Below are 58,924 nucleotides of genomic sequence, written 5' to 3'. Positions count from 1 at the left end.
GAAGAGGAAGCCTCCCACTGACACCTGCGGGTATAAAGCCAGGACCTGCCAATGAACAAGAGGGGCCGTGGCGTGAGCCCCCAGCAGTCGGCCCCGGGAGGAGGGGCATCATAAGGCTCAGGGGGCCACGTGCTGTGTTCTTTGTCTCTCTGACTGTAGCTTCACTATAGCTATTCCATCCTATACCTATCTAACCACTATCTACGCTCACGATACTGGTGACTTGTGCATTTATTTTTGCCCCCCCGATTCACTTTATTTGAAGAAATTCCTGGAGGAAGGAGGGCTCCTCCTCTGCATCACTGTCTCATCTCCCTGAGGGACTCTGATAGGTCTCGCAAGATTGTTAGGGCCTCACCCACCAGGGTATAGACTCTCCCCTCTTTGTAGCTTTGGTGGACTAACTTTACTCAATCTTCCAGAACACTCTTTAGGATCGTCTTTTGGGAGAGCCTATGTCTCAGTTTGCTTGGAACAGTCCTAGTTTACACCGGTTGTTCCAGTGTAATTATGAATAGTTTCCCCTCTGGACAATGTTACACGGTCATCTTAGTGGATGGTGCCTGGTAGCTATTTCAATATGGCGGCTGTGCTGCAAGAGACCTTCCTCCTCATTAGCCCCACTCGCTCTCCCAGTCTCTGTGGCCATGACCCAGTCTGAGGCCTGATTACCTGGAACACTTTCCAGCAGCCCTGAGCTCAGTGCCTCAGTCACCAAGCTCCCATGAGCTACACAGAGATACTCCCCTAGAATCGCCACTGAAATCCACCCCCTTCTCTCCACTGAAATCAGAGACTCGCTTCTTCTTCAGCACTAAAAAAATGTCATCTCAACGTACTCATGGCGGGGAATGAGTTTTTCCCAAGGCTCTGACGTTTGTCCACCAGCCACTGAGAGCTTAGTGTGAGAAAGAGGCTGAGGAACCTCCCCCAAAAGAACCCTCCTGCCTCTTCCCTGCCAGGGTGGCTGGAAGGAAGGGTAGGGAGGAAGCCTCAGAGCAGAAAGAGGGTTGTGGAAGAGATTTGCAATGTTCTGGAGTGAGAAAGCCAATATAGTGGAACAATACTGTGCCCCATTTTGCTTGTCCCAGAAGGAGAGAAGAGAGAGAGTGAGGCAGAAAAAACGTTCCAAGAAATAATGGCTGGAACTTTCCAGCTTTTGTGAAAGGCCTATAGCTTTAGGTTCAAGAGACTCCACACACTCCAAGCAGAACTGAAAGTAAACAAAAAGGCACATCCAGGCACATCAGAGTCAAACTGCTAAAAACCAAAGATAAAAAGGAAATCTTGAAAGAGGCCAGAGACAAAGGACACACCGCAAGCAGAGAACAACACTCTCAGCGTCACTGCTTCCCCATCCAAAACCATATAGACCAGGAGGCAGGGGCACTACGTCTTTAGAACCCTGAAAGAAAAAAAAAGTTGCCAACTCAGAATTACTTTTCCAGTGGAAATATTCTTCAAGTCTGAAGATGAAGTGAAAGCATTTTCAGGTAAAAGAAAACGTCAAGACTTTGTCGTGAGCAGACCTGCTCTGGGAAAAAATGCTTCAGTTCTTAGCCTGAGGGGCAGGAATCCAGGTGGATGAGCAGAGCTGGAGAATGGATCATGGGAAATGGTACATTTGTAGGTAAATATAAGACATAGTTTTTCTTTTTAATGTCTTTAAAATACATATAGCTGTTTAAAGCAAGACATAACGTAACGTGGGGTTTATAACATATGTGGATGTGACATACATGAAAACTATAGCATAAACCCTGGGGGCTGGTTTCTTCATACAGTATTAACTCCAATTGCTAGATGCTCTTCTCTCTAGAACTGTGGTTTTCTGCCTGGTCTGGGAAGCCCCGGGGGTGTCCTTGACATCTTTTTTCTCTCTCTTTCTTCTCATGAGGGCACCCTGGGCTTGGTTACCAGAGGCTACATGAGCTGTGACGACATCACCCCAGACAACTAACGGGACGTGTGCTGTGTATCCTGGTGTTTTAAATTCTTCTTGGTTTTCATTTCTAATACAGTGAATATGACTAGATATAACCTACATACGCAAAAGCTCTTTGGGGTCCACAATACTTAAAAAAAATTTATTTTATTGAAGTATAGTTGATTTACAATGTTGTGCCACTCTCTGAGGTGTTAAGAAAGGCTATGGACAGAAGAGCAGATTACTGTAAAAAGAAGCAAGAAACTCTAAGAAGGAGGCAAGAAAAATTAGAAAATTCATTTGCAGAGACGAAAGCTGAGCTAAAGGTACTGAATAGCAGAATGAATAATGCAGAAGAAAGAATAAGTGATCTCAATACTTTTTTTTTTTTTTTGCGGTACGCGGGCCTCTCACTGTCGTGGCCTCTCCCGCTGCGGAGCACAGGCTCCGGACGCGCAGGCTCAGCGGCCACGGCTCACGGGCCCAGCCGCTCGGCCGCATGTGGGATCCTCCCGGACCGGGGCACGAACCCGCGTCCCCTGCATCGGCAGGCGGACTCTCAACCACTGCGCCACCAGGGAAACCCCTCAATACTTTTTAAGGGTATAAAGTTTGAGAACAGTTGCCTAGAGCAACCACTAAAAATAAATTAACATAATAAGAAAAGAAACGCAAAGAGGTAGAGCTGAAAGGCCACTATATGCGTGAACATGGAATTCTGAACTCTAAGCCGGTTTAATTTGGGGGGACTTGCTTCTAGCAGGGTGACCTATTAGACATTGTCCTGGTTTGTCTGGGACATGGAGCTTTCCATCTTAAAACTGGTTCAGTCCCAGGCAAACTGGGTCAGTTGGTAATTTATAGCCTTTCAGTCCTCTATTTTGTCCCCCTTCCCTTAGCCAAATGAGAGCCCCTAAAGAGCAAAAGCACCTCTGACCTGCGTGCAGGCCCCCAAGATAGGTAAGAGGACTGAACAAAGGAAATAAAGGAGGCAAAATGCTAAGCACACTATGTCCACAAAAACAGAAAACACGGGACCAGCCTAAGATAACTGTCTATTAGAGTATAGCACTACGGATGGTTTCAAAAATGTTTCTCTGTTTAGTGAAATTTTTGTCATGTTATTAAATCCTTTTGATAATTACAAAATAAATGTATTTAAAATGATCATTGTGATCAGACAGCCCTTTCTAAGCCAGACGAGATTAGAAGGTTGAGGCCGTGGATACTGAAGATGATGCTAGACCTTGGCTCTGGGAGCATCTTTTTTTTTTTTTTATCCCTGGTACGCGGGCCTTTCACTGCTGTGGCCTCTCCCGTTGCGGAGCACAGGCTCAGGACGCGCAGGCCCAGAGGCCGTGGCCCACGGGCCCAGCCGCTCCGCGGCATGCGGGATCTTCCCGGACCGGGGCACGAACCCGTGTCCCCTGCGTCGGCAGGCGGACTTTCAACCACTGCGCCACCAGGAAAGCCCTGGGGGCATCTTTAATCCATGTGATCAATGGAGAAGAACTCTTGGTCCTTGGATACGAGCTCAGGCCACACACGGATCCTTTCAACCCTGGGAGCTTATGTTTCAGGACCAATCTGTATCCCGCTGTCTTTACTCGGCCCCTCATCTCCAATTCTCACTTACACTTTCTGAGGTTGCTTCTGGGTTCATTGAGTTGTGTTTTTCATTAACTGAAGAGGGCAAAGGGCAGAGGCAGGGACGGGGACAGTCTTCAAAGCTGTGATGGGGGAATGGAGACAAAGCAGGGGGAGAACATGGCCGTGAGCGCACCTAGTACACAGACTCATTTTCAGAGTTTGGATTTTTATTTTTGCTTTTATTTTTAAAATAAAAAAATATTGGTGCTGCCACCTGCTGTCCCACATGGGGAAGGACCCAACCAGGCAGGGATGGCGGGGGGGAGGTGTGTGTGTGTGTGTGTGTGTGTGTGTGTGTGTGTGTGTGTGTGTGTGTGGAGGTGTGGGGGAGGGGCAGGGCTGGGTTTTCCTGATCAGGGAGGTTTTTCGGCAGCCTTCATTAGACCCCAGCATTTAGAGAGGAGATTGCTCTCTCTCGGAATCCAAACAACCTCAGAGGACCCTGGGCTGAGGGGGCAGAGCAGTTTCCCGTGTGGACCAGGTGAGGAGAGATACAGGAGCCGGGTGGAGAGCAGAGGGGGCAGAGGAGGCCTGAGTCAGCTGGGCTTCTGTGCTTAATGGCCAGTAGAGATGTGGGCAGACCAGGGATTTAGGGGTAAGAGTGACTCTGCTGGAGTTAGGTCTGTCCTGCTCCCTCCCCTATTCCCAAGTCATCTCTGGTTTCAGGTTGTCTTCCATAGGTTAAGGATAGTTGGGAGGGGTTGAGTCAACCCCAAAGACGGGTCAGCCACTAGCCTTGCCCCTCTTGTCCACCTTCCCTACTCTGTCAGCTATCTGTCTACAGTATCCACCAATCATGCCCGTCCCCAGCTTAAAGCCCTTCAATGACTTTGCCCTCTGATCCTCAAGAGGAAGCCCAGGCTCCTTGACTGTCAGGGCACATTGCTCATTCGTTACTGGGGCACACGGAGGTGCCCACCTGTATCTGTGCATGAGCTCAGGCTATGGGGCAGAGAGGGAGAGTGTGCACCGGGCAGGTACTGGAGTTTCCAAGGCCGGTGCCCGGGGAGGAAGAGAGCCCATGGTAGACAGGTGCGTCCAGGAGCTGGGGTTGGCCGTGGAGCCATGTGGTCCAGGAGAGGGTACCTGAGCCTGCTTCCTGTTCTCCTGAGCCAGTGGGGGGAGGGAGTGAAGTTCACTCCCACCGTAGCCCTGCCCCTTTTACTGTTCCCCAGTACAGTAACCCTGCCCCTCACTGCTGGGTACCTTGCCTTTTTTCGGAGAGAGCAGCCTTAGAAATGGACGGTGTCCTTGAGATAGCCTGGCTGGTCCTTACCTGGGGGCCTGGCTACTACCCCCTCTGGTCTTCATTTGGAGATAGGGCTTCTGGCAGTGGTGGTGTATGTGGCCTGGTGAGCAGTCTGCTTCTCTTGGGTGACAGCAGAAGTTACAGTGTGGCGGGGTCGGGGGATGCCCATAGTCTCTGTTGGGGAGAGCACAGCAGAAGAGAGAGTCATTAAAACACTTCTTTGGTGGTTTCCCCTTTCTAGTCATCAGATTTGGCTACACCTTCTGGCATCTACACCAAGTTTTCTTCCACCGATGTTTCTCCATTTCATCCCCCTCTTTTCAGCAAAGAAACCTCTGGCTCCGGTATTACTGTGCTGGCCCTGGAGAGTAGGGGAGGACCCCAGAGATTCCTTACTCTGCGAGGTAAAGCCACGTCCAGGTGTGGCTCTCCCCTGCCTTGGATGTCGGGACACCACCTTCCCCTTGTTGCTGCTGGTCTTCAGATCCTGCTGCTCTGTCCTCTGCAGAACTTGTCAGCTTCCCACCAGCAAGGATCTGACTCTAGCTAAGAGATCCTCCCTGCCTCCGGATGGACACTCTCTCGAACGACATGAGACTTATTGAGCTGGACTCTGCTGCACCTGTCCTATTGAAGCCACAGGGTAAGGTCACACAGAAAGGGGTGGGGTGTCACCCGAAGATGCTGGATGTTCCTTTTAACAATTATCTTGGGAAGAGGTGGGTTCTCAGACAGTAGTCCAGCAGGTGGGCCTCAAAGAGGAGGGACAGGCGACACCTGTCTGTTTCTGAACTCCATTCTCTTTAGACTTCTAGAGGGGCTGACGCTGAGATTTGGGCCTCCCGTGCTGGGTGCTCAGAAGGTGTCTGAGCTTAGAGCTAGGATGGAAGGGCCTATGACACACTGGATGTAGAGCCGTATCTTTTTGTGGATGGACAGGTTTTTATCTCCCTAAGTCACTTGCCCCCAACCCTTTTGCCAGTTATTGAGGCTACGGTGACAGGATGAGAGTCATTTATGGTGAAACTCATGTTTGAGAATATGTGTTATCTGTTGTATAATAGATCACTTGTATGCTTAGCAGTTTAAAACAACAAACATGTATTATTTCACATAGTTTCTGAGGGTCAGGAACCCAGAAGCAGCTTCGATGTGTGGTTTTGGCTCAGGGTCTCTCACGGTCAAGGTCTTGGCCAGGACTGCAGTTACCTGAAGGTCTGACGGGGCTGGTGGTCCTGCTTCCACTATGGTCCCCTGACACGGCCGAGGGCTGGGGCCTCAGTTCCTCGCTGCATGGCCCTCTTCCTAAGACACTTGAGTGTCCCCATGACATGGTAGCTGGCTTTCCCCAGAGTGATCTAAGATAGAAAGAGTAAAGCAGAGGCCAAAATGTCTTAAAATTAAAAAAAAATTTTTATTGTGGTAAGAGCCCTTGACATGAGATCTACCCTCCTAATAAAATTGTAAGTGTACAGTGTCAACTACAGGCACAATGTCGTACTGAAAATCCCAAGTGTCTTTTATAATCTAGCTTTGGAGGTAACGTAGCATCCCCGCTGCCATGTTCTATTGGTCACACAGACCAGCCCTGATACAATGTGAGAAGAGACAACACAAGGATGGGAATTCCAGGAAGCAGGGGTCCTTGGGGGCTGTCTTGAAGGCTGGCTATCACAGAAGTAGTAGATAGATGATGTTAGTACAATAACTGCAGAAGATCAGCTAGCAGGACGTTACTTTTGCTAAGTATGGTTGTATTTCAGATGCAGTAACATGAAGTCAGGCTCTGATCCTCTCCACCTCATCCCTAGCATCTGAAATACTCCTTCACCCACCCCATCAAGTAGCAAGACGGCACAGGTCAAAGTATGACCTACAGGGGACCAAACACAAGAGAAGGTGGGGATTTAGGAGGACAGCAAAGGGTTAAAAAGGACCAAGAAGCTGTTGAAAAGGAGAGGGATGGGCAGGAAGGAGAAGCCCCAGGTGGGATGCCCTTTCCAACCTTGGGAGGGTAGCCATAGCTTGAGTCCCGAGAATCTAGGACTGTGGTCCCCCACCAGCAGATGGTCCAAAGGGACAAGTTCAGAGGCTGGAGATCTCAGTTCCAAAGCTCCCACACCCTGGGGGCTTTGTGTGGACCCTCATGCCTGAAATAAAGGCTTTTAGTAAAGGACCCTTTAAACATACCGTGTATGTGCCTGGCTTGCTAATGGCGAGGCGGTTGGTTCTGCTGTGGCCGGCACCGTTCCTTCCTACTACAGTAAGGAGTCTATGGGTGAGGGTGCACTTGGACCTCAGCTGATCGACTTCTGTAATACTCTGTTCTAGCTCCCTTTGTTTCCTCCAAGACTTTAACAAACCCTTATTTGAACAGTGTCCCCTTGTCCCATCTGTGCTGCTCACAAAGAAAGGAGGGGAGGTGAGTGGCAGCAGAGGACAGGGGAGCCCCACTGAGGAGTGGGGGAGTGCTTTGTGACCTAGCTGCCCCTTCCTGAGCTGGGGTTCTGTCTCCATTCCAGAGAACCTCCTCCTTTAAGAATGACAACAGTTTCCTTACAGCTGGGTCAAGGACATGAGCAAGGTTTTTCTGCAAACAGTTGGGAAGGAGAGAGGAAGCCAGGGGGAAGGGTGGGTGTCGAAGGCAGGATAGTAAATCAGTTATAGAGCATTGAGGCCGAGCAGAGCGGTCCTGGGAGGAGACAAAGGCACAGAAGTGAAATGATTTGCCCAAGATCACACAGCGAGGCGCGACAGTGGCTCTGATAGCAGTGACTTTAGCTCTGTCTTGCCTGTGTGCCTGGGACAACCCATGCACTACAACAACTCCTGTTCCATGCAGGGAGGAAAGAGAGAAGGGCCGGCTCTCAGCAATCCTCTAGAGCGTAAATGAAAGGCCACACGGACAATGCAGTACGTAGAAGAGATGTGCAAGACAGACTAATGAGTGATACACATACGCAGGTGGAAGGAAAACTGGGCAGGTGATGGTGAAGCAGCCCTTCGGCCTCCTGGCTCATCTGTGGGACAGGGAGAGCGGGGGAGGCCCAAACTGGGGCATGAATGGAGGAATGGCTGGAGCCTCGTTAGTGTAGAAGGATGACGGGCTGGAGGGGGCGTGCGGCAGGGGGTCAGGGGGAGGAAGGTGGAGGCCCCTCAGGCCGGGAGGGCGCTGGTTGGTGTTGGCATCGTGGGGAAGAAGGGTGAGGAGGCAGGGGGTCAAGGGAAGGTGGCTGCACGCGCACCTGGGGACTGGAGAAGCTGGGCCTGGACAGAGCCCCTGCCTTGGCGGCCCAGCCCCTTGACCAGGGCAGAGGCCCACCAGGGACTCAGGGGTGGAGCCTCGTGGCTCCGTGAACAGCTGCCACCACAGCGCACTGGGGCCTGGCCCCTGTCCACCCATCAGTTCCCTCTCTCCTGCACTGAAGCCTCCTCTCGGCTGGTGGGAGAGTGGTGGTAAACAGCGGCTGCTGTTCTGGGGTTTGCAGCCCTTGGACAGGAGTAGAGGTCTCGCCCAGATGCTGGTGCAGGGCTCGGCAGGGGCGCCCTGTCTGGGATGCACTCTTGTCCTCATGGGCATGGGGGCACTACGGAATGCAGTGAGATTCTGGTTGTGGAGCCCCAGTGGGGGCAACAGTTCTCCTACATCCATCACCCCCAGATGTTTACCTGCCTTTACTGTCTCTAAATCTCTGTTGTCAGTCATTACACTTTGTTATAAATATCAGAACCGGGCTTCCCTGGTGGCGCAGTGGTTAAGAATCCGCCTGCCAATGCAGGGGACACGTTGGTCCAGGAAGATCCCACATGCCGCGGAGCAACTAAGCCCACACGCCACAATTACTGAGCCTGCCCTCTAGAGCCCATGAGCCACAACTACTGAAGCGCGAGCGCCTCTACTGGAGCCCACGCTCCGCAGCAAGAGAAGCCACTGTGATGAGAAGCCCGCGCACCGCAACGAAGAGTAGCCCCCGCTCGCCGCAACTAGAGAAAGCCTGCGTGCAGCAACGAAGACCCAAGGCAGTCAAAAATAAATGAATAAAATAAATAAATGAAAAAAAAAGATGGGAAATTAAAAAAACATCAGAACTGTGTGACCCCAGGGCATGGGCAGTGAGTTCTCATCCTTAACTGTAGAAAACAAGGCTTTGTGTCCAGTTAAGAGAAGTTCAGTCAAGTGAAGAGGTAGGGATAATAAAAGCAATGACAGCGAACGTTCATTAGTGCTTCCTCTATTCCAGGTACTACGCTGAGTGATTTTACGTAGAAACTTCCCAAAATTCCTTGCAGGAAGCGAGTACTCTTGGTATTGCCTTGGGTGGTCAGCAAACGGGCTCATTTACTGAGGGTTAGTGGCTTGTGTATGTTCACACAGTGAACGAGAGTTACCTGTTTGGCACGGAGCCTGCTCCCCTGCCCACTGTGTATTATTCCCTCCCAATTTTGGATGCCATTTCAGGCTCATCTAGAGCCTCTGAGGCAAGTGGTTTATGCGTGAACACGGTGGCCTAGCTATGCCGGCAGCCCTCTGCTTGGGCACTGCCCACGGGGGACAGAGCAGAGGCTCCTAAGGGTTGCACCCTCTCCTGGTGGCCAGAACAAGAGTGAGGGCAGAGGGCAGTGAGACTCGGGCCTGACTGGGTCGGGGAAGGCAGGAGGCTCACCCACAGACAGACGGTGGGCTGGCAAGTGCTCGAGAAGACAGAGGCCCCCTGTTGCTGCTGGAAGGGGGAGTGTGACAGGTCAGCTCCGTCTCAGGCCCCTGGAACCTAAATGGCCTCTGGTGAGGGTGGGTGTTCAGCATGGAGCCCAGGTGCCTGCAGAGCTGACCCAGAGCCGTCCTGTGGGCTGAGGTCTCAGGGAGGATGAGGACGGCCTGATGGGTGCAGGTCTGGCCCCTGGTCAGGTCAGGCCACTGCTCACGCCCCTGGCCTCAGAGGCCTGGGCTACCATCTCTGTTTCTTTCTTTCTGCCCTCCTCGCAGACCCAGGTTGGCTATGTCACAGTCCTTCACATAACCCTGTGATTTTCCCATCAAGTCTCCTCACCCACTACCTTTCACCTCCTGCTGGACCTGCAAGGTCTCCCCCATCCTGGCCTGTCCACGATCATGGTCGCAGCTCTGGGATAGCTCCAGGTCAGTCTTTGGGGACCCTGATGGCACAGGTGCTGTTATGATTGAGGGTGTTATGGTGGGAGGGGTTGGGGGAGACATCCCAGAGAGCTGGCTGGGGGTACTGGAGGTGGTCCCCAGGCCGGGCAGAAGCATCGGTCTCCAGAGGAGGAAGAAAAGCCTGAGGAAGGGCAGGGAGAGGTGGGAAGGGAGGGCCAGACACAGCTAGCGGATCCTCAGCCACATCGGGGGCTGCAGGCCTCGCACTGATTGTTGGGTAATTAAGCCTAGAGCCCAGATGTGGTTCTTTCTCCTTAGGGGATAAGATTTGGGTGTGGGGAGGAGGCCAGGACTCTGCTCTCTCTTGGCGTCCTAGGATTTGCAGTGGCCTCTAAGGGTCCCCTGCTGCAATGGGATCCCACAGTGTTACAGGATCAGCTCCTGCCTGGGATGCCTTTGTGTTCTGCAGGTGAGGAATTTCCTGCTCCCCTTTCATCCTGCAGGTCTGGGCACGTGGGGTGGGGGCGTGCGGGAGACGGCGGCTGAGGTGAGGGGGCAGTTGCAGGGGGATACGCAGCTAGACTTTGTTACTCCTGCCTCCTCTGGGGCCCCTACCAGGACGTGGGGCCTGAGTCCTCGGGCAGCACGGGGTCCTCCGCTTCAGGGCACACACCGATCCTGACCTCGGGTCCATGTTGGTCAGTTTCTTCTGAGCAGAGGGCTCTGGACCGACCTAAAGAATCAAGGCTAAAGGATCATTTGGAGTTCAGGCTGGAAGGTTGTTTGTGACCATTTGGTGCTCTCTGGGCCTGGCGGACGGGGAGGGGGCAGGGGCCTGGCGTGGAGCTGCGTTAGAAGGGTGCAGTCACTCTGTCTCACGTGGAAATAAACGTATTTGATTCTTGATCATCTCCCTGGGGTCTCAGACTCTGGTCAATGAGGTCAAAGACGGTCCTGGGAGGTATAGCTTTGTGTGTCCCTAGAAGGGCTGGGGTGGGACCACCCATCCGTGGCCGTAGCTCCCCCCCACCCCCCGCCCTTTCATCACCCACACGTCGGTGCCCTTGGTGACCATCTCTTCCATCTGACAGTCAGTGGTGCAGCCAGATTGGAATGAGGGGTAGGGTCTTCGCAGGGTGAGCATGTGGGCTGGGATTGGTGTGTGTGTGTGTGTATGTGTGTGTGTCTGTCTGTCTGTCTAGTGGGGGCAGGGACGAAATATCCAACAGGGTGTTGGAGGAGCGAGGACTGAACTTGGTGGGTCTCTGGCTCCCACTGCAGCGAGCACTGCCCCCTGCTGCCCACGGGGGAAATGGCAGCCCTGACTTCCTGCATCTGGGTGGATCCCGCTCCCACCCCCTTGGAGGTGCCCAGGAGCAGCTCAGTCCTCCTCTGGTTGCTTGTGCTCCTTTGGGGTCTCCAGGCCTCTTGTTGGATTTTGGCTCCTGGAGGGGAGTGGTCCAGTGGAGGATGTGGACCCGCAGGTGGGAAGGTGTGGGTGTTCATGTCACAGGAGTCTTGGGGGACTGAGGCTGCTTCCACTTGGGTCCAACAGTCACCATGGAGGCCTATGTGCTCCCGGCAAGATCCCAGCGAGGGGCCGACATGCAGAGCACAGACAGCAGTCCTATGGGGAGAGGCCTGGATATGCACTGTGAACTCGGAGTGGCCGGGACCTGGTGAATACACACGGAGCATCTTCCAGTGCCTTTACCGCACCTGGGAATGGAAAAGGTAGGAGTCCCCCACTTCCTCTGAGCTTCTGCTGCTCTGCCCTCCCGACGTTGCTGGGGACCCTGCGGAGAGGTTGGGCAGGGATGAAGTTGCTCAGGTCCACTCTGCATTCTTTCTTTTTCTTTTTTTAAAAAAAATTTTATTTAGTTATTTTTGGCCGTGCTGGGTCTTCGTTGCTGCAAGCGGGATTTCTCTAGTTGCGGTGCGCAGGCTTTTCATTGCATTAGCTTCTCTTGTTGCAGAGCACGGGCTCTAGGCACACGAGCTTCAGTAGTTGTGGCTCCCAAGCTCAGTAGTTGTGGCTCTCGGGCTCTAGAGCACAGTCTCAGTAGTTGTGGTGCCCGGGCTTAGTTGCTCTGCGGCATGTGGGATCCTGCCAGACCAGGGCTTGAACCCGTGTCCCCTGCATTAGCAGGCGGATTCTTAACCACTGCGCCACCAGGGAAGCCCCACTCTGCATTCTTGTCCAAATTCTGTTCCAAATTCATTCCAGGCTTGTGGTGGGATGAGTGCTGCAATCCTGGTTCTTGGACAGAGCCCCAGAGACCATCTCGGATGTGCAGGGGCCTGGCCATTGCAGGAAGAGGCAGCAGGGGTGTTCATCTAGTGAGCACAGGCCAGGGATATTCCAGCATTCCCCTCATCCCCCCAGCCAGGCTCTGTCCCCACCCCACCTTGAGCCTTCTTCTCTCTGCTCTTGCCCTACAGGAAGGACTTCTATTCTGAAAGAGCCAAGGCCCTTGGAGGTAGGGAGGTGACCAGAGGCTGGAGCTGGCCCTGAATCTGAACAGGCCCTACCCATCTGGGCTGTTTTCCAGGGCAGCGATTCTGGGACCCTAAGGGAGGGACTGTGCTGTCTTCAGTTGTCCCCCTTACCTTCTGTCCGCAGCCTTGCTGGACTGTAGGCAGAGGGTCCTAGAGGCCTGTTGCCTTCACACCTACTGTCACCTTCATGCCCTCATCTTTCTAGCCCTTAGCCTTGTATCCTTCATCTGCTTCCCTTTTCAGTCTCTTCTGGCGCTCTTGCCGCCTGTCCTTCCCAAAGCAGACGTGGAGGCCAGGTCACTATTTAGAAGCTCCCAGCCTCCCCCAGCACTGGACAGAGGTCTCGCCCTGACCCGTCCCTCTTCCCCAACGTGTAGGATGCAAGCATACAATGGCCAGGGCTCGTTAGATGTCGGTCAACGTGGTCTGTTGAACTCTGTGTGGCTGGGGCCATGACTTGGGCCTGGTTCTGTTGAGCCCATGAGGTTTCTCGAGAAGAAGGACAAGGAAATGGACCAAAAACCTCTCCCAGTAGCTCCTGTTTAAATTCTTCAATCCAGTCACACTTTTCCAGAAGGTCCACCAGTATGGTTTCCACTAATGCTCAAATGCTCAAAGCTGAGTTCTTAGATGGAAAATAAGAGGCCAGATGAATGAAAGAGGGTGGGGATCCGCTATTCTCTGGGCTCCTTTCCCCTTTGCCTGTTTCTCTCATCCAGGAGGCCAGATCTTGAACTGGGTATGAGGTCGCTATTGTGCAGTGGAGTGTGAGAAAGAAAGGGCTTTGGCCTGGGGGCTGCAAGTTATAGATTAACGTGGGGTGGAGGGAGGGGGGATGCAGAGGGAGGGTCAGTGGCCTGAGAAAGGGACTGCTGACCTGGGACCATCTGGGCTTGAAGGGGACACAGACAAGAGGAGACTGGGGACTGCCGTGGTCCAGGGGGGTCCTCAGCTCCTCTCCAGCTACTTGACCTTCCTGAAGACCTGCTCGTGCACTGCATCCCTTGCAGTCATCTCCTGGGGATAGAGTAGGAATGATGAGGACAGAGAAGGTTTTTTCTCAAGGTCCTTGACCTCCATTGAATCCTTCAGGATACATCAGCTAGAGCACTCGATGTATGGGGAATTGTATCGTGTTGCAAACCCTCAGCTTTCCACCCCAGAGGAAGGAAGGTAGCTGGGTCAGGGAACTGAAGTGGCTAAGTCTCCACGTCTCTGGTCATGATTTACGGACATGCGTCTGACTTACAACCAGGGCCCACCTTGGCCACTCCAATTCTCTCTCTCTCCACTCTTTCCAGGGCTTCTGTTTTCCCTCCTTAGTTGCCTTCCTTGAAGGGAGGCGAGGCTGGAGTAGCAGACGGACTTGATTTGAGTAAGGGCATGCATCCTAGCTGGAGGGCCCCCTCTCAGACACACCCACTTGCGTCTCCTCTCCCAGCCCTCACCCTGCTCACCAGATACGATGTGTCTCCCTCCAGCCAGTGTCTCCAGCCCCAGTCAGGGACCTCCCCTTTCTCTACACATACCAGCTGCTCCTCTTCCCAGGTGACAGTGGTCTATGGGGGAAGGCGGGAATAAAGGAAGACTTGGGGGGCAGGACACCCCAAATGCATCCAGCTCACTCTGGCTGGGCTGCCTGCTTTGCCTCCAGCAGACACTGTCTTGCTCCAGTCCCTTCCTTCCAGGACTCCCGTCCCCCACTCCTAAAGGTCACTGTTTGTGACAGTGACCATTTGGGCAGAGCAGGGATGAGGGAGGATCATAGGGGGGGCGTGAAATTGGGGGTTAGGGGACGAAGCGCGGAGAATTTGTTCCCTGTCACTTCTGGCTGACCTGGAGGAGATTTGGGGAAAGAAGGGAGGCTGGTTGGGAGCCAACCAGGGAATCTCCTTTCTCCTTTTTCTCAGTCTCAAGGGCAGCTGCAGTGTCCCTGAGAATGAAGGATCAACCCCCTAAATCAGAGCTGGGTGGGCCTGGACCTTCCAATCACCATTGTTAGGCCCCCCAATAGGACAGGCCCCCCTAAACAAGGAGCTCAGAATCTTACGGATTGTTCTTGTGGCCGTGCCACGCGGCTTATGGGATCTTAGTTCCCCCACCAGGGATCGAACCCAGGGCCCTGGCAGTGAAAGTGCGAGTCCTAACCACTGGGCCACCAGGGAATTCCCAGGGAGCTCAGAATCTTGATCAGATAGAGGAACAGTTGGTAGGTATCTGTGATACCAGGCAAGACTGTTGACGGTGGGAGTGGGGAGACAGTGCGTCTTCAAGGCAGTGAATTAGGTTGGAGATGATGGGAACTTTCTAGCAAGGATAGAAACAGTGTAGAGGTAAGAAAGAAGAGTAGGTAGCTGTGAGGGGCTCTAACCCCGTATGTTTGTGTGGAGGCCCTTGGATGCAATGTGGAGTGTACGGCCCTTACCTGGAATGTAACAAAATGTCACTGAAAGGGTTTAAGTCAGGGAGTGTCGTGGTCACTTTTACATTTTATTTTATTTTAATTTTTGTTGTTTGTTTGTTTGTTTTGCGGTACGCGGGCCTCTCACTGCTGTGGCCTCTCCCGTTGCGGAGCACAGGCTCCGGATGCGCAGGCTCAGCGGCCATGGCTCACGGGCCCGGCCGCTCCGCGGCATGTGGGATCTTCCCGGACCGGGGCACGAACACGTGTCCCCTGTATCGGCAGGCGGACTCTCAACCACTGCGCCACCAGGGAAACCCCACTTTTATATTTTAGATAGATCCTTGAGGCTACAGTAGGCAGAGTGGATTAGAGGAGGATCAAGACTGGGCACCAGATGAGAAATGAGGGCCTGAAATAAGGTGGTGACAAAGAGAAGGGTTAGGAAGGAACAGATAAGAGCCATGTAAACAAGTGATGCTCAATGGAAGTACAGTAGGTCTTAAATGCAAGCCACATATATAATTTTAAAAATTTCTAGTAACCACATTAGAAAAGCAAAAAGAAACAGGTGAAATTAATTTTAATAATATATTTTATTCAGCCTAAAATATCCAAAATATTATAATTTCAGCATGTAATCAATATAAAATTTCTGAGATGTTTTGCACTCTTTTTTGGTATTGTCTTTAAAATTCAGCGTGTATTTCACACCGATAGCACATTTCAAATGTTCAATATCTGTATATGGCTAGTAGCTACCATACTGGACAGCACAGAAAAGTTACACAGGCTTCCTGACCAATTACATGTGGTGCACGTGTGCAGGCGTGTGTGTGTGCACACACGTGCACGTGTTGGGAGCATGGAGGTAAGGGAACACAAGATAATGACTGTGACAACAGCCGGCAGGACCAACACAAGGTAATGACTGTGACAACAGCCGGCAGGACCAACACAAGGTAATGACTTGGTCCTGCTGGTTGTTGACATTGATGGAGACGGCAAATATAAAAGCAGGAATAGGTTTGTGTAGGAAGATCAGAACTTTGGGTTTGACCTTGGGGCATGCAGATGGAAACATTTTGCAGGCAGTTGAAACTCCGCCCTGGAGCTCAGGTGGTGCCTCTGGCGGGAGAATCTGTGTCCAAGGCAGTTTATAGATGGTAACCGAACACATGGGTGTAGATGATTTAGCCCATGGATAGTATACAGACAAGAGAGAGAAGGTCAAGAATAAAATACTGGGGGGAAATTCCCAGTTTAAGGGATTAATAGGGGAACTAGGGTCTGCAAAGGAGGCCAAAAGGAACACGTAGGAAGCAGAAAGGACTGCACCAGAGGGGAGTTAAAGAGGCTGAGGGAAGAGAGACTGTGGTGTCCGCAGGGTCCCAGGCTAGAGGGTGAGCACATGTTTGCTCATTGGCCTGAGGGTGACCTGCCCCTTTTGCCCTGTTGGCTGGTGCTAAGAGGGGGCAGCGTGGGTGACATCAGGAGCCTGCTATCCCAGGGACTGCTGTGGGCATCACTTCCCGGCTGCTGTGGGCATCACTGCTGTGGGCATCACTTCCCGGCTCTGGGCATGGGAAAGGTCACTTTATTTTGCCCCACTCTGTTAAGTGCCCCCTGCCCATCCACACCCCCTCCCCGCCAGCCTGAGAAAAGGTACCTGGAGCTTCCGTCCCTCCGTGATCCTCAAGTCCTCCTCAAGCTCCACTCCCACCTCGAATTCCAGAGCTTAGTTTCGGAAGGTGCTGAGGGCCTTCACTGTCACGTGGTTGCCCCGATGGTCAGTCTCCTCGTCTGACTTGAGCAGCGGCGCGATCTTCCGCAGAGCCATGTTGATGTCTACGGAGGCTGTCCTCTGAGGACCAGGGTCCTTTTAGCCAGCTGGCCAGGGCCTCCTCCACCCGCAGCAGCAGCCTGGAGCTGGGAGCATCCCCTGGGCTGGGTCTGGGACTGTGGATTTACTCCTTCCTAGCAATGCCCCTGGCTAGAAGAGGAGCCCAGCCCCCCGACCCCCAGCCTTTCCACGATGTCGGACCCTCGCATCCCCCCTCCTCAATGGGACTGGAGGCAGGAAGGGAGAGGGGAGAACGGGAGTGAAAGGGCTCGGGAGGGGTGAGGCGGTTACTTAGAACTTGCAGGTAGCTCTCCAAGTTCTTCTGCGAGACAAAGCAGTAGTAGCCGGTGAGGTTGGGAGGCATGGTCCAGGCTGGCCAAGGTGGAGGTCAAGATTTCAGGAGAATAGAGGGGGCAGGGCAAGGAGGGAGGGGGTGTCATCCGACAGGTGGGGCTGGGAGACTCCTGGCCAGCCTCTGCACACACAGAGGCAGCTTGTGTAAGGTCTGTGCTACCAGGGTTTTTATAGAGGTGAGGCCCTGTTGCAGTAAGAGCTCCTGCCAGACTCCCTCCTTCTCCCCCCCCCCCGGTGATGAGTGTGAGGCTGGTGTCTGCAGCTCCACAGAGGGGCAGGGACTTGGCAAGTTTTTGCCTGACCTCGGCTTTTCCTGAGGAAGGAACCTGGAACAGGATCTGGGGCTGTCGGTCAGGCTACACTTGAGCCTTCCCGAAGGTCAGTTTTGGCTTTCAGCCCATTTCTGGCAGGTTTGGGAACCGTCCTGAGACTCCAGAGTCAGCCTCTCCTGGGAGGGAGCTGGTCTTGCTGGGTGGAGGGGCGCGCCCTTTCAGACTCACCCAAGGGTGAGTTCTAACAATATCCTGAGATCTTGGAGTGAGTCGGGGATCCCAAAAGGTATGAGGGGGAGGAGGTGGGGAAAGAAGCGGGGACAGCCAGCTGGCCGGGAGCGCCAGTGAGGAAAATCCTCTAGCGCTGGCCCCTACAGCTCCCTCAGACAGCGTCGCTGAGCTGGGGCCCCCGACACTGGCTTTCCAGACTCTGTCCTATAGGAGCATTAAGAGGGGGGCAGAGAAACTGCGGAGGGGGCCGTCAGCGGCCTGACAAAGTCTGGCTGGAGCAGAAGGTGAGGGAGGAGTCGCTTGGCTGTTCGGGAGAATTCTACGCGCTTTGGCTTGGGACCCAGAGGTTCCCCTCTCCTTTTGGAGTCACTGATGGTACCGTCAGCCACCCGCGTCCCCAGCCGTTGGCCAGCCCACGCTTACCAGATGTACTCCCATTGCGGGGGGCGGTGCGCCTCAATTACTGTGTGCCCCGCCCCGCACTCCCTGCCCCCTCCCCCCGACGCGCACTCTTCTTTGCCTCTCGAACCCACCAGCCTCGCTGGCTTCAGAACCAACTGGGCTGGTTCATCAGGGTTTAAGGTGGGAAATTTGGGGCGAGCGGGTGAGGGAGGGTGAGCGCAAATATCTCACTCTTCCTCCGGTCCCAGAGCCGGGTCCACGGCCCGGCTGCCCACCCCGTGGCTTCCTCAGAGACCTCGGGCTGGGAAACGAAATGCTGGCATAGGTCGGGGTCAGGTGGTGGGTTTGACTGCGAGGTCCCAGGAGGCACCCAGCAGGGACTTGCTGATGGAATGAGCTGTGAAAAGAGGTTAATGCAGAGTTGGTGATGGTGGTGGTGGGGTGACGTGGATGCTGTCCCTCCTCGCCTCCCTCAGGTCTCCGTTGACGTCTCCTCTCCCCACCCCCGGGCATCTCGCTTCTTCATTCTCCCCATGGCCTTCTTTTTTCCCACCCCCTCTACGGCTTTCCAGCTTCCTCCCCAGCCCCCGCAGTTCCCTTGCCCCCCCAGATTGCAGTCAGGGGAAAAAGCCCTAACACCTTCTCCCAACCCTGCTCTCCGGTTCCATTGGTTCCCACCCCCACCCCCCCGCAGCACCTGCCCCCCCATCAGTCACCCGATTGGCCAGCGGCCCCATCAATCCTCGCCTGGCCGTGCTGACGTCATCCTGCAGTAGCGGGGATGGGGTGGGCATGAGAGAAAGAGCCAGGACGCGGGGCTCCAGAGCGAAGGAGAAGAAGCCACTGCCAGTCCCCCACCTCAGCCGCCCAGGTTGGGGGGCTGCTCAGGTCTGCTCTATGGACTAGGGTGGGCGGCAGGCTCCTTTCCGTCTCTGCCCTGCTGCCTGCTCTCTTCCCTCCCCTCCTTGGAGAGCCCCTGCATCCCTCCCCCAAGGTGGAATACGCGGGCTTGAGGCTCCCGGGGGAGAGCGATCGGGGCCCGGCGCTGCCCGCGCCACACCATGACCCTCCTGCTGTTGTTCCTCTTGCTCGGCTCCCGGCTCCCCTCCAGCTCCTGCAACAAAGGTGAGTGAGGCGGGGGGCGGGGGCACTGAAGGAGGGGTCTCAGGCAGGGCGGGGTGGGCAGGAGCCCTTAAGGCTCCCTGGCCCATGACAGGTGGTTCTTCAGACCACCTCCCTTCCCATCCGTTTTCTCAGACCTGCCCCCTTCTCTTCTCCCTCGCATCCCCCTTCCCACATCCTCCTCTCTGGTCCATCTCTACCCATGTGCTTCTCTTGCTCCCATTTGGTCCCCATTCCCATCCTGGGCTCTCTCTCTCCCCCTCCCCCAATTTCTCCCTCCTGGAGCTATGTCAGGTCTCAGAAGGACTTGCCCCTGAGGGGCGATACACATCTCTGGGCGGGTCTCCGTTTTCACCGGGGTGTGCCGGGGCTGAGGGTGTGTAGCACATCCATCTGGTTCCTCTCCATCCATCCTGGGGAGAAACTGTTCCCTGCAGCTCAGCGATTCGGAGCACGTATGTTTTGGCGTGTTCCTCTGCATCCGTAACCTTCCGTCTGCATGCAGCTGGGCCGAGGGTTACCAGAGCTGCCCTCTCTGCAGACAGCAGATAAATTCAGCTGGGTGAGGCCGTCCGAGGGACCAGGAGGGAGGGAGGGGGTGGGGGCCGAGGGCTCAAGTAGGTGGAGATGGGCAGGGAAGGGCAGAGGTGGGTGTCTGGGAGTGTTAATTGAGTGGTGAGAGGGGAAGGGAGAAGGAGAAGGGAGATGAGGTGTGGGAGGGGATGAGAAGGGGGTGGACCAGGGTCAAGGTGGAGGCCAAAAAAAAAAAAAAAGAGAGAGAGAGAGGAATGAAAGGGAAATCAGGAAGAACAGGTGAGGAGAGGGGGAGGGGAGAGTCCAGGAGGGAAAAGACAGGGAGCCCAGGAGTCAGTGAGAGGAGATGGACACAAGGAGAGAGTCGGGGGCCGAGAGGAAGGCAGCAGAAGGGTGGGGTGGGGCGTGAGCTGTGCGCAGCCCCTCCATCCTCGGCTCAGTCTCTGACCTCAGCCGGCTTCCGAGCCTCCTGCCACTTCCTGTGTTGGCTTCTGGGCACCATCTTGTGGCTTTCTCCTCTGCCACTAGAGAAGGGGGTCATGGTGGGTCCTCCGCGAGGAAGGGGCCGGCATTCAGATACCAGAAGGCTTTGGGGGATGTCACTGGAAGAAAGAATGGAAATCAGGATTGCTTGCTCACCATGACATACTGGGGATGACTTTCCTTTTGGAGACTCAGTTTCCCTCTGATGATATGTCTTCCTCTTCCTCTCGCTGATGGGCCATCGTGGATGTGCTCTGGGAGCTTAGGGGTTGGCTTGATGGGATCCAATAGAGCAGGCCGTGGAGGTTGGCGTTGGTGAGGGGAAGGGAGCCCCTCACCAGGCTGGTGGGAGATTGGTCCTGGGGAGGAGACGTGATTGAGTTGAGTCTGGTAGCAGATGGGGAGATCTGGAGGCTGAGTGAGTCCCACATCCATTGTGGATCGGCTGGTGGCTGAAGGGAAGAGGGGTGGGGTAGGCGAGAATTAGGACTCAGCCATGAGTCTGTATAAGAGTGGGGCTCAGGGAGTGTGGGGTTGGGTGGCCTTCTGGGGGACATAGGACCGTGTTGGTTATGAGTGTGTTCTCTGGGTGTGAGGGTGAGAAGCAGGGAGAGGATTTGTCGTGTTTCTAGGCCATTTCGATAATCCCTGAGGATGTCGGCTCTGCTGGGCCCAGCCGTTCAGCATTGATTCCTCTGCTCCATCCCTGCCTCTCTCTGTCCTCCTCCCTCTGTCCTATATATTTTCCCTTCTCTCTTTTCTCCTCTTCCCTCTCCTCTGGGAGAATGGCCTTAAGATGGGGCTTGGCCGGGAGAAGAAGGGATCAAGATTGAAATGGGGTGGTGGTGGTGGAGATGATAAACAATCAGGATCTCAGGAAGCTTCTAGTCTGCTTTTCCTAACCTCAACTCTGCCCTTAATCTATCTCTTCCCTTTTCCAGGGCCTTCTGATGGCCCACCACTGCTCCCTGAAGGCCCGGTGTCCACACTCTAGCTCTTGAAATCCCTAAAGAAAGTCTCCACCTTCTGACCAGGTTTCCCAGGGGACATGGCAGTCCCCCTCCCCCCAGGGCAGGCTGTGGCCATGGAAACTGTCTATCTTGGGACCTCCCGCAGACCCTCTGACTCCCTTCATGGCTGATTTCTTGTCCTCAGTCCTTTCTCCTGCAGGTGCTTCTGCAGGGGCTGGACAGGGTGGTGATGCTGGAGTGTGTTGTCTGGAGGTGGAGGGCCAGCTCACAGGTGCTTCCTTTCCTCTCCCTGGGGGCGGGGCAGCCAACAAGCACAAGCCATGGATCGAGGCGGAATACCAGGGCATCGTCATGGAGAACGACAACACTGTTCTGCTGAACCCACCACTCTTTGCTTTGGACAAGGACGCCCCCCTGCGCTATGCAGGTAAGTGGGGTTGGGGCAGAGGAGGGCGGGTAGGATAGAGAGAAGTGGGTGGGAGGGCAGGGGCAAGGGAGGAGAGGGGAGGTCCTGGGAGGGAGAGCAGTGAGGACGTGGGGGAAGAGGAAGAAGTAGACTAGGAGGAAACGGGCCACAGCGAGGAACGGTGGTAAAATAAAGGGGGCCGGAGAGGAGGACGTGGGCAGGTGGGGGTCAACGCAGTCAGACTTTGCCAGGTCTCAGACCTGGGCGCTCTGAGAGGTTGCCGCTCAGGGAAGCTGGTGTCGGAGCTGATTGTCTGATAATGAATGCTTTTCCATGTGCAAGAGAAGGGACAGGGGTTTGGAAGGAGAGGTGAAGTGGGAGCCTGAGGGGGGTTGGCGAGTGTGGGAAGGAGACCCTGGAGGTGGTGCAGGAGCTGCGTCCTTCCCTCCCCCTCTGGCCAGGCGAGATCTGTGGCTTCCGGCTCCATGGGTCTGGGGTGCCCTTTGAGGCCGTGATCCTGGACAAGGCGACAGGAGAAGGGCTGATCCGGGCTAAGGAACCCGTGGACTGCGAGGCCCAGAAGGAACACACCTTCACCATCCAGGCCTATGACTGCGGCGAGGGCCCCGACGGGGCTAACACCAAGAAGTCCCACAAGTGAGGACGCTCCTGTCTCCTGCCCTCTGCTGCAGGCCCCCCACCTCCTCCCAGGCCCCTCACCATCCTCTGTCCTCGCCGTCACTGACTATCTGCCCCCTCCCCTCTCTGCTCCTGGGGTTTAGGGACGGGGCCTTGTCGTCCAGGAGCCTTCAGCCAAGGGGACAGAAGCACGTGGTAGAACTAGTGGGATCTAATCTTGGCTCTGCCTCTTGTGACCTTGGGCAACTTCTTAGCCTTTCTGGGTTTGCTTTCCCTTGTCTGTAAAATGGGGTGATGGTGATGCCTACTTCTTCAGGTTACTGTGGAGATGAAAGGAGATGGTTTGTGTAAAAAGCAGGCGCTGCAGTGCCTGACACTGAAAGGGCTCAGTACCCGGAGTCAGGATGCTGAGAGAACGAGGAAGAGGACGGTACAGTCAGCGCACACCCACCTGCCTTCCGACCGTCCAGCCGCCTGCAGCGTGTGCCACACCCACACACAGAGCATGCGCACACACGGCAGCGGGCGAGGGTGGGCAGGAGATGGCTGCGGCGGGCAGAAGGCGGGGCCCAGGGCTCCGACACCTGTTCCCAGCTCACTTCTCCTTCGAGAATGGGAGCAAGATGGGCAGTCAGGACTCCTGGGCCACTACGAGGCACTAGAGATAAACCACGCCTTGTGATGACTCAGTTTCCCATTTAGAGACAGAACCCTTGCCTCTGGGCCCTGGGTGCCAGGATCTGGGCTGGGGGCAGGGCTCCGCATGAAGGGCTTAGCCCCTCCCCAACCTCTGCTTGCCCCGCGGGGGCCTGAGCGGGGGAGGGGGCACGGCCGGCTTGCTCACTGCACACGTCAGATGACTTGTGACTCTGGTACAAATGCCACTTCCCTGAATGTGTTTGCTTTTAATTTGGTTTTTATTCTGCATCTTCCTTTCTTTCTTTAAGAAGGTTTATTTATTTATTTATTTTTTGGCTGCGTTGGGTCTTGTTTGCTGCGCGCGGGCTTTCTCTAGTTGCGGCGAGCGGGGTCTACTCTTCGTTGTGGTGCGCTGGCTTCTCATCACGGTGGCTTCTCGTTGTGGAGCATGGGGTCTAGGCACCTGGGCTTCAGTAGTTGTGGCGCCCAGGCTCTAGAGCGCAGGCTCAGTAGTTGTGGCACACGGGCTTAGTTGCTCCGCGGCACGTGGGATCTTCCCGGACCAGGGCTCGAACCCGTGTCCCCTGCATTGGCAGTCGGATTCTTAACCACTGCGCCACCAGGGAAGCCCCTGCATCTTCCTTGATTATCCCATTGGATTTGACTCTCATGAAGGAACAACCGGCTGGACACAGAATCCTCTGTCTTGCGTGGCTGTCCCCAACCTATAGCATTCTGTATGGAAGTCATCAAAATCGGCCGCTGGTATCCCCTGGGGTCGTTCCTCACCCCGTACATCAGTCACCCTTTCCCCGGTGGTGCCTGTCCCTCGCTGTGCCTGGTGCCCTGGCTGGGGGGATGAGCGTGCCCACTGCCCCGGGCTCCAGGACCTGCTGGTCCTGCCTGCTCTGCTTCCCTGTCTGGACTCCTAGTTGTGGCTGACTTTTCCTCGTCCTCCTCCCGCTCTGGCACCTGCAGGGCCACCGTGCACGTGCGGGTCAATGACGTGAATGAGTTTGCCCCAGTGTTTGTGGAGCGGCTGTACCGCGCGGCCGTGACCGAGGGGAAGCTGTACGACCGCATCCTGCGGGTGGAGGCCATCGATGGCGACTGCTCCCCCCAGTACAGCCAGATCTGCTACTACGAGATTCTCACACCCAACACCCCCTTCCTCATCGACAACGACGGTGAGCGCCTGCCACCCCAGCTGCTCCGCCCTGGGCGCCCGCGTCCCTCAGGACATCTCGGGGCTGTGCCCTCCACTTCTGTCCCTCACATCCTCATTCCTCACCCTCCTTCCCAGATGTGGAGCCTCCTTCCCTAGATTCCTTCCTCCCAGCTTCCCGCTGTCTAATTCACCTGCTGCCCTATTGGCTCACAAGTCCTCCCCAGACTTTCTCTAGTGCGCCTGACCCTCTCCATCCCCCACCCCCACCCCAGGGAACATTGAGAACACGGAGAAGCTGCAGTACAGTGGCGAGAAGCTCTACAAGTTTACCGTGACGGCTTATGACTGCGGGAAGAAGCGGGCAGTGGATGACGCTGAGGTGGAGATCCAGGTGAAGCCCACCTGTAAACCCAGCTGGCAAGGTGAGGAGCTCTGCTCTGGGACCTGTCTTGTAACCCATCTTTCACCTTGGTGTCCCTTTGCATCCCTTCTGACAACCACAGGGGTTAGGCTAGGAGTCAGGGGAGGGATATTTGGGGAAGGCTTGTAGCTGCCTACCCTGGCTGGCTATTTTCGTAGGAGCCCGAGACTGTCCGTGGATGTGGCCGGAGCAGAATGGATAGGAGGGGCTGCCTTGCCCATCTCCATCTCCACTGCCAGCTCCCTCTCACCCCTGCAGGCTGGAACAAAAGGATTGAATATGCACCAGGCGCTGGGAGCTTGGCTTTGTTCCCTGGTATCCGCCTGGAGACCTGTGATGAACCTCTCTGGAACATTCAGGCCACCATAGAGCTGCAGACCAACCATGTGGCCAAGGGCTGTGACCGTGACAACTACTCAGAGCGGGCACTGAGGAAACTCTGTGGTGGGTGTGCTCCCCTTGGCTCCCCGGGCCTGTCCCCTGTGCCCCCTACCCCCAGCCTCTGCCTGAAACTCCTCTGCCTCTTTCTTAATAATCTGTCTTGGGAATTCCCTGGCGGTCCAGTGGGTAGGACTCTGCGCTTGCATTGCAGAGGGGGCAGGTTCCATCCCTGATCCGGGAACTAAGGTCCTGCAAGCCGTGCGTTATGGCCAAAACCAAAAACAGAAATACTGAATCTGTCTTACATCTTCCTTTGCCCATCCATAGATGTATATATCTGCCGGCATGCGGCTATCTCTTGTGGTCCAAAGAGCACATAAATATGTGGGTGGCAAAGATGCATAATTGTGGCCCAAGAGAGGCACCAGATACATTATGGGACAATGGCAGGGAGAGATGACGAGTTGGAGTTGAGGTCACTGGAGAGCTATTCCTAGCCATTCCTTTCTCATCTCTGAAAGGCCAGAAGAGGCGGTGAGCGTAGCTGTGGGAAATCTTTCCTTGTCCCTCTCTCCCTGCCTGCATATCCTGTTCCCCATCTGCTGCCTCTCCGCTCTGACACCTGTGCCTTTTGGGGCTCCGGCAGGCGCGGCCCCTGGGGAGGTGGATCTGCTGCCCATGCCCGGCCCCAATGCCAACTGGACAGCGGGCCTCTCGGTGCACTACAGCCAGGACAGCAGCCTTATCTACTGGTTCAACGGCACCCAAGCTGTGCAGGTGCCACTGGGTGGCACCGCTGGGCTGGGCTCCGGGCCCCAGGACAGCCTCAGTGACCATTTTACCCTGTCCTTGTGGATGAAGCACGGTGTAACCCCCAGCAAGGGCAAGAAGGAAGAGGAAACCATCGTGTGTAACACTGTCCCAAACGGTGAGCCTTCCCTAGGGCACCCGTCTGCGTGTGGCGAGACTGGCTTCTTGTCCTGCCTCTGTCACCGTCCAGTCTGTGACTGTGGACGCGTCACTCCTCTCTCTTCATCTGTCAGAGAGCAGTGCTAGGTTTCGTATTGCTGTGATTTACTCCCAGCGTGACAAGCTGGGATCCTACTGCTCTCAGAGTGATGGAACCCTCATCGCCCTTCTCATCTGCAGCTGCCTCATCACGCTGCATCCACGTGTAGCAGACGGCCCCCCAGACCTGCTCCCCTTAAAGCCCCCCGTCCCAGCCTGAGTAATGCTGTACCCATTCTTCCTCTTCCACCACCCCATCCTCCTTCTTGAAGGGCTAGTGGGCTCCAGCCCCCAGGACCCCTCTGCCCTCTGTGGCAGCAGCAAGCCCTCTTGAGGGGCTCAGCCTTCACATCCTCTTTCATTTCTGCCTCTTCTCGGAGCTCATCTCTCTTGACCTGAAAAGGAGTGTTGCCCATGAAGTTTGTATTAACCAAAGGACCGGTAAAGATCTGAGTGGGGGCAGGCTGGCCAGTGTCCCCCCTCAGCCAGTCAGAGTGCCCAAGAGAAGCCCGACACTGGACTCTGTGTGTGTGTGTGTGTGTGTGTGTGAGAGAGAGAGAGAGAGAGAGAGAGAGAGAGAAAATGAAGGGATGAAGAGAATCCGGCATCCCCTCCCTCCTGGTGCTTTGAAGCTGTTTTTGCCCATGCTTTGTGTTTGACCTCTGTCCCCATCCTCTGCCCTCAGAGGACGGCTTCTCTCACTACTCGCTGACCGTCCACGGCTGCAGAATTGCCTTCCTCTACTGGCCTCTGCTGGAGAGTGCCCGGCCAGTCAAGTTCCTCTGGAAGCTGGAGCAGGTGAGGCCGGAGCCAGGCTCCTGGGAAAGCTGGGTGGATGTAACTTGCTTTCAGGCGAGGAGGTCCTAGGGCAGGGGTGGGCATTTTCTGGGTTGCCCTGTGTCCCTTCTTTCAATCTCCACTTTCAGTTCCTGACTATTTTTACACCTCCCTGCCCCCCGCCCTGGCTCCGTTTTCTTGTTCTCTTTTTCCAAGGCTTGTCTCTTGCAGAAAGCACTCCTGGATTAAAAGGAAGTAGGGAACAAATTACTTCGAACACCAAACCCGACCAACCATCTTTCCCCTCTTGTTTTCTTTCATCTGTTTCTTATCTAGAACCTTACCAGTGCAGATGCCTGACTCTCAAGCAGTTAGCATGCTGTAATTGAGGAAATAAGTAATCTGAGGTACATAGATTAGGTTTGAGTCCCGCTAGGGGAACTTCCTAGCCATGAAATCTTGGTTAATATGTTTACAACTCAGTTTTTTTTTTACCTATGAGTTGAGGATAATAAGAATTCTATATCCCAGGGTTGTTGTAGGATTAAATGATGTAATAGACCTTTATAGACTAAAAAGCAGTATATATATGTGTGTGTGTGTGTGTTTGTATATTTATATATCCATGCACATATATATATATGTATATAAATCTCACTATTTCATGGTTATGAGGGATAAATAAAAATGGGCAAAAAAGAAGAAAAAAAGAAAAGAAAAGTCTCTTGAGCCAAGAGTTGCAGCCTCTTCTTTATTCGTTCCCCAAGCTGACCACAGGGACCGTGGGGATGAGCTGTGTTTCCATCTCCTTCTGTTTTTCTTGTAAGCCCCGGTGGAGTGGCTGAGTAAGCAAATGGCTGAAAAAAGGCAGGAAGTGGAAGAGAGAGAAAAAGGGGAACGAAAACCCACAAACTGGATAATTGAGGGCTGCCTCCAAAGGCTGCTTTTCTGTGGCACTCTTTTTTTATTTTTTAATTTATTTTTTATCTTTTTTAACATCTTTATTGGAGTATAATTGCTTTACAATGGTGTGTTAGTTTCTGCTTTATAACAAAGTGAATCAGCTATACATATACATATGTCCCCATATCTCCTCCCTCTTGCGTCTCCCTCCCTCCCACCCTCCCTATCTCACCCCTCTAGGTGGTCACAAAGCACCGAGCTGATCTCCCTGTGCTATGTGACTGCTGCCCGCTAGCTATCTATTTTACATATGGTAGTGGATATATGTCCATGTCCCTCTCTCACTTTGTCCCAGCTTACACTTCCCCCTCCCTGTGTCTTCAAGTCTCTTCTCTATGGCTGCATCTTTATTCCTGTCCTGTTGTGGCACTCTTCTAAAGAGATATTCTGCCATTTGCTTCTTCTGGATCTTTCTCCCACGTTGCTAATACTGGTAACATTCCTCTTTCTAGTTTTCTTTTATTTACCCTTATTTATTCAACAAAGATTTAGTAAATACCAATTCCCTGCCATTCTACTAGGTTCTGGGGATACAATGGGGTCTAAGATGGAACAAAATCTCTGCCTTCATGGAGCTTACATTTTAGTTGAGGAGATAGATTTTTAAAAAGTAAGCAGACATATAAACATGATAAATTGTGATAAATGCTGTGAAAGAAGAAGCAAGGGACTGAGGTAGAGAATAGGAGGCAAGGAGAAGGGAACTCACTTTAGATTGGTTGCTCAGGGAAGGTCTGATAGAAGTGAAATGTAAGCTCATCCTGAAGGATGAGACAGAGCTGTGAGAGAGAGTTCCAGGCAGAGGGAAGAGCAGATGCAAAGGCCCTGAGGCAGGAAAGGGATCAACATGTTGCAAGCACGGAAAGAGGACCAGGGAGTTAGAGCACAGTGAACAAGGGCAGAGACTGGATTTGAGGTTGGAGAGCTGGACAGTAATCAGGTATACGGTGGACTTTGTTAGTTGGGGTCATTTGGATTTTGTCCTATAAGTCTTTTGAAGGGTTTACAGCAGGGACGTGACCTGATCAGATTTACATTGTAAGAAGATCCCTTTGTATATGTATATGTATAACTGATTCACTTCGCTGTACACCTGAAACTAACACAACATTGTAAATCAACTACACTCCAATTAAAAAAAAAAATCTTAAATTTTGAAGGTGCTCCTCCACCAAATTTGGGATGTATTTCTCAAATTAACTATAAATTTTTGGGGTTTCCCTGGTGGCGTGGTGGTTAAGAATCTGCCTGCCAATGCAGGGGACTAAGGGTTCGATCCCTGGTCTGGGAAGATCCCACATGCCGCAGAGCAATTAAGCCCGTGTGCCACAACTACTGAGCCTGTGCTCTAGAGCCCGCGAGCCACACCTACTGAGTCCGCGAGCTGCAACGAGTGAAGCTCACGCGCCTAGAGCCGGTGCTCCGCAACAAGAGAAGCCACCGCAATAAGCCCACGCACTACAACGAAAAGTAGCCCCCGCTCGCCGCAACTAGAGAAAGCCTGCACGCAGCAACAAAGACCCAACGCAGCCAAAAAAAAAAAATTTTTTTTTTGTTGCAAAAATAGGAAGGATTTTTCTAATTTTGCTTCAGAAAAGATTTGGTTACAAGTAATTTATTTAATTTGCAATTAGCTATGATTTTTCAACAATTGTCATTTATATTTGGGAACATTTGTGAAGTGAGGAGAATCCAATCTTTTCACATGTGATGAGTTGTTAATGAATACTAAGTTTGACAACATTAAATTCAGTAGTGATTTAAAGATTAAAAAAAAAAAAGAAGAAGATCCCTTTGGCAGCTATGGGAGGAAGGTCTCGGAGACACCTAAGAGTGTAAGTGCTCAGACGAGACTGTTGTAACAGAGAGAGACTGGGGACTTGAATGATTGGGTGGCAATGGAGATGGAGAAAACGGCACAGAAACCCACAGCTTTTAGTTCTGTTTGGACTCGGGATGGACAGCACCTGCTGACGGACTCCTCTTAGGAATGTTGATGCTTTTAAAGGTTTACCTGCAGAGTGGAATTTTAGGTACAAGGTTGGAGCCTGATAGATTCTGGGCAAGGATATTACTCCTTTAGCTGGGTGGGCAGCAATTCACCAGAAGGACCTGTTGATAGGACAGGCACTACGAGGGACTGTGCCCTGCCTCCCAGGAGGTGGGGCGGTGCCTTGCGTTCGTTCCCTGGGGATGGTGTGACTGACAGGTTCCTGCCCTTCCCCACCCCCAGGTCTGCGATGACGAGTGGCACCACTATGCTTTGAACCTCGAGTTCCCCACGGTCACACTCTATGCCGATGGCATCTCTTTCGACCCTGCCCTCATCCACGACAACGGTCTCATCCACCCACCCCGACGGGAGCCCGCGCTCATGATTGGGGCCTGCTGGGCTGGTAAGTCCCGCCGAGCTTCTCCATGGAGGCGCTAATGGTTGGGGCCTCCCGCGGCTGATGGAGGAGCAAAAGGGCAGCCTGACCTCATGAGCTCATCGCCCTGCAGTTGGGCAGGGAGGCCGGGAAAGATCTCTTGGGGAGGAGACCACAGCCCCTCAGGTGTCCTTCCTGTTGGACTGGTCATCACCTCTGACTTGGAGGAGTTTCCTGCTCAGGCAACACCAGCATCTTTCTTTCTGTAACTTCAGTCACTTCCCACTTTGTTCCATCCCAGTGATGATGATTCCACAGCCCATTCTCCTGCTGGAGGACAGTAACCCTGCAGAGAGTCAGCAACCTTCTAACTTTTAAGCTGTTTCTTTCATTTTTTCCTTCTGGGAGGGTGTGTGTGTATGTGTGTGTGTGTGGTGTGTATGTGGTGTGTTTGTGTGTGTGTGTGGTGTATTTGCATATGTGGTGGGTGTATGTATGTGGTGTATCTGGTTTGTGTGTATAGTGTATCTCTGTGTGTGTGTGTGTGTGTGTGTGTGTGTGTGTGTGTGTGTGTGTGTGTGTTGTACCAGAGCCCTTGTGTTTCCTCAGCAGCATATTTGGAGTTTGTCTATAACAGAGGCCTGAGATAATCTCAGACATGACAAAAGGAGGGTTGGGATTCAGCAGAGAGGTTCAAGTCCTACACGGGCAGGGGCAACGCCTGGAAGACCTCCCCGTCCTCTCTGTCAATCTGGCCACACATCCCTGAGCTCACTGGCAATTTTTCTCCCCCAGAGGAGAAGAACAAAGAGAAGGAAAAGGGAGGCGACAACAGTACGGACGCCACAGCAGGTACTTGCGTGTGAGATCTGGAGGCCGGAGAGCTAGCATCTCAGTTTAGGGGTCCGGCTCCGGCTCCCGCGTCCGCATGGCCCTACCCGGCCTCACCGTTCACCGCCTCGCCCACCACCAGGGGGCAGAGCCTCCGAGCATCGCAGCCAGGCGGGCTCGCCCGGGAGAGGGCGGCCAGATGGAGCCGGGCTGGGCGCCGGTGTCCTTTCCTGCCCACGGAGTGAAGTCGAGGGTTCTCGTGCTGGCTTTCCGCGTGGCAGAGCGCAGAGGGCAGGAGGCAGCCACGCGGCCGGGAGAGCTGGGCATCCCTGAAGCTCACGCGCATCCTTCCCGGTGCTCCCCGCATGCACCGTGAAGACCCCCTCGCGCACTCTCCTCGTTTTCTGCCTTGAGTCTCCTCTTTCCTCCCTTTGGTCCTGCTTTCCTTCTCTTTCTGCCTCTGCCGGAAGCTTTTCTCATTTCCGTGGCTTCTATTTTTCGCCCTCCGTCTCCCCCCGCCCCTCCCCGCCCACCCCCGGTTTTATTCTGTATTCTCGCTCTGCCTTGTCCCATGTTCCCTTAGCCTCCCTTGCCGCTCATCAATCTTTTCTTCTTTTGGCTTCCACCTGGCTCCTTCCCGTCTCCCTTCTCCAGCCTGCTGCTCTTTCTCTCAGCCCCCTCTTCTTACGCCTCCTCTCACCTCTGGTCCGCCCCTGTGTTCCTGCCCTAGGAGACCCCTTGCCGATCCACCACTACTTCCACGGCTACCTGGCTGGTTTCAGCGTGCGCTCAGGTCGCCTGGAGAGCCGTGAGGTCATCGAGTGCCTCTATGCATGTCGGGAGGGGCTGGACTATAGGGATTTCGAGAGCCTGGGCAAAGGCATGAAGGTATCGCCCCTTCCTCTAGCCCCCTCCCTCCAGGCATGGCCCCTGACCCCGCCCTTCCCCACCCCCACCTCTGCTCCCTTCCTCTCCCGCCTCTGGTCGTGCTCTCAGCCCTGTCTGTGTCTGGGGCCCAGGTCCACGTGAACCCCTCGCAGTCCCTGCTCACCCTGGAGGGGGACGATGTGGAGACCTTCAACCATGCCCTGCAGCATGTGGCTTACATGAACACTCTGCGCTTTGCCACGCCCGGCGTCAGACCCCTGCGCCTCACTACTGCCGTCAAGTGAGTGTTGGGTGGGCGGGCAAGTCACGGAACAGAGCCAGACAGTGTCAGAACTCCTTGGCCTTAGGCACCACCGACGGCTAGGCACACCTCCCTCGTTTCAGGGATGAAAAACTGACCTGCCCAATTGACACAGCAATGCCGGGAGAAGAGCCTGGACCAGACTCAGATTTTCCAAAAAAGGGTTCATGACTCTTCCCACTGAAGCACACCGCCAGGATTTGGGGGGTTTTAATCTCTGCGTCTCTGTGCTGATATGTAAAGTGGGACAGAAGAGGGTACTGGACTGGGAGCCGGGAGACCTGACACTAATTCTGACTCAGTACTAATTCTCTGGATGACCTTGGGCAAAGACCTCTAGTTGCTTGATTAATCAACCTCTTGCAAGATCAAACAGGATGATCTAAGTCTGGGGATTGGCAGCCGATGGCCCCAGGAGCAAATCTGGCCTGCTGCTCATTTGCATATTGTTTATGGAAATGAGCTGCTTTCACCCTATGATGGCAGGGCTGAGTAGCTGGGACAGAGACTGGTACAAAAAGTCGAAAATATTTACCGTCTGGCCCTTCCTAGAAAAAGTTTGCTGACTTTTGAGTTCTAAGTGAAGGATTCTGAATTCTTTAAATGAAAAACTGTGCATTACTTCAAGGTTTAAGTATATTAGGTATTTAAAAATACAGACTGAGAGGTCATGAAAGCCTAAGAGTTATGGACACAGAGTCTTTTACTTACTAGCTTTTTAAAAATAAATTTATTTATTTATTTTTGGCCGCATTGGGTCTTCGTTGGTGTGCGCGGCCTTCTCATTGCAGTGGCTTCTCTTGTTGTGGAGCACGGGCTCTAGGCGCGCAGGCTTCAGTAGTTGTGGTGCGTGGGCTTCAGTAGTTGTGGCATGCGGGCTCAGTAGCTGTAGCTCGTGGGCTCAGTAGTTGTGGTACACGGGCTTAGTTGTTCTGCGGTATGTGGGATCTTCCCAGACCAGGGCTCGAACCCGTGTCCCGGGCATTGGCAGGCGGATTCTTAACCACTCCGCCACCAGGGAAGCCCCTTACTAGCTTTTTAGCACTGAGAAAATGCCATAGAGCAGGGATAACAATAGAATCTAACTCATGGAAGTGTTGTGAGGGTAAATGATAGCATCCAGATCAAATGCCCAGAGGAGTGCCTGTTCTGTCAACACTGGCTACTGTTATACGAAGGCATTTTCACCCCGTATTATGTTGATGGGGCAGTTTTTAGGAGCTACTGCCATCCAGTGGGTGGATCACATAATGTAAGGGTCAGGATTCCTGTGTTCCCTTCTCCCCTGCTCTGCCTCAGTTTCTCCAAAAGCTATCTGAAGAGAAACATCTCTGACTTGTCCCTATCCTGGCATGGGTGGGTTTGGAGAGGAGAGGGCTCTGAGCCCTGGACAGTGACTGGGCGTGACTGTCAGGCCTCCCAGAGCTTTGGAAGGCAGGGGCAGGGCTTTGGGGAATTGGGCTGCTGGTCCACGGTGTGGTCCTGGTGGGGAGCTGAAGGCCACGGCAGATGAGGTCACGTGGGTGCAGATCTGCGCTGAGGATGCGCCCCACCGTGTTCTAGTCAGAACTCTAGCTGTTAGAGGGCTCTCACCCAGCTACGAAGGTATGAAGGGCTTCATCCCTCAGGGACCAAGGAATGGCTTCATCCCCTTCGTAGGCTCAGGAGTCACGGCAGAGGGAGGGCTCCGTCTTCCGGCTTAGCGTGGAGCTCTGCATGGGGCAACCCCACAAGGGGGGAGTTGACACCCTCTCTGTTGACTGTCTTATTTGAATTCCTCCAACCTCTTTCCCGCCCAGGGAAGAGGCTTATCCAAGGACTGGGAACCTGACGTTGCTCCTTCAGTAGAGGGAAGGGGCCTTTTTCCTTTATGAGGTTAAGAAAGAGAGAAGTCTCATTTCTCCATTTTAGGGCTACCATGTGGTTAGCGCTACCCTAACACTTCCTTGAGGTTGAAGGAGAAAATAGAGAGGGGTGTGTGTGTGTGTGTGTGTGTGTGTGTGTGTGTGTGTGTGTGTGTGAGAAACAGGGAGAGACCGATACCCAGCGGCGCCTTCCTTCCTGTGATGCACATCCTTGCCCTGGTCCATGTGGCTTCCCCAGCCTCCAGTGTTCAGTGCTTGGACCTCTGTCCATTTAAAGCCAGATTTATGCAGCCATTCAGTCAATGCAGGTTTCCCCTAAGTTGTTGTTGTTTCTTAATCTCTTGGATTCTTGGAAAGCTCATCTGGCTACCACATCCTTTTCTCTAGCTTTGTTCTCTTTCCGTAGCTCTTGAATTTCTTCCTGCTTGTTGTAAGTTCCATCTAGAAGTTCTGCCAGCACCTCAGACAAACGAGCTAAAGCTTAATAATGAACTTCGATGCCTGAACTAGCCCCTCCCCCTGAATTCTCTGCTTCTGTAATGGTGTCTCTGTCCTTGCAGTTACCCCGGCTTGCAGCTTCTGAATCGCCTTTGATTCCTCCGTCTTTATCCTCCACACCCCATTGGTTACCAGGTCACCTAGATCCCGCTCTGCGCCCATGTCTGGCATCTGTCTCCTCTTTTTCCATCTCCAGCAGCTCTCATTACCTCTCATCGGGCCTATTGCTCTAGCCTCCTAACTAGTGGACTATCTCTAGTATTCTAACTTCAGTTCAGTTTCTACCCAGAGGCTAGGTTAGTGATCTGAAATCAGAATGTCCACCCTCACACTTCCCTGCTGAAGAAGACGTCCATGGTTCCCTCCTGCCCACTGCACAAAACTTGCGCTCAAAGCCCATGACCATCTGGCCCAGCGTTTCCTGCCTCACGTTCCTCTACTCCCCTTTGTGTATTCCTCACCCTCCACTCTAGGGTCAACTTTCTGCCCTCCTCCAAAGGCTAGCTCACTTGCTACTTCTCTTGATTATTCCTACCCTCCCTTGCCAAATGCCCCACTCCCATCCTTAGCCAGAAACAACCTCTCCCACTCCGAACTCTCGTGGGTTTGTGTGATGGTGACCACGTTGGCTCTTGTTTTAAGGTTTGCGTGCCATTTCTAATCTCTTGACCAGTTCATTAGTGTCCTTCGGGTCTGGACCAGCCCCCTAGTACCTTTTGGGTCCCCTTTGGATCACCCATCACAGTGGGAGTGTCTGTTGGAGTCTGTGCTTCCAGAGTTAGCTGGGGTTGTTTTCCAGGAGGCTTTGATCCGGGTCTCGCTGGACGACTGTGCAGACTGTCTCAGGTCCTGCTCCTTCTGGCACAGGAGCTCAGCAGACTGTGGGTCTGGTACCTTCAGGGGCTCTGCGTTCATGGTATCCGCTGAGGTTACACCTTCTCCCTCTGGCTACAGCAGTCAAGCTGGGCCTGCTCGGTAGTGTGTGTGATAGTCCTTTCAACAGAATCATTTCTGTTAGCCCGGGTGTATGGACCACAGGCCCTGCTCTGGAATTACCACCTCCCCTGTGAAGACTGCTTGTTCAAGGGCCACTTCCTTTTTTTTTCGGCCATGCCGTGCACCTCGCAGGATCTTAGTTCCTTGACCAGGGTTTGAACCTGGGTCCAGGGCAGTGAAAGCGCCACGTCCTAACCACTGGACCAGCAGGGACTTCCAAGGGGGCACTTGTTTACAAATAAATTCGACTAATGCAAACCCACGTGGTGGCTGTGGTTTAGTGGAAGAATCGTGGACTTGGAATGAGAAGAATGGGTTCAAGCCTGGCCCGGGACACATATTTCTTATGTGGCCAAGATGCTTGACCCGAGAGCTTTGGTTTCTTATCCCTATTGCAACGGCAGCCACGGAAGGTTAAATGAAACAATGTGGACAAAATGCTTCACAGAGCAGCAAGCACTCTGAGAATTACTGATTGGCTGGAGGCAATCCTGGGAATGTGTTCCCCGAGCTGCTGTGCTGTTGTTGGTTTGGGCCGGCTCAGTCCTCTAGGGAGGGTTTGTCTGGTACCAGGATCAGAAAGGCTTCACGGGATGGTGGATGCAGGTCCAAGATGGTCAGATTAGCTCACCTACTGAAATGTGTTTCTCTGAGACTAGAGAGGATGAATTGGAGACACTCCAAGCAGGAGGACATCCTTTTTTTTTTTTTTTAATTCACGTATAGTTGGTTCACTGTGTTGTTGTAATTTCTGCTGTACAGCATGATCCAGTTATACATACATATATGTGCTTTTTTAATATTCTTTTCCATTATGACTTATCATAGGACATTGAATATAGTTCCCTGTGCTATACAGTAGGACCTTGTTGTTTATCCATTCTATGTATAAAAGCCTACATCTGCTCACCCCAGCCTCCCACTCCATCCCTCCCCCAACCCCCTCCCCCTTGGGAACCACCAGTCTGTGCTCTACGTCCGTGATTCTGTTTCTGTTTCATAGAGAGGTTCGTGTCGTATTTTAGAGTCCACATATAAGTGATATCATATGATATTCGTCTTTCTCTTTCTGACTTATTTCACTTAGTAGGATAATCTCTAGTTGTAGCCATGTTGCTGCAAATGGCATTATTTTGTTCTTTTTGATGGCTGAGTAATATTCCATCGTATATATGTACCACATCTCCTTTATCCATTCATTTGTCAATGGACAGGTTGTTTCCATGTCTTGGCTATTGTGAGTAGTGCTGCTATGAGCATAGGGATATATGTACCTTTTTGAATTATAGTTTGGAGGGCATTCTTTGATATGCTCCCCACTCCCACCCCACTTTTGTTGTTGGATATTTTTTCTTTTTTTTTTTTCTTTTTTTTTCGGTACGCGGGCCTCTCACTGTTGTGGCCTCTCTCATTGCGGAGCACAGGCTCCGGATGCACAGGCCCAGCGGCCATGACTCACGGGCCCAGCTGCTCCGTGGCATGTGGGATCTTCCCGGACCAGGACACGAACCCGTGTCCCCTGCATCGGCAGGCAGACTCTCAACCACTGCGCCACCAGGGAAGCCCTGTTGTGGAATATTTTTTGACACGTATCTACCAGATATTGTACTGAAACACACTTTTTTTTTTTAACATCTTGGGTGAAGAACTATGTATGTATATATATTTCTGTAAGTTCAGTTTGTAAAATACTGTTTGATAGATGTTCCATGGTCTTGGGGGTAGGGCATTGGTGATGTCATCATCCCCATAGGTCAGGGCTGCCTAACCTTCTGTCCCTGGCCCTTCCCTGCAGTGGTATCCTCCCTGGAAAGGGTATCTCCCCCTCCAGCTTTGCTATGGGGGTGATGGTCGTGCAGAGACACTATCCCCCCTTTCTTCCCCTTTCCCTCCCTGACACGGGGTGCTCTCTGTAGAGGTGGAGGCCCAGAGTGGGGGTCAGAATATAGATTATAAGGGAGGGGATGATGGGGTCACAGGCTGCCTCTCTCCCTCTTCTCATATAGGTGCTTCAGCGAAGAATCCTGTGTCTCCATCCCCGACGTGGAGGGCTACGTGGTGGTGCTCCAGCCTGATGCCCCTCAGATCCTGCTGAGTGGCACTGCTCATTTTGCCCTCCCAGCTGTGGACTTCGAGGGACCCGAGGGGGTCCCTTTGTTCCCTGATCTTCAAATCACTTGCTCCATTTCTCACCAGGTGGAGGCCAAAAAGGACGAGAGTTGGCAGGGCACAGGTAAGGGTGACCTCAAGGAGTGATAGTGTCCAGAGAAGGGGTCCGTGTCTGGAACCAGAGTGAAGGAGAAGCTCTGGGGCTGGCCATGAGAGCGACAACATCCCTCATTCACTTTTCTAGAACCACTGACTGTTAGGAACGAGAGCCAGCGGGAGACCCCCGGGTGTCAGAAGGTTGATGGGTAGTGACGTTTTTGACAATGATGCTGGCAGCTCTCAGGGGATGAGCCCGGAAGGGGAGGAAGCGTGGCCATGAGGTGGGCCCTTCAGCTCTGACCCACATCCTGACTGCCTCCTGTCCAGTGACAGACACACGCATGTCGGATGAGATCGTGCACAACCTGGATGGCTGTGAGATTTCTCTGGTGGGGGATGACCTGGACCCTGAGCGGGAAAGCCTGCTCTTGGACGTGGCGTCCTTGCAGCAGCGAGGCTTGGAGCTCACCAACACGTCTGCCTACCTCACCATTGCCGGTCAGTGGGGCCCAAGAACCTGTCCTCTTTCCTTGGGTGCGCCCCTCCCCATGGTCAAGTCTCTGGGAAACTCAGAGGGTCCTCCTTCCAGGCTCAGGGATGTGGCCAAGTGCCCCCTTGCACCTTCCCTGCCTGGAATGTCCTCTGGCTTTCGGATTGTCCCTAGAGGTGGTGGCTGGGGTTTGGGCTCCTGATGGTTCTTTCCCAGCTTCTCTCTCCATCCCAGCTCACCTCCACTTTGGTCTCCACTCTTCTTTGGCTCAGTCTCTGAATAGCTTTCTTTTTTTTTTTTAAAGTTATTTATTTATTTTTGGCTGCATTGGGTCTTCATTGTTGCTGCGCACGGGCTTTCTCTAGTTGTGGCGAGCGGGGGCTACTCTTTGTTGCGGTGCGCAGGCTTCTCACTGCGGTGGCTTCTCTTGTTGCGGAGCACGGGCTGTAGGCACGTGGGCTTTGGTAGTTGTGGCACACGGGCTCAGTAGCTGTGGCTCGCGGGCTCTAGAGCGCAGGCTCAGTAGTTGTGGCGCACAGGCTTAGTTGCTCTGTGGCATGTGGCATCTTCCCGGACCAGGGATCGAAGCGTGTCCCCGGCATTGGCAGGCGGATTCTTAACCACTGTGCCACCAGGGAAGTCCTCTGAGTAGCTTTCTAATCCTCTAGCCATTTGGTACTCGCCCTCTTCTCTGTCTTGCGTCTCACTAATCTCATGGACACAGCACAGCTTTAAGTCAAGTGCTCATCTCTTACCGTCTGGTGGTAATGATTTGTTGGTAGCTTGCCAGGGAAGCCTCATCCTCTCTGAAGGATGCTCCATCAGGGAGAATAGAAGATGAGGCGGTCAGTTCCTTCCTGTTTCCGTTCCCTTCCAGAGCCTCACCGAGAACTTCTGTGTTATCCTCTCTCCGTTTCCCCCCTGCTGCCACCTCCCTCTGTCCTGCAGGGTGTTCCTATTTCCTTCTCTCCATCCCTCCTCCCAGCTCTCAGGGGAGGGCGGAGGCAGAAATGGAGCCTCGGTTACTCTATCCCAGTCAGTCGGAGCTGGTGGGGATGCAGGGGAGCGTCTCTCCATCTGAGAACTCGGGTCGCACCCCTGTTGAGGGGTGGCAGCTGGTGGGAGTCTGGGAGAGAGACTCCAGGCCTCTTCGCTGGCTCCTGCCCTGAGCTGCCTCCTGGTCGCCAGGGGTGGAGGGCATCACTGTGTATGAAGAGATCCTGAGACTGGCTCGTTACCGGCTGCGACGCGGGGCTGCCCTCTATGCCAGGAAGTTCCGGCTTTCCTGCTCAGAAATGAATGGGCGTTACTCCAGCAATGAATTCGTCGTGGAGGTACCCAGAGTCCCCTTCCTTCCACAGCCAACCCCGCTGGCGAGGAGCCGGGGTGGGGTGGACTGAACCTGCTGGTGCGTGGGGATGGAAATTGCAGCCCAGGGGACTCCTGGCCCCGGTGGGGAAGCTGGGGGGCAGTGGGGGAGAGCTGGGCCCTCGGGGGCTGGAGGAGGGGCGGGGAGAAGCGAGCGTGCCCACTGAGCCTGCCCTCGCTCCAGGTCAGCGTCCTGCACAGCGTGAACCGGGTCACTCACCCCAGCCACATGCTCAGCTCCCAGCAGTTCCTGCACCGAGGTCACCAGCCCCCACCTGAGATGGCTGGACACAGCCTGGCCAGCTCCCACCGGAACTCCAGTACGTAAGGCTGCGTGGGTCCAGCCGGGCGGGTGGGTGGAAGGAGTGGGTGGGCACGAGCGTCCTCCCCTCCACCACTGGGCCGTGGGGGTGGGGTGGGAGGAGGAACGGGGTCGAGCCATGGATTCTGTTCCCTGTGGAACTTGACTTAGTTGACGGCTGTGATCCAATCCCTTTATCCCCCAGATCATTCACTTTGCCTAGTGGAGAGTCCGAGCCTTGGGTCATCACAGGGGCACTCATGCCTGGGATCATGGTCAGTGTGGGTTTAGCCTTTGTTGTTCCTGCTGCCCTCCCCCAACAATATCAAGTTAGCCCTGGACCTAGGGATCCTCAATAGTGAAGCTACCAAGTATGTATTAAGCACCTACTGTGTACTAGCACTGTCCACAATACAATGAAGAATACAAAACTTATAGGATAGATACAGTTCCTATCCTCAAGGAGAAAGTTGGTGCTATTGCGTGTGTAATTATGTGCTAACTATATAAGACTGTTTCTAAAACAAAATATGCAAACACGCCAAGTATTACATCCAGCTGGAGCGCTGCCCTTCAAAGCAATCTCATTCCCTGGCCATGATTGTTTACTAGTGATGCAGTTTTTAATTCACAATTTAAGAGTTACTTAATTATAGAAAAACTGGAAACTGTAAGTATAAGGGAGAAAAGTCAGCCATAATTCCACCACAATTGGCCATTGTTAATGTGGTGTTATTATTATGTGCCAACTTTTGTCTGTGCCTGTAATTTTTTTTTCTTTTAACAAACTTGGGATCAAACTATTTTGTAACCTAATATTTACACCTAATATTATAAAATGAGTCTTCTCCCCCATTGTTAAAGACTGCAATGATCCTGATGTTGCTGGAAGTGATTTTTGGAATCCCTTTTGAGAATTGCTTTCAAAGTCAATTTATGAGATGCATTTATTTTTGTTCCTTTTGGTACACACCTTGCCTTTGGCCCAGTTCAGTATTACCCAACTTCAGCATCCACTTTTGTCAGAGTTGGCTCTGTGTTTGTACACATAAAACCAACTCTCAAAGGGCAGAGATTTGTCACTTTTTTAAAAAGTCAAAAGGCGTATCTCAGGCTCTGAAGGCAATTCCCTAAAGAGTTCCAAAAATGCTTTCTTGGGAGGTCATGGTCACTGAACCCTACCCTGAAAGGACAGCTCGCACATCAACCATGTAATCGGAAGAATAATGAACACATCGGTGTGCCAGGCACCCTGCCCGTGGGCTTTACACCTATTAACCCAGTGAATCATTACAGACGAAAGATGGAATAGGTACTAGAATTATCCCCTCTGAAGGCAAAGAAATGGAGGCCCAGAGAGGTTAAGTACCTTATCCAAGGTCACACAGCTAAAACACGGTGGAGCCAGGATTCGAATCCAGGCAGCAGGATTCCAGAGCCCGTGCTCTAACCATCACCCTCTATACCCTGTCCATTTATGTTTGATGCTTTAAAAAAAAAAGTCTCGTTACTTTATAGTTGCACCTAATTTGGGGGAGCTCCTTAGGGCTTCCCAGTATGTCTTTGACTGAGGCTAGCTCCCTGGTACCCCCGTAGTTCAGTCTGTTTTCCTCTCCTTGGACAGTGGCCAGCACTGCACTGTCTCTTGTGTTTCCCTTTCCCTGGGGCTGGCTCCCTTCATCCTTGCTCTTTCTGAAAACAACTGCAGACGCCTTTTTAAGTGTTCTTCCTGTGATTCCTACAGCAAAGCAGATGGAAGTAGGTGTGAGGAGGGAGTATAAGGCGTAACCAAGTTGCAAAGGTTCTAGGAAGCTTTCGAGGTGTGTGAGTGAACTAAACCTGTTTTTGTTAAATAGACTTTTGGGGCCACAACTCCCTAGCTCTTCCTCCAGTTCTTTCACTGGGAATCATCCCACTCAGCCTCTTCGGGGCTGGATACTGGGTTCTGCCACTCAGATTAGGCTCAAGGCGCGTCCAGGTTGGCGTTGCTGCTGGGCTCGGTAAGTCTCTCACCCTTGTTTTCTCTGCTTGCTCTGAGATCCCACCTGAGAGCGGCAGCCTGCTTTTGCCTTTTCCCCTGACTTTGGCCTGAGTAGGACACAGAGTTCATAGTTCACCTGAGGGCCCTGGTGATTGACATCTCCTGAGCTTATCAGGAGATCCATTTCATCAAACCTGTTCTATGTGCCCTTCCTGACTCTTCAAGGTGTTCTCTCCCTTTCCCCTCCCTCCCAGCCCCAAGAGTGGAGTTACAGGATTGTGGTTTTGCAATTTCAAATTACTCTGACCATGCAAAAGAGTAAGAGATAGAATTCCCTCCAACGAGACAGGGGCTTCATTTCTCTGAGGCTCCCAAGTGCATGAGGAAAGAGAGATCAGTGGGAACCAGGACAGTCAGCCGGGGAAGGTCCGGTGGTGCATTCAGACCTTGAGCTTGGACCTTGAAGGGTAGAAGCGTAGATGGACGTGAGGGAGAATGAGAGTTTGAGAACTGAGGGTGGGTGGGTGGTATGGGAGAGCTGTGTTTAGGGAGAATGAGGCTGTCTGAGAAGGGTAAGATGAGCGATGAAGACAACATTTATCCAGTCTTCCCAAATGTTGGTGCACATCACAATCGCCTGGGGAACAGTAGAAACGCTTGGTGCCTAGGCCATACCCAGACCAGTTCAATCAGAAGGTCTGGGGTCGGGGGCCAGGTATCAGGGGAGTTTAAAGATCCGCAGGTGATTCCAACGTGCAGCCAAGTTTGGAACCATTTCCCGGTTTGTTACCTACATGTATCCGAGACTTTGCGGAAAGACCTGCAGTGCAATAGGATACAAATAGAAAATGAAATTGGAAGCGAGGAGGAAAGGACAATGAGGAAGGAAGACGATGAAGCCAAGGGATAAGTCAGTTCATAAAATACCTGCTGTGAGATGCTGTGACGTTGCTAGAATGGCCAGCATTTGGACTCTGAGCTTCCTTGTAGCTGAAGCAGAAGGGAAGCTGAGCAGTTAGGAAAGTCCTATGATGGGACCAACCAGTGCTTCAGGAGCAGCCCGGGGACCCAGAGCAGAAGGACGTTTCTCTCTAGGCTCTTCAGAAAGGGGGCTCCACGTGGGGCTGTGGACAGGGCTTCAACCCTGTCTCACAATCACACGGAACCAGGAGTTTCACACGGGCCACCGGCTAAAACTGAAACACCCCTTCGTGTTGTCCTTGGAGGTCATTCAAGGCCAGAATCAACTGCTTGGGTCTAATGTAGAAAGAAAGGTTGACGGTACTTCCTAAACTCTTGATTTTTGTCTGTAACTAATTTAAAAATCCTCCCATCTCCCTGGCCTCCTGGCTGATTAGAAACTAGCCATACTTGTCTGCCTGCAGATAGAGGGTCTGCCTTTTGTCTTTCTTGTGGTCATTTCTTATTCCAGGCAGTCAACCTGTCACTTCCTTCACCAGGCCAGGGGCTCAGAGGAGCAAATGCATTTGATTAAGACACAAAACAGCAGCTTTGGCTCGTCATCACTGTGCCCCTAGAGCTATGTGCCCCCTGCTATGGCCTCCACTCTGAGGAGGGGTTTCTGCTCCTTCTAGAGCCTGGGCTTAGCTAGAGGGGCATTCTGCTGGTGGGGTCACTGCCCTCGGATCTTGCCCACTGACACGAAGACGCGGGAGGGGCTGTTGCCTACAGAGGAGCAGAAAGGGCAACTCTGCCTCCCCCGTCTCTTCCCCCATCCCCAGACAGTTGAGAAATTCTCATCCAGCCAGGCCTGTCTCTCCCCGGAGCCAGTGCCCGGGAGCCCACCTGGCCTGCTCAGCAGAGTCAGCTCTCGTTGGCCCCAGGTGGGCTATGGGTCAGGTCAGGCTGGGGACCGACCTGGCGGAGCGCCGTCAGGGCGGCCTCAGGGAGGGGTGAGGGTAGTATGGCTACTCAGGCAGGGGGTGCTCCCACACCTGGGTGGCTCTGGAGCGCGTGGCAGCGTGTGTGTGCTGCCGGAGGATGGGTGTGCCGCAGGGGTGGGGAGCTCCCTGTGCTCTGCTCTGTCTTTCAGCATGTGAGCCTTAGAGGCTGTGGGTAAATTCGTGTGCGTGTGTGCATGTGTGTGTGTGTACAGGAGGTGGGCAAGGCTGTGCTCACAGCTGTTGGCTCTGTGGCCCTCAGGGCCCAGGTCTGTGGTGTTTACACCTTCCTGCAGGGGTTCTCCTGGTCTGCCCAGCTGGTGGGGAGCTGGGTGGCACTGCACGTGTGGCTCTCCTGTGCCTTGGTGGAGACCCTCAGGCGCGTCCCTTTGATGCTGCCGTGCGAGCAGGTCTCCAGGTGGCTGGTGTGGGCAGCTGTGCAGGCCGGCAGAGGCCCGGTGCAGGTGTGGGGCACGGTGAGCCCGGTCCAGCTGGGTGCCCACACGCTCTTCCTGGGCGCGTACCTGCGCCTGTACGTCTGCTTTGCTGCCATCAGCTCTAAGGTCCGAGTGAGGGTCCACGCGCCCTTCTGCGTCTCACTGCCCTTCAGAGTCCACGGCCCCCTGAGCCCGGGCTTCAAAGTGAGGCTGCGGGCCCAGAGGCTTGACAGGGCCGAGGGGGACGTGGGTGTACCCCAAGGGGAGCAGAGGCCCCAGGTGTCCAGGAGGCTCGAGCCCACAGGGAGATGGGAGGTGTTACTGAGCAGGGGTGAGCTCTGTCCAGGTGGGCGCGTGAAGGGGCTGCTCTCTGTGCCCTGGACCTGTGCCCAGCTTGGGTGCCAGGCCACGCTTGGAGCTTGCTCCTCCTATTACGATGCAGGAGAAAGAACATTCTCTCCTCTTGCACTGTCAAGCCTGTGTGGCCGCCTCTCTCCTTTCCCCGCTGGGCTCTGGGGACCTCCTTCCTGGACTATGTGGTCCCTGGGGAAGGCACAGGCAGAAGGACCCGGCAGGGCCCAGGCCTTGCCCTCTGTGCGCTGAGAACAGGGCTGCTCAGGACAGCGTTGGGCTGGGAGCCCTTCTCTTCCCCCTGCCCTCGCCTCCTCTGCAGATCTCCCTCCCTCAGGCTCTCTGTCCCTCCCCGTCTCCGCCCTTCCCCGGGGGAGCTCTACTTTTCCTCCAGCTTCTGCAGGGCAGACCCCTCTTCTGGGCCATCATGGACCCTGCCTTCTGCTCGGGGACTCCCTCTGCCCAGGCCCCCGACTCCGCCCCTGAGCGGAGTGTGCTCAGGTGCGCCTGGCTCTCCCCGCAGTGGTCCCGAGTGCTGCGACCCTCATCATCGTGGTGTGCGTGGGCTTCCTGGTGCTCATGGTCGTCCTGGGCCTCGTGCGCATCCACTCGCTGCACCGCCGCGTCTCGGGGGCCGGCGGGCCCCCGGGGGGCTCCAGTGACCCCAAGGATCCCGACCTCTTCTGGGATGACTCAGCTCTCACCATTATCGTGAACCCCATGGAGGTGCGCGGGGGGGTGGGGCGTGTCGGCAGCGTCGGGGCGCAGCTGGGGCGCACTGCCAGCATGCGGACTCCCGCTGAGCTCTCCCTCTCCCTGCCGTCCCCAGTCCTACCAGGGCCGGCAGGCCTCCATGGCAGGCGCTGCGGGCAGCCAGCAGGAGGACGAGGACAGCAGCGACTCCGAGGCAGCCGACTCGCCCAGCAGCGACGAGAGACGCATCATCGAGACCCCCCCTCACCGCTACTAAGGCCTCCACCCCTCCCCAGACAGAGAGAGGATTCCGCCCTGGTGAGACAGACACCCCCCCGAAGAGAGAGGAGGACACGCTGAGAGAAGAGAGACCCAGAGGGAGCAGCTCTTGGAAGAGTCATCCTTTAATCTCAGAACCCCGTGGCCCTACCGGAGCCCACCCCCTCCCCCTCTCCCCTAGCCCACCCCCCTACGAGCCTCTGGGCTCCTCCCCCCCGCCCCCCCCCACCCCCGGGGTGGGAGACTGGCAGGCAGCCGGCCCCTTCGCTCACCCCTGTCTGTCTCTCCCCATGCCGGCCACGCGCTGTATGGGTTGTAGGGCGGACTGAAGGAAACCCTGTACCCTGCCCTTGCCTACTCTCCTGTCCACGGAGACCCCCACCAGACCCCCAGCCGGGCCTTCCCTGCTTCTCTTATGAGCCCGCCTCTCTCCATTTCCTTCTGGGGATCCCTGCTTCTCCTCCTGGCCCCCTTCCCTCCTCTCCTTGCCTGAGGTCCCACGGCCCCTGCCCTTCCTACAGGACCCGGCTGTGGCTGGCTTGTAGGGGCCCCAGGTGTATTATATATAATGTATATTTTTTCATGTCGTCGTGAGCGCAGCCCCTGTGTTCCGTGTGCAGCTCACAGCCTCGTGTGCGTGTGGCATCGTCACGTCTTGGGGTTAGGGTAGGGATGGGTGTGCTGAGGAAGGGGACACACCCTAGGGTTTTCAAATAAAACAACCAGAAAAAAGCTCGGTGAGCTGCCTCTGGCCTGGCTGATCCCCGGTGGGCGCTGTGCGGGTGGCAGCTCTGGGGTCTCGGGCCCCTTCGGCCTCTGAGCTGAAGTAAGGGGCAGGGCTGGTTGTTTCCCACTGTCTCCTTCCCTCAGCACCTGTGGGAAGAGTATAGACAACTGAGGGAATGCCGCAGACTCTGGATCTTTGTGGGGGACATTGTCAACCCCTCCCCATCTCTTGGAAGTTTCCGCCTGGGGGGCTGGGGCAGCTCCCCATCTCTTGGAATTTTCAGCCTGGGGTGCTGGGGCGCCCTGCCCGCGGAGTCTAGGGAGAGAGTGCAGGCAGCCCTGCTATTTGTTTTTTATAAATTTATTTATTTATTTATGGCTGCGTTGGGTCTTCGTTGCTGTGCGCGGGCTTTCTCTAGTTGCGGCGAGCGGGGGCTACTCTTCATTGCGGTGCACGGGCTTCTCATTGCGGTGGCTTCTCTTGTTGCGGAGCACGGGCTCTAGGCGCGTGGGCTTCAGTAGTTGTGGCGCATGGGCCTAGTTGCTCCGCAGCATGTGGGATCTTCCCGGACCAGGGCTCGAACCCGTGTCCCCTGCATTGGCAGGTGGTTTCTTAACCACTGCGCCACCAGGGAAGCCCAACCCTGCTGTTTGTAATAAGAGAGAACGGGCTCTGAGACATGTCCCCCAGGCTGCAAGGGGCGGGAACCAGATGGGGTTATTTCAGAAGAGTGTGCTGTAGGGGAGCATCCTTCCTGTGCTGTCCCGGCCCCAGGAAAGATTAGAGATCCAGGTCTTAATTCCTTTCTGTGGAATGGGGTGTTTGAGTATCAGGAATGTTTCCCCTACTTCTCTGCGGTTCTCATGGACACAGTGGGGTGGAGGTGGAGCTTACTGGCCCGCTGCGTGCACCACCTGTGCCTGGTCTTACTTCTGCCAGGCGCCCATTCTTCCCCCTGGCTTCAGCCACTAGCCATGTATTGATGTCCATACTTAATCTCCCACCCAGACCTCCCACCCAACTACTATTGGCAGTTCCCCTAGGACATCCTGTGCCTAAACGCAACCTTGTCCCGGGTTCTGCTCTCTTCTGTTACCTGTCCCTTTCACCTTTCTCCCAGTTACCTAAACAGAAACCTGGGAGCCAGTCTGGATTTCTCCCTCTCCCTTAACCTCATGTCCAAATGATGACTAAACCTTCTCATTTTTACCCCTTAAAATCTCTCACATGTGTCTTTTCTTTCTCTTCCCCTACTGCTGCCACTGCCTTGATCATACTGTCTTCGATGCCTGCCTGGTCTATTGCAGGAGCTTCCCTGCTGCCTGCTACCTCTTCTCCTTGCCTCCCGTGTTTTGCTCCACTCCACCTGCCTCTGGGTCCGAGTGACTTTTATAAAGTGTAGCTCTCCTTCTAGAACCTTCCATATCATTGCCAGGGTCAAGTCCCGACACCTTGAGAGGCCCCTCAAACCCCCTCCCTGCCCCTCTCTGCCACCACCCCTGCACACCTGGGTGTTAGTCACACAAACACTAGTCCTTCACCAAACTTGTCCTACTCCTTCCCGCCTCTGTCTTCGCATGTCCCGTTCCCTCTGTCTAGCATGGCCCTTCCCCCCGTGTGCCTAGCAATCTTCTCCTTATCACTGAAGACCTCGTTCCAGCGTTGCCTCTTCCAGGAAGTCTTCTGTGCCCTGGCACCTCTTGTTCACGCCTCCATCACAGCCCTCCTTACTACGTCGTGGTGCACGTCTGTCTCCACCACCGGATTCGCTGTATTCTCAGAACTCACACAGGGCCTGGCGTGCAGTAGGGGCTCCATAAATGATGAATGAGGTGACGTGTGTAGCTCTCAGACTGATTATAATAGAAAAGACGGGGGCTTCCCTGGTGGCGCAGTGGTTGAGAGTCCACCTGCCGATGCAGGGGACACGGGTTCGTGCCCCAGTCCGGGAGGATCCCACATGCTGCGGAGCAGCTGGGCCCGTGAGCCGTGGCCGCTGAGTCTGCGCGTCCGGAGCCTGTGCTCCGCAACGGGAGAGGCCACAACAGTAAGAGGCCCGCGTACCGCAAAAAAAAAAAAAAAAAAAAAAAAAAAAAAATAGAGAAAAGACGTATTGGTAGGAGGGGAGAATGGCGATGCCCTGATGGCCCTCTGGCCCGGGGGCCAGTGCACAGAGGACAGCGGTGGCCCAGCAGGCGCCTGCAGCAGCCTCTCCTGGAGGGGCCCCCGCAGATGCCAAGGTCACGTTTCCATGTCTGTGGCAATAACACATGGGGGGCAGCCCTGCCTGTTCTACCCGGAGTTGCTCAGAGGCTCAGAGTGATGGCTCAACGGGCAAAGCCTTCAGACATCCGGAGCCTCAGCACTGATGGGGTGTGAGAGAGAGCTTTTAATTTACGGTCTTAAATTTCAGGGTGCTCACCGCCCTCCCACCTTACCGTCCCCTCTAGTCCTCACACACCCCTGGCCTCAGGGACCACAGCTTCCCATGAAGGGGAGCCAAAGCCAAGTGTTTGCCCTTGGAGCCCCTACACTGTAGCTGAGACTCGGGAGCTGGGGTCTCCATTCAAGTTCAAGCCCCAGCTTTCGGGTGGGGAAGAGGGCGAGCTTGCAGGGCCCTCTGTCCCTCTCTTGAGTACACACGTATCAGCAGCACAGAGTCCATCTCTTAGCATCTGCCCAGCTCCCAGCCTTCCTGGATCATCTGTCTCTGGGACCACGCGGGGGTTTCTTCTGAAATGCGCCGTTCTGCATTCATTTTCCAGACACTCTCCAGGGTCAGAACCACCAAGCACTGACTGTGTCTTATAGGTGTAACGTTTCCTGTCCCTCCCCTTTTGTTTTTGGTTGAAGCGTGAGGCATGCAGAACTTCCCTGACCAGGGATCGATCCCATGCCTCCTGCAGTGGAAGCACAGAGGCTTTACCACTGGACCACCAGGGAAGTCCCTCCTGTCCGTCCTTTTCACCGTCAGTGTTGACACTCCAGAGGCCAGCCCATGGTTGCCAACCCCTCCCTGCATGACAGCTGGGGGGTCGTGTCGTGATGGGGTCAGTGTCAGCAGGAGTGTGGGTGCCTGGAGAAGACTTTGAAGCCCTTGTGCCCCCGCAGCCACACATGCCCCAAATTACTGCTCTTGCTTGTGGGCCCACCTTCCTCTCTCACTGTCTCTGTCACACACACACACACACACGCACACACACGCACACCACACACCGGAAATAGGCAACAGGAATGCCATTCCCCCATCGTGCAGAGAAAGGGCAGCAGGCAGGAGTCCAAATGGGTTTTTATTTTGTTGCTCAAGGTCTCCTGGAAAGTTCTTCCCCAACGTCCCTCACAGAAGATGCCAAAGGCCCAGGGTGCCAGGCCTTGGGCAGGGTTTCCAATTTCCCTATTCCCGTTTAATTTGAAACAGCAAACATCTCCTTTGGCCTCACTCAAGTCTTTTCTTTTGCACTGAAAGGCTGTTTTCCTCTGCAGTCCACTCTCTGCAGTGGAAATTAACGAGCTTCCTGAAAAGTGCACGATGGAGAAACTAGGCCTTGGGAGAAGCCGGGCTGTAGAGGCAGAGACGGTAACCTAGAGCTCAAGAACCAAATGCGTTCTGCTTCCTGTTACCAGACCGGAGACCTGAAAGCTCACTTTTGTGTCTTCCGGGCGGGTCGGCGGACACGCACACACACACACACACAGACGCGCTCACACACCAGGTCTCTGCCCGGTTCAGGAGTATACCACCCTGCAACCTTCAGGCTGATGTACCATCAGCAACAATCCTGAAACTCGCATTTCCCCAGCCGCCAGCCCCTGCCCTGGGGGCGGGGAAGATCTCCTATTCCCCTTAGATTTTAATCTCCACCTTGGCCCCCAAGGCATGTCCCCTGGGCCCCCTCAGGGCTCCTCTGGACTGCGTTGATGGGTGAAATCCCCAGACCCTGGGATGTTCCCGGGTGTCTGTAGAATGAACTGAGATTGCATCCACAGTGTTCCTCGGTGCGCTGTGGGTTCTGGGGTCCTGGACCTCGCCTCCCTGCGAGTCCTCTTCTCACCCAGCGTCCTGCCGAGGCTTCCCTCAAAGGGCGCCCCCTCTCGGAGAGACGAGGAACAGGAGGAAGGGAGACGGTGCGGAAGGAGATCTGCGAGTCCGGGGCGGGCGGGCGCCTCTGACCCACGAGGGGAGCTGGCACGCTTATTTTCACAGCGCTGGTGTCACGGCATCAACTGCGGCACCACGCTGTCGCTCCCTAAAATACCCCGGTCCTACAGGAAAAGGACAGATGAGGGTTTAAATTTAGCAACAGTGGGTGGGAGGGGGTGGGGCATGGGGACTTTGGGATGCGGTGGAGCTGGATTTGTCAGAAACGGAATTGGAACCCCATGATGCCTCAGTTGACTTAAACAAAGGCACACGTGAGAGTTGCGAGTTAAGTTTTATTTGGGGGCAAAAAGAGGACTGCAGCCGGGGAGACAGCGTTTCAGGTAACTGTGATAAACTGCTCCGGGTAGGCGAGGGGGGAACCAGGGTATATAGGAGTTTTGCAACAAAGAGCCGGTGATTGGGAACGTCAAAAGATTATTGTTAAACAAAGAAAACCAGACATCTCAAGTTAAGGAATTTAGCACTTTTCTATGGATGGGAAGATGCAAGAGTCTGGGCTCACTGAAATCATTCCTTTGATAGGCACCTTAGCTCCCTGGGGCCCGTATTTTCACACCCTGAGTTTCCTCAGGGCTCACCAGCTCACGCTGGAGGGCTGCAGTCATTGGTGACTGTGACATCCTTTGTTTGTTGATATGGCAGGAAATATTCCATTTGTACATATTCCGTTCCACTTATAAATATTCCATTTATCACCTCGAGGAGGATTCTGATCCACAGGATAAAGGAACGTCCGCCCCGAATATCCGTTCTCAAAGACCTGACCCAAATGGCTGAAGTTCTCATCCCCACTCTGCAGCCCCTCCCCTATCCCCATGAGATGTGGTCTTTTCCCTTAAACAGGTGAGTTGGGATTATCCTGCCCTTTCTCTCCATTGGCTGCGGAGAGGCTGTCAAAGGGAAAAAGCAGCAGTTGAGAAAAGCCCTGATTTTCAGTCAGGCTGCTGAAGGGAGAGGAGTCTTTCTGTGCTCTGGGTGCCACAGAGAGGGAGAATAAGTCCAAAGGGCACAGAACGGTGAACAGAGGGTGATACAATTTGCAGACGACCACAGAGCGAAGCCCCAGGGTACCAGGCCCAGGTGACTTAGCTGCTCCGCTGCCTTGTCCCCCCACAGGCCACCAGGCCACCTCAGGGCCCTACTCTTCCTATACCATCTTGCTGCTTGGAGGAAATCCCAAAGCACAGAGGGCACCTCCTACTGTGAGGTGGTGGGGAGGAGGGAGGAGGGGTTCAGGAGGCCTTTGCTATCAGTTCCGCCTGCGTTCAAATCCCAGCACTCAGTGTTCGGCTGTGGTCTTTAGCTCCTCTAAGTGTTGGCTCGCCGGGTATCAGAAGGAATTGTTTACTCCAAGGCTTGGGTGAGGCTTCAGTAAGATCACGTTTTCTGAAGCAACTCAGAATCGGCTTACTACACGTGAGCTATCATTATCATTAATTATTGGGAGATGCACAGAGCCATCCCTAGCCTGGTGACAATGGGGTCTTGAAAAGCACAGAGACTCGGGGATGGCAGGATCCCTAAAGCTCCTTCCCCCTGAAGCCCAGGCAGCGCGGGCTTGTGGTTTTGAACACACGCTTTGGAGCCAGACATGCCTGGGTTTTTCTTTACCTTTTGGCAGCTTACGGAAGCTTACCGTGGCTCATGTCCATAGGAGATTGGCTATTTTTATAGTTACCAGGCTGATTTAGACAAGCACAGGTTATTTTTAAGCACCAGGCTTTTTTTTTTTTTTTTGCGGTACGCAGGCCTCTCACTGCTGTGGCCTCTCGCGTTGCGGAGCATAGGCTCCGGACGCGCAGGCTCAGCGGCCATGGCTCACGGGCCCAGCCGCTCCGCGGCATGTGGGATCTTCCCAGACCGGGGCACGAACCCGCGTCCCCTGCATCGGCAGGCGGACTCTCAACCACTGCGCCACAAGGGAAGCCCCAGGTTATTTTTTTAATAAGTCGGGGCCTTACCAACAGGAGCTGCTAGGGTCTGTCGTGCTCTGAACGTGGGTTGGAAAAGAATTTCCAGATATAAGGCAGAATGTAAAGAAGATAGAATTTATTAGAGGAAAGGGTCGCTGCCAGAACAGCGGGCTGACTTCCTAGTCGTCTGGGAGAGTCGGGCCTGAACATGTGCTATTGATCAGTTTTTACAGCCAGAAAACAAAGGAATGGTCCGAGGTGAAAATGTCATTTACTGATTGGTCGAGGAACATATACCTTCCTTCTATAGGTGGGAGTGGGACAGGGCAGATGCTTTTCCTTACTTGGGACAGGTCCGGTTGCCCAGGTGGGCGTCGCCCAGGTGGGCTCAGGAATCTTGTAACCATTGCAACGTGGTGGGAGGGCGAGTAAGAGTCCGGTAGGGGGTGTAACAGCTGAAACATTTTCAGGCAGGGTCATCCTTTGTCCTTAAAGCACCATTGTCCTTGGAGCACCACAGGGTCTTGGTAACAAGAGCTCACAGGCTTTCGGGTGCCGATTTCATGGGCAAAGGTGACCTGGCACTACAGGTAAGGCAAAAATAGAGGTTAGTTCACCAAATATATGGTCTTTTGGTCTTACCTCAAAATGGGCAGAATATTAGCTACAAAGGCTTTCCAGGTAAGGCCCTGGTGGATGGAATAACTTTCTGTTCTGCCATGTTTTCAGCCAGAGTTTTAGGCTGACCCTCAAACCTCAAAAGGAGCTGAGGTTCACTCCTGAGCATGTGTCCGTGAACTTTGTGTAGGCCCAAGTAGGCCATGGGTGACCAGCCTCTACCTGTCCTTGTGAACTGTGTCAGTCCACAAGCTCCCAGGACTTACCAACACCCATCTCAAGGTGGCTCTGGAATTGTCACCTTTATAATCCTTTAGTCAATTATACAATCCTTGGCCAAGAATTTGAATTTTGGACTGTGGTTTTAGCTACCAAGGGTGGTATATTTTTTCCAGTGAAGAGATCAAAAGGAGTGAGGATCCCTTATTTAATAGGGGATGTATCATTTTCCTGTGAAGATAGAGAAAAAATTGAACTTACTGCAAACCCAAGGGCTCAACAGGGCAATCCAGAAGGTCAGTGTCTGGAACATTCTGATTCTAACAAGCATGTTTGTTCAAGGAGTCAAGAAAGAACTGCTTAAAAACAACAACAACAACAAAATAACAACATAAAGTTTGGTCTTTCTTCTGGAATAAAAGAGGTGAAAATTGAAGGAAAAATACAAGGCTGATTAAGCTGGAGGAAGAGGTAGATTCCACTGGAAGAAAGGTCTATGGTCTTTGAAGACAGGCTAGATACATGTGGAAGGAGTGCAAGGTCTGGGAGGCCAGGCAGATATGAAAGGGAAAAGCAAGTTTATGTGGGTCTGATGACACTTAATTAGAGGCTTAGAAAAGAGAGGTCATCGACAGGGCTAGAGGATCAGGTAAGAAAGAAAAATACAAAAGGACTTAATAAGTGAAGGAAATTTGCTGACATCTAGGTGGGGATACAGCAGCAGATCATCTACCCAAGGCGGGATAAGGTACAATGCAAAAGATGCCCTGCTCATGTGAATTGTGAGCCGGTCCAGCTGAAAACCCGCCCTGCGGTCAGCAGAGATAACTCCACCTGGGGAGCGCTCAGGGAGTTCACAGGAGGATTACTTTGCAGCATGCAGCCCTGAAGCCCTGAGCTCTCCCGCTCTGCTCTTCAATCTGACAGCTAACTGGTCTACGGCACTAATTTTTTGACCTAATAACCTCAGCCTTCCCGATGGTCAAACTGACTCTTCTGGGAAAGGGTAGAATTTAGAATAGAGACAGTGAAGTAAATCATAATATTTTGATGTTAACTTTAAGTTTAGAAATCTGTATGGGGCTTCCCTGGTGGCGCAGCGGTTGAGAATCCACCTGCCAATGCAGGGGACACATGTTCGAGCCCTGGTCAGGGAAGATCCCACATGCTGCAGAGCAACTAAGCCCAGCGCCACAACTACTGAGCCTGTGCTGTAGAGCCTGTGAGCCACAGCTACTGAGCCTGTGTGTCACAACTACTGAGCCCGTGTGCCTAGAGCCCATGCTCCGCAACAAGAGAAGCCACCACAAGGAGAAGCCTGCGCACCGCAACGAAGAGTAGCCCCCGCTCGCCACAACTAGAGAAAGCCCATGCGAAGCAACGAAGACCCAGCACAGCCAAAAATAAGTAAGTAAAATAAATAAATTTATTTTTAAAAATCTGTATGAATTTAAGTTAAACTTTGTTGTTTCCAACTTGAAATATCTGTTGATTTTAGAGTTATGATTTTTAGTCGAAAGCTTATAAACAGTATTAGAACATTCAAGAGAAATCAAACAGCAGAACATGGTCAATTAAGTAATTAGACTTACAAGAGTTGCTTACGTTGTAAGAAAGATTTTGTGAGTATTTTAAATACTACCTTGTCAGGCAACTGAAGTACATGAGGGGGAACAAATCAGATATATTAAGTGTATGAATATGGTGTAAAACAGTCATGGAAATTTTACCAACTTTGTAGATGAGACTAATTGCTTAGGAAATTTAAATCTGTTCGAGTTGAGTTAAACATCAATCAAAGAACAAGTGGAAGTAATTTTTTAAAATGTAGTACATTTATAAATAGAATTTCAGGATTTTAAGTTGAATTTCAAGGTTTAAGCAAAACCATGTTTTATACTTACAATTTTAATAAATTAAATATTAATTTAAACCCCAGGTAACTGGAAATAGTCTTTTCTACACGCATTAGACATCGCGAATACTCACAATGATGGGGTGTTTGTGGAGCTGGTATCAGTTTTTGGATCAGAAAGAGTGATGGGATCTAAAGAAACCTGAGAGGGAGAAGGCATGGCCCAGACAAGACAGGGGGTGCCAAGAGGGAGCTCCTGTCCAGGACACAACCGAGAGGAAGAGAGAGATCTCCCAAAGACCATTGAACAGGTCAGACAGGTCCAACATGTTTTTCTAAAGTAGTTTTTCATTTACAGGTTAAGGAAGATTTCAATGGCTCCAAGTATTCAAGTAATTTTAACAAAAATCTCATCGATCTCAATGCTTATAGTAGTGATGATTTTTTCCCTGAATTATCAAAAATGACTGATGCCCATGTTGCAGCAAAAATAGAAATGAGACTTTTCTGATAAACAAGGAAAATAAGGAAACAATGAATCGTCTGGGGAAGCAACGTAAACAGGCCTGAAAGAGTTAATTAATCTTGGTTATTCTTTAGCTGTTACTACTAACAAACACTCGAGGCTAGACTTGTCCTTCACCAAGCTGATTACTCTCTGACTCCATACAAATTACCCTTTGCACCTGGCATTTCTTCTCCCCCTACACTCCCGTGTAGCACTCTTCATTTCAGAAAGAAGGTCATGGGCCGATAACTTCAGGGACACCAGACCGGGTTGCTGAGCCACCTGATGCCAGCTTTGGCCATAAGTTTGCAGAAGAAAAGAAATGCAAGACCTTCGCCACTTTTGATCCTTATCACATACCCCGGACTGAGAGCCCCGTGTATGAATTCTTCCCTGATCCCCCTAGGAGGGTAGCACAGTTCCTGAGGCGTTAGCCTACTGTGTCTTCCCTTTGCCTGGCAAAGAAAATAAAAAGCCTCTCTGTTTCTTATCTTCCAGTTCTCTGTCTCCGTATTTTTATTCCGCATCGATGCATAGGGAGCCAGATTTGGCAACACCCATACATTACAACAGAAGTCTCTCTGCAGAAGAGCTAGCACTTAAATCGAAGGTTTGTACAGAAAGCTGAGTTTCAGTCTGGTGGCGGGTCTTTATTACAGCTCAGATTTTTCCAACTGGGGCAATTCCACAGAGAGGATTCTCAATGATGGTGTAAAGATTCTAATTATGGAGCCCGGAGTCAGCTGCAGTAGAGCCCATGAGGGAACAGCTAAAAACTGGAAGATTGAAACAGCTACACCAACTTCTGTGTTGGAAAATCCTTTCTATGGAGTTTAATATCATAGTCTCTGGTATAGCCTGACACTGGTGACCAGAAGGGTGGACTGGTGCAGAGATCGCCAGCTGCTCACCAGACCTTAGTCCAGCCCATTCGGGGCCTTAGTCTAAACTACGTTTCTCAGGTTCCTTCTCTATTAAGGTGGCCGAAAGGCTGAGTCAATGGAACGTGAGCATTACACCACATCAGCCTCCTGATTGGAGAATCCCTTCAACAGAGTTTAATTTCATAGTCACTCGCATAGCCGGGCCCTGAAACCAATATTTCTCCTATTATTCATTTTCTCTAGTGACTTCTAAGTCTTTACTATGGGCTTTGGCTGCATAGTCACACAATCTCTCACCAGCCATCTCTGAAGTCCACAAAATTTTGAAAACCAAAAGTGTTTTTAATGAGTCTGATGCCAAAATTCATCCTGCCCTGAACAGGTGAAACTGTTTATAGACTTTATCTCAAAGTAAGTATTCATATTTTTTCAGAAGAAGTATTAATGTGCTTGATTCTCGGGGGCTGCCGCAGGCCTGGCTGGGGAAGGTGTGTGTGATCATATACGCTGCTTAATGCATGTACTGCATTTACCTCAGGAAAATCCCCGAGTTCTGGATACTGAAACACGACTGGTCCCAAAAGTTTAAGATGAGGGAATACGGACCTGAGCAAATATGGGTTTGGATTGTATAATGCGTTGTTCCAGATTCTGGGAACACTAGTTTGCTTGGGACAATCACTTTTTTTTTTTCGGTACGTGGGCCTCTCACTGTTGTGGCCTCTCTCGTTGCGGAGCACAGGCTCCGGACGCGCAGGCTCAGCGGCCATGGCTCACGGGCCCAGCCTCTCCACGGCATGTGGGATCTTCCCGGGCCGGGGCACGAACCCGTGTCCCCTGCATCGGCAGGCGGACTTTCAACCACTGCGCCACCGGGGAAGCTCTGTTTTTGTTTTTCCTTCTGTCTTCTTTTTCTTCCTTTTTTTTTTTTTTTTGGTCTAGTTTTTCTCCATTGTTCAAATTGGGTAATTTCTATTGTCCTATCTTCCAGTTCACGGATTGTTTTTCCTCTGCCCTATCCATTCTACCTTTGAGCTCATCACTGGGCTTTTAATTTAGTTATTCCATTTTTCAGTTCTAGAGTTTTCATTTGGTTCTTCTTGATAGCTTCTATCTGTTTGCTGAGGTTCTCTATGTCATTTGTTTCAGTGGGTTTGTAATTGCTTCTTGAAGCATATTTATCATGGCTACCTGGAAATAATTCTAGTATCTCTATCATCTTGGTGTTGGCATCTATTGGTTGACATTTAAAAAATATTTTTATTTTATATTGGAGTAGAGTTGATTCACATTGTGTTAGTTTCAGGTGTACAGCAAAGTGATTCAGTTATACATATACATGTATCTATTCTTTTTAAAATTCTTTTCCCATTTAGGTTATTACAGAATATTGAGCAGAGTTCCCTGTGCTATACAGTAGGTCCTTGTGGATTTTCTATTTTAAATATAGCCGTGTGTACGTGTCGATCTCAGACTCCTAGGTTATCCCCCCACCTTTTCCCTTTGGTAACCATAAGATTTTTTCTAAGTCTTTGAGTTTGTTTTGTAAATAAGTTCAGAGGTATCATTTTTTTTTTAAATTCCACATATAAGCAATATCATATGATATTTGTCTTTCTCTGACTTACTTCACTTAGTATGATAATCTCCAGGTCCATCCCTATTGCTGCAAATGGCATTATTTCATTCTTTTTAATGGCTGAGTAATATTCCATTGTATATATGTACATCTTCTTTATCCATTCATCTGTTGATGGACATTTAGGTTGCTTCCACTTCTTGGCTATTGTAAACAGCGCTGCAGTGAACATGTATCCTTTTGAACCAAGGTTTTCTCCTGATATATGCCCAGGAGTGGGATTGCTGGATTATATGGTAGCTCCACTTTTAGTTTTTTTAAGGAAACTCCATACTGTTCTCCCTAGTGACTGTACCAATTTACATTCCCACCAACAGTGAAGGAGGGTTCCCTTTTCTACACACCCTCTCCGGCATTTATTGTTTGTGGACTTTTTGATGATGGCCATTCTGACAGTGTGAGGTGATACCTCATTGTAGTTTTGATTTGCATTTCTCTAATAATTAGCAGTGTTGAGCATCTTTTCATGTGTCTCTCGGCCATTTGTATGTCTTCTTTGGAGAGATATCTATTTAGGTCTTCTGCCCATTCTTTGATTGGGTTGTTTGTTTTTTTGATATAGAGCTGCATGAACTGTTTGTAAATTTTGGAGATTATTGGCTGACATTTTTTTATTCAGTTTGAGATCTTCCTGGTTCTGGGTATGATGAGTGATTTCCTACTGAAACCTGGACATTTTTGCATTTTGTTATAGACTCTGGCTCTTATTTAAGCCTTCCGTTTTGAATGGCTTATTTTGTACACCAGTCCTGCAGGGAAGGAAGGGGCACTACCTCATTACCACCATGTGGAGGAAGAAGTCCAGGTTCCCCGTTTGGCCTCCACTGACACTTGAGGGGCTGGAACTTCTCCTTACTGCTGGGCTGGGCAGGGGGGTTAGTTTCAGCATCCCACGTGGTCTCCACTAACACTGCCAGGAATGGGGGAGAGCCTCATTACTGGTCTGTGGGGATGGGCTCCTTACCTGGCCTTCTCTGACACCACCTCAGGGTGGGGTGTCTCATTATAGCTTCTTGAGGTTGGTAGTCTAGGCTCCCTTCTTGGCCTTTGCTGGTGGGGGGCCACAGTTTTTTAGTTGGTGTTTGGCTGGAGAAGAGTGGTTATTGTCTGGAAGTTTCTGTTTTTGTAGGCTACCCCTTTCTGGTCTTTTGGCTAAGAGCAGACTTTTTTAAAAAATAAATTTATTTAT

The 58,924-nt window shown here is 52.8% G+C and overlaps 2 protein-coding genes across 2 annotated transcripts; one reads left to right on the top strand and one right to left on the bottom strand.

Moving 5' to 3' along the window:
* Positions 1 to 13,401: 13,401 nt before the first annotated feature.
* Positions 13,402 to 17,046, bottom strand: RBP5 (retinol binding protein 5; the record flags this gene model as incomplete). Its single annotated transcript, XM_079937916.1, is given in 5 exon segments — positions 13,402 to 13,455; positions 13,896 to 13,997; positions 16,509 to 16,577; positions 16,581 to 16,687; positions 16,974 to 17,046. Coding segments are annotated over 5 exon segments (405 nt in total).
* A 1,684-nt stretch (positions 17,047 to 18,730) lies between these two features.
* CLSTN3 (calsyntenin 3) lies at positions 18,731 to 45,208 on the top strand (the record flags this gene model as incomplete). Its single annotated transcript, XM_079937765.1, has 18 exons — positions 18,731 to 19,066; positions 21,356 to 21,478; positions 21,919 to 22,114; positions 23,714 to 23,922; positions 24,176 to 24,325; positions 24,583 to 24,768; positions 25,352 to 25,633; positions 26,399 to 26,511; positions 29,687 to 29,849; positions 30,618 to 30,674; positions 31,384 to 31,541; positions 31,673 to 31,821; positions 37,208 to 37,434; positions 37,737 to 37,907; positions 39,088 to 39,233; positions 39,452 to 39,587; positions 44,762 to 44,964; positions 45,068 to 45,208. The coding sequence occupies exons 1-18, from the start codon at positions 19,003 to 19,005 to the stop codon at positions 45,206 to 45,208; spliced, it is 2,874 nt and encodes a 957-aa protein (XP_079793891.1). The 5' UTR covers positions 18,731 to 19,002.
* Between the last annotated feature and the right edge of the window lie 13,716 nt (positions 45,209 to 58,924).

The sequence above is a fragment of the Stenella coeruleoalba genome (genome assembly GCF_951394435.1).
Source record: "Stenella coeruleoalba genome assembly, chromosome: 11".
NCBI lineage: Eukaryota > Metazoa > Chordata > Mammalia > Artiodactyla > Delphinidae > Stenella > Stenella coeruleoalba.
Note: the sequence above shows the minus strand (reverse complement) of the source record. Positions and strands in the feature narration are given on the sequence as shown.